Consider the following 58,417-nt stretch of genomic DNA (forward strand, 5'->3'; position numbering starts at 1 on the left):
TGCACCAGTGAAGGGTCTGTCAACGTGTCTTAGAAGTTCATACCAATAACGGGAGCCAGGGTACCGTCGTTTATCCTGTACAGGTTTGTGTGCCCCTCCATGGATACGCCTTCCCAGACCAACACTGACCCACCACCAACTCATCATGATGAACGGTGTTGCAGCAAGCAGCTTCTCCAGACCCCTTCTCGTCTGTCCCGTGAGCTCAGAGTGAACCCCGTAATCTGTGACCAGAGAACACTCAATTCTTCAGTGTTCTCTGGTAAGTACGAGCCGAGCTCCACGGTTCCAGGCAGTGAGCACAGAGCCTACTTTATGGAGTCCGTTTCTATTGGTTTGGTCTGAGACCTTCACAACGGTGGCCTGCTGGAGATCACTTTGCAGGGCTCTGGTAGTACTCATCCTTTTCCTCCTTGCACAAAGGAGCAGATACTGGCCCTGCTGATGGGTGAAGGACATCCTATCTCCAGGAATCTCCTCCACGCTCTTTAGACTGTGCTGGAAGGCAGCAAACCTGACCATGGCTCATATTGATTCATTCGTCCATCCTGGTGGAGTTGGACTTCATATCCAACTTCTGTGGGGTCCAGTTCTTGCCTCATGCCACCAGTAGTGGCGCTAAAACTGCTCAAATCCAAAAGTACTGAAATGCTATTGAACAAGTGTGTAATGGAAAATCAGAAAAATGTGAGATTTAAGCATTCATGAATACTACGTTTATAATTCATTATACTACTGAACCGCCAACATATATCATCAGATACGCCATTCAGTATGAAATGCTAACGTGTGGGTATGAACTGGCCCTAGTGTATCATCCTCTGTTGTGACGCTGCAAGAAATTGTCGATTCTAAGTTTTATTTCGTCCACGTGTCACAATTCTTTCAATAATGTTTGTAAAAGGTTAATGATTTTTGAAATATCATTTTCAGAAAAGTTCTTAAACAATAGGGACCTGGAAAAAAAAAAACGCCTGCAAAGCAAAATAATTAATCCTGTCAAGTACAACGTTATTGTTTCAAAGATAACGGGGCTCCTACAAGTTTCCCCGTTTCACGAATCAATTATTTTCCAGACTAAAACTTTTAAATGTTCTCATAACTTGTTTTTAATATTCTGGGTATTTGCGGTCAGGACAGCTAATCCCAGCATCGGCACAATCTGTGAATCGTGGAACAAGTTAGCTTGTGATTTGGCTCTGTGAAAAGAGGCTGTTTCCCAGTTAGCTCTTTTCTCTTCTACCTGGATTACCTTAAGACCTAGAACACAAACAGTTGTCAAATCTGGACTGTTTCTCCTACAATAAATAAATAAACACAGCTCAAACATCATTTGATAATCTTTGATACATTTATTTGGTTTGCAAAAAACAAAAACATAAGTATGTGAGGGATCTGATCCAGACCCAGTTCAAGAACAGTTGTCCAATTGAAAATCTGATCTGACAGGGTTTACAGTAAAAAAAAAAAATGACTAAAGGTAGAGAGGCCCTTTTTGTATATGTATGAACACATCTGTGGGATCACTCTAAACCCAATCAATGAGTTGAAGAACATAAAACTACGTATGCTTTTCAGTGGAAAATGTCATCTAAACAGCAATAAAATAAAGGCCATTTAATAATAAAAAAGATATTCTGACTTATCGTTTCAATATTTTTGGAATAAGCAGTAAAGTCTGGAAGCATTTTTCTACAACCACTCTCCCCTTTTCCTTACCTGTCCAGACTTTATCAAGAAAATGATCAAGCCTTAGTCCAGATTTGAAGAGTTCGCAGGAACCCAGACATCATAAAATGTCGAGGGGAAATTTCTGCCCATATCATAGTTATTTGTCATTTAAATATGTTTGAGTCGACTGTGGGGTAAATGGAGTACTTCCGACCTGCTTCAGTATTAATAAAAAGCCACCTAACAGAGGGGGATTAGACTTATTAAAAAGGGGGAAATAAAATGATACACAGCCTTGTGTGCCTCTGATGTGGCTCAACTGGCTCATTCCACGCTCTGTAAGGAATCTCACAACTGTGAGCTGCAGGTTCAGACATGAACCCCACGTCACAAGGCAGCAGAGAAGAATAACTCAACGGCAGGGGTGGGATTAAAATTTTCCCTTAGTGCAAGTGTTATGCAATTTCTTTCCTCTTCCTGGTTGAAGGAGGTATGCAGGAATTAAAGTTGTGTGAAGCAGCACCTGATATGGAAACGGTAGGAGTTTTAATGCAGGAATTAAAGTTGTGTGAAGCAGCACCTGATATGGAAATGGTAGGGGTTTTAAGAAAATAACCTTATACGGTATGAACGACGTGCGCAAACAAAATGCCACCGTCGGTGGTGAGTTTTGAAATGGGCAATATGACCCACTGCTCAGGGCGGCAAGGCTTGGGGGGGGGCGAGATATCTGGAAAAAGTTTTCTACCGCTTATTTACATGCCGATTCATTGAGGAACGCGCGCAGCAATGACGCGTTACGTCACACCGCAGCAGGATAGTGGCGCTTCAGTTGGAGTCTGGATTACATTTGATCGACTGTGGCTCAGATTATAAAACACGTACACTGGTCCAACTTTGGCCGGGTTGTTTTACTCAAAACAGGGATTCTTTAAAACATACAGTAGCTGAAGTCTATGAAATCTTTATTCCTTTTGTTTTCTGTGCTTTTTTTTTTAAGCAATAAACACACTTTATTTTTAGACAGGCATCAAAACAACATATACACTAGTCAAATCTGGTGAGAATTATCCTGCATTCCTTACAGAGTCTTTAAAATAAAGCTAATTGGAAAAAAAAAAAAAAAACGAGTTCTTTTGATGCAAGAATGACCACATACATAGACAACCTGTTAGTCCTGAAATGGTACAGCATTCATCACACACACAACTGTTTCAAGCAGGATAACATTCTCAAAGGCCGGGTCAGTTTGTGCAGTGCTAGCAGTGAGTGAGTTAAAAAGTGGTCAGTCACATACTTTGAGACAGGATAAAAATACATGCATAGAAAAGAGTGGGATGTGTCGATACATTCTGCTGCAGTGTATATAAAAAGTAGCAACATTCGTCCTTGACCGCGACGTCGTCTGAGCATTCTGCAGCCGAAGGTTTGCCACCCGGGCGAAGAGGAGGAACTTTCCCTTAACTTTCACTCTGACGCAAATCTGAAAGCCGATACATTAAGAGAAGACATCATATAATGTTGTACAATGTTGCACAAATCCACACACGCGCGCGCGCATACAGACACACACACACTTTTTTAAGGCAGCAAACACACCCTCCCCAACACCGCTCATAAAGTTTCTCTTCCAACAGGTTTTTAAGAATCATTGTTTTCTTGGTTGTAAAATAGCTCAAGGTTTTTCTGCGTGGTTCTCTTTGTGGTTTAAAAATAAACAGTCCTGTGGGGAACCGAGCTGCTGTCGGAGCTTAGGCGGCGATCGGACCGGCGCACTCCTCGGCTGCTCATGCCAGTCCAGAGCGGCTGTTATGGTTCTCGTGCTGCGAGTCCGAAGGTTGTGGGTTCGGTTTACAGTCGAGCTGTTCGCTCTCACCGCCCTCAGAACAGACGGAGGTCGGAGGCCGCTGCTTGAAGAAGTCCGACACGTATCGAACCTGAGAACAAAAAGAGGCGTAAATGTGGACTTTAGACTTTTGTCTCTGATCAAGAGGTCATAAATTGGATTCATGTAGTGAAATAAAAGCAGCAATTACTATTTACTGAAAACCACGCCCAATAAAAGTATTAATATCCCTTTTAACTTTTTTTTTACATCATCAAATCAGATCAGAAGAGTGGAGTCCATCTTTTGCTCTGCTGCACATAAATAAAATCCAGTGCATTCAATTGCCTTTAGAAGTCATCTCTAATAAGAAAATCTGCACATTAATGCAGCTGTTCTGGCCTCAGAGGTTTGTTGGAGGACCAATGGCATCATGAAGACCAAGGAACACAGCAGACAGTTTAAAACAACACCCAAGCTTTGGAAAATCTCAGAGAGCAATGTCAAATTCATGATTTGAAAATGGAAAGATTATGGCACAGCAGCAACTAGGGTGGCCAACTGAATGCAATGCTTCTTCTAGGCACTGAGTAAATGCCTAGAAGAAATCAATGCCTGGATGTGTCAAAACTTTCTTCAATTGAAAAAAAACAAATCTGAGGTAATAATTTTTGGACCAATAGAGGAGAGATCAAAAGTTAACACACAGCTTCAGTCGCTTCAGCTAGAAACCACTAATCAGGCCCGAAACCTGGGTGTAGTGATGGACTCAGACCTGAACCTCCAAAAGCATTTACAGACAGTGACAAGGTCGGCTTTCTATCACCTGAAGAACATTTCTAGGATTAAAGGACTAATGTCTCAGCAGGATCTGGAAAAACTAATCCATGCGTTTATATTTAGTTGAATTGATTACTGCAACAGTGTTTTTACAGGTCTGCCTAAAATGTTGATCAGACAGCTGCAGCTGATCCAGAACGCTGCTGCCCGCGTCCTCACCAAGACTAAGAACGTAGAGCACATCACACCAGTTCTAAAGTCCTTACACTGGCTCCCTGTTTCTCAGAGAATAGACTTTAAAATACTTCTGTTAGTGTATAAATCACTGAATGGCTTAGCACCTAAATACATCACAGACTTGTTATCAGTGTATCAACCCTCCAGACCACTCAGGTCTTCTGGCTTCAGCCTACTCTGCATACCTTGAACCAGAACCAAACACGGAGAAGCAGCATTTAGTTCCTATGCTCCACTTATCTGGAACAAACTTCCAGAAAACTGTAAAAGTGCGGAAAGCCTGAGTTCCTTTAAATAAAGATTAAAAACACATTTGTTTGAAATTGCCTTTGAATGTTCTAGTTAAACTGTTTTACTGTTTTTAATGTTCTTTTTTGTTTCTACATTCTATCCCTACTTGCTTTTATTCCTATATTTTAATCATGTAAAGCACTTTGCATTGTCTCTGTACTGAATTGTGCTATATTTTAATAAATTTGCCTTGCCTTCAGTATTTTAGTGTTTCCCACTCTTTCTGTCAAGATGGTTTTTCCACCATTTTTTGCCATGTTAAGCACCTCAGCCACTAAAAACATACACGAAGCATCAGTGGTGGTAAAAGTCCATTCAGAAGGACAAATATTGTAGATAATTCTCTATACCCGAAACATATCCTAGCAGATATTGTGTGACAGCAGGAGCAGCTTCTGTAATTTTAATAATGCACACACACTGATGCTGTGGTGATGCCTGTGAGTCGATGTATTGCGCTTCTCTAACTACAACCTACAAAAGACATTTCTGCCCACCCAAGCTGACAGGCCGAGAAAGTTCAAGTACATTAACCAGAGAAACAGCCAAGAGGCTCAGGGCAACTCTGGAGGAGCTGCAGAGATTCAAAAGCAATTTGCAGTTTTTCACTAGCCATGTGGAAGAAGATGCTCTAGCTAGACGATAGGCAAGCTATTTTCTGGTCTGGGTTGAAATGTGTGGAGGACAGCCACCACCCTGAGCACACCATCCCTGCTGTGAAACATGGTGGTGGCTGCATCATGCTGTGGGAATGATTTTCATCAGCAGAGGCACTGCAGCTTGTGTGAAAGAGACTGGGACTAATACAGAGCATACCAGCTGGCAGCTGCAAATGAGAGCAGGACAACTACCTCTAAACCTACAGCCAAGATTTACAGCGTAGACGTTCAGATCACAGCAAGTTCATGTGTAGAATGGCCCAGTCAAAGTCCAGGATTAAATCAAACTGAGAATCGGAGGCATGAGTTTACGATGTATGCCAATGAAGTCTCTGCATAAGTGAGTTTGAGCAATTCTACAACGAACAAAGATTTTAGTGTTTAGATGTGCAAACCTTGTAGAGATGTGCTCCCATCTCTATTTGCAGCAGGAACAGCAACATAAGGCGGTTCTAGAGTACCGACTCAAGGAGGAGTTGTGTGAATAAAGAATAAAATGCAAAAAAAAAAAAAGAGCAAGACAATAATCCTCCTTCCAGTTCACAATTATGGACTACTCTATAGGTACACCACATAAAATCCCAGTACAGCACACTGAAGTTTGAGGTTGGAACATGCCAAAATGTAAACTAGTTTATAGGCTATTAATACTTTTCAAAAGGTTACAAGCTTTAGATTCTCTCTAAACTCCTCAGATATTTATAGAAATGAAAGGTTCAATCCAGGTAAACCGTCGCTGTAAATGACCTTCCTAATATGTTCTGTCATAATTAGTTAACATGTGTTTATCATTCATTCACAGCCTATGCTTTTATTTTGAAAGGTTCAGAACAGCAAGGTGTCAAAAATCGATTGTTGCAAACTATGCAGTAATAACGCCAACACCAATGGGCAGAGAGGTGGTGTGCTCCACGGTTAAACGAAAAACATCACTAAGGTTCTACTGCAAACTTCAAAGGTATATTAGTGCCTGGTTGATGATGGAACAAGGTTGGTATTGACTTTTCTTGTGTAAATGTATATTTAGTTATATTTCACGGAGCATACAGGTTGCTATTAAGTGTAGCTGTTCCGTTTTCTTTCCAGCAGAGAGCGTTCATTTTACAAGGTAAGCTAGTCATACTTTAGTGATATGAAGGTATAAGTTTCATTGTTATGTGATGTATAAAGTCACAGGCGGTTGCAATTTGGTGCATCATTTAATTTATTTCACAGTATAGTAAAATATTAAAGGGCAACGTTAAAAGGTTAAAGGAAACATACTTATTAATAGTGTATTTGTTTTGTATATGTACAGCTCTTACAGCGTGTTCACCGTAGCAAAGCTGTTCAGTAAAAGGATTGTGAACCATCAGTTTGAGAGACCATGGTTTCAACCGGGATGCTACTGTTCCCGTTCAGTAAAGGGATGCAGACATCGACTCACCGTGAGCACGGCGATGAGCGCTCCTTGCAGCAGTCCCACCAGGACGTCAGTAGAGTGGTGTTTGTAGTCGGAAACGCGCGTGTATCCAACGTATAAAGAAAAGGTCACCAGGAAGAACTGGATGGTGGGTCGGACCAGCCTAAACCACTTCCCCTGCATCCTGGCTTGGACATAGAGCTGCACACACAAACACGTTTAATTCTGATTAGCTGCCAAAAAAAACATCTATACCAAAGAATCAATATTTGTCATGTTATGTTCTCTATTTAGAAGTTCGCCTCCCTCAGAAAAAAAAGGGCATTACTAGATCTGTCGCCCTTCCATCCACTGTAAACTATGACAAATTACAACAATAGTGTTTTTAAACTGGAGCAGTCTTGGTGTCTTGGCCACTAGCTCCCGTTTTGGCTCATTTCTGTTTTTTTTTTTTTTTTTCACTAAACTATCTTTTATGTCTGGACAACTTGTCACGTAGTGAGCACTCACCGACAGGAAGAGCATGCAGTACATCCCAAATGATGAGTGACCGGAGTAAAACGATAGCCTGAGGAGAAACAAATAAGGAATTATTGCGAGGGAAGTATAATGATGGAGAACAGATTATATAAAAGGGGACAGAAGATCCAAACTAATTAATGCCACTGAGACATAATGTCAGACTTCATTTTATTTTATTTTAAATTCACAATATACTGGTTTCTGTGCAGTGTTATAACATGAGTATGTTTACAACCATAGGGGCAACACCAATGATTATTTCGTTTTTCTTAAAAACCTCCTGGGCGTTGAAAAGTAATATTGTTGCAGAACAACATGATTTCAATCTTTTATATGAACCATAGCTATGGACACAGGTTTATATTTAAAAGTATTTAAAAAGTAGACGTACAGCCTCGAATATACAGTCTAAACTATAAGAACAAGTGGATATTCAAAATCAGTTTTAACATTTCTGATGAAATCAAGGAAGACAGGAGAAAAGTCCCTTTAAATGTATTTTGATTTCATAATTTGTGTGTACAATTTTAAAACCCCATTCATTCCTGCTTAAAATTACCCACAGAAATTTAGTCTGGTGTGCTTCTCGTAGCTGAAAGGAGCGCGAACATCACGCTGAGATCCAGAGAGCTTTCTAAGGCATTCAGAAAAGATTTTGAATCAGCTTATAAGTCTGGTAACGGATTCCAAGAGGTGCCAAAAGAATTTGAAGTCAGCCGATCCGCTGTATGGGAAATTTGATGGTTATATTACCAGTATTATTCATTACTGAAACAGTCATTTGCTCTGATTATTATGCATGCTTAAAAAAACAACAACGTAAGATCAGCGCTGATGTTGGCATGAGTCGGACATTGTAAAAGAGCTGTGATACATCATTTGTTGTGAACTCGTAATATGACTAAAACAGTTCCAAATAAATTTCCCATGACACACTCGTCATGATAGCGGTTCCCAGCGATGCAGCCCTTATGAGTTGATGGTAAGTGCATCTGCGGCTTTGTAAAAGGTTCCAGACTCTAGACACTGCGGCGCCTGAGGACAGTGAGCGAGGGAGAGTCAGCGGCGCCTGAGGACAGTGAGCGAGGGAGAGTCAGCGTCTCACCTGGACTCCGCCACGTTGCGCTCGTCGCCTGTGCAGGGGAATTCTGGTATGTAGCTACTGCAGTTCACCGGGGCGCACACGGCTAAGAAGTGCGGACGGGGCCGGCCGATGAAAAACTTTGCCACGTCAGTCAGAGACGTGCTGACCGCTGCCCCGAACAGAAAGGTGCCAACCACCTTGTAGAGAGCGGACAGGTACCGGTTGAATGAGGAGTTGGACTGCAGGCGATTGGTGTGCACCAGATAGGCCTCTCCTGTAGTGATCTGTGGCAAGACAAAAAAAAAAAAAAAAAGTGTTTATAGATCATATGGAAAAGTCTTAAAACAAGCTTTATGCCATCACTGTTGCAACCCAACGTGGCTTTGCTGGACGCACAATAGGACTCACAATGACTATTGAGCAGGTGATGGTGACAGCAGCCATGGTTCCATGGGAGATGGTATCTTTTTTGTAGGGATACTTGATGCTGTCATCATTGCAGTAGATCCGCCTCTCATAAGGTTTGAATCTCAGTGTGAGGATGGCTGAAGGCAGAGCCGCTGGAGGTGGAGAGGAGACGTTAAAGTGAAAAAAGCAATCAATGCTGTTTTATTGAAACTAGTAGTTGTGTAGGAGAAGCAATGTCTGGACGCCACTGTTGGTCCTAGAAGACAAGGTGCTCGCTGGACAGGAAAAGCATGAACTTCAGTAATTGTATGTTTTGAGAAGAAACTGCTTTACAGTTTTCCCCTTAGTCAAAAACACAGTATTTTTGTTTAATCGTTGCCAAAATAAATACATAAACGTTTTCCATTTAATTTCAACTTTGTCTCTTAGCACATAATATAATCTGATAAATTCAATAATTGAAGGAGAAACACGGCATAGAGGAAAGAAAACTTCGCCATGCCTTTCTTTGTAAGCAAATTTCCCCTCAGGTGAAATGAAAAAATGTATCCATAGCATCTTTGTAGAAACAATACTGATACTGAAGGATCCAATAAGCAACAAAGCCCATAGCTAGATTTCATCGCAAAAATGTCCCGATGAGCCCAATCAGCTTTCTCTAGCAACACTCAAGTCATTTAAGAAATATGCGGACTAACAAATCTTTAATTACTGTATACCCCAAGTATGTTTCATCTTAAGGTCAAGAAGATTTTCCTGCAGGATTATCTACTGCAAAGCAGAATTCATGGCTGAATCAATTAAAGCAGGTGTTCCTGAGGCAGCAAAGCAGCAGCAGACCATCATACTACCACCACCATGTTCCAATGTAGGTACAGCATTTGTTTTTTAGGAATTGCTGAACTAGTTTTACACCAAATGTAAGAAGATGCACACCTTCCAAAAAGTTTCACTTTCACCAGTTCACATAATATTTTCCCCAAAGATCATCAAGATGAGTTTCAGCAAATGTGAGACGGTGTGTTTTTTTTTTTTTTCCAGCAGTGGTTTTGGTCTTTGATGCCATTCTTCTCCCAGCTCTTTTACTTGTTGTTGAATTTGGAACTCGCTGATGTGCGCTTGGAGTACATATGGTAGGTCATTCTGGGTTAATACCTCTCACTTAGGGCTGGACGATATGGCCAACATTTATATCACAATAAATGTTTTAATTTGAGTTGATACGATATAATAAACATGTTGATATAAACACAATAAAAGCCTCAGAAAGACTGCCAAGAACGTTCACAACAGATGCCCGTACAAACTTATGACAATTGAGCCCGGTTCTGCTGGAGGTTTTCCTTCCCGTTAATGGGGAGTTTTTCTTTCCACTGTCGCTTCATGCTTGCTTAGTATGAGGGATTGCTGCAAAGCCATGGACAATGCAGACGACTCTCCCTGTGGCTCTACGGTTCCCCAGGAGTGAATGCTGCTTGTTGGGACTTTGATGCAATCAACTGGTTCCCTTAACGTTTTTGACCAATCTGTATAATATGATATGCCTTGAGATGACATGTTTCATGAATTGGCGCTATATAAATAAAATTGAATTGAAAATTGAATTGAATTATTTTGTCGTGTTTATAAAACTCCAATATAACATTTTAGAAATATTTGCTTTATAAAATAAAAAAAAACATAAAATTACATTAAACCCAGAATGTCAGTCAGTGACAAATGCTGTAATCATAAACTGTAAAGTATATTGAAATATTGGAAATTTAATATCGTCTTTACTGAATAAAGCTATATTGCGATATATATATATTGATATTGAATTATTATCCGCCCCTACTCTCACTGTAGTTCACTGGAGTCCCAAAGTCTAAGAAAATGCTTTACAACAGTTCCCAGATTGGAAGATGTCAATGACCTCGCTTCTCCTGGATTTAGTGTTTCTTAAGATTCAGACAACAAGGGTTTCTTTTTCAGATCCTTTAGCTGACTGCAATCAATTTCTTGATTTTACACGTCCAGCAGTAATCAGGCCTAGATGTTGCTAATTACGGTAAATTGTAGTCTGCATTCCAAAAATGTCATCATAAAATAATTATAATTTAGTAAATTCATGATCGGTATTATCTGGAACATGCAAGTGAGACAAAAAGGAAGAAAAAAAAAACATTTGTAAGAGGGCAAACGCTTTCTTACAGCATCATGTTTCCACATCATATATGCCTCAACTTTCCAAATTGCTGAGTTTGCCTTTTTTTTTTAAAATCAGCAAGGAAAAGTTAACCTGTAGTGTGCAGCAACATGTGGAGACGGAGCATCACTCTGCCAACTCCAGATCCAACTCCGGCATCTCATTCAGAAGATTTCAAACCAGAGGAGCAACGCCGCAAAAGTTGTGTTGCAACTTTATATCCGAAACCATTTCAACCCTTGGTGGTTAATCTCGATACATGGAAGTTGACGAAGGCATGTTGTTTTTTTTTTTTTTACGACATCCTGTGAACAGTCCGAACAGTTAGACCCCCGCACAGCGGCCTGCTGCTCAGGAAACAGCTAAACACACAACAGAGCGCAGATTTTCAGCTTCAAGAAAAAAGACCCAGCTCTCCCCAAGAACATGAATTTGTCATCGGAGGTAACGGCTTCATACCGCTACGTCACACGTTGACATTTTGTCCTTAAAGAATGAGCCACCGGTGGCCGTGGAAACCAGCCCATAACTACAGATGTGACCTTCTTGACAACAGGGGCCGTGTTGACACGGCAAAGGGCCTGGGAGCCGAGCACCGGAGGGAGAAATGCACATTCAACAGGTCTCTGAAGACGTGCTGACCTGCTCACACACTCCGGATAGAAAAAAAAAAAAAAGGCTGTAGTTGTCAGACTCTAAAAGAGAGGCATTCATTTATAAGGTTGCAACGAGCAAAGGTCTTTTGTTGAGGATGGTTGGGAGACAGTAGGCTTAAAACTTCCCCTCAGAGCGAACAAAAGATGACATGACGCTGTCTCCTGAATCAGAGGAGGTCTCATCCAACTGTATGCACCAACAACCTTTAAATAGCTTTCCTGTTTTCAAGTAAAAACAAGGAACCGGACAGTTTATTTTTTTAGACAAGTGCCTGTGTATTTACTGACATGCATTGTAAAAAAAAAGAAGTGTTTTACAAAGACTACGCTTCCTTCCTTTCTCCAGAGAGTGCATCTTCAGTTCAACTAACGCAATTCAAAGCAATATGAATGGAGAAGCACACAGCTCACACGCAGAGTCACAGTAATAAATTCAAGCGGATATCTGGTGGCCAGCGAAGTCCATAAGCTGACGCAGAATGCCGTGAGGTACGAGCATTTACGTAATTTATTTTCCCTTTGTTTGGGTTCATGTATAAAAAAAAAGGGGGCAGAACTGTTTGAAATTGTGAAATTAAAGAAGAATGACCAGAAATGGATCCAAAACAGCGACAGAAATCTCACCATTCCACACAACTTTGTCCGACACCAGCTTCTGAATCTGTTTTAGCACAACTGCAGCGTCCTGCAGTTATGCTTTTACAAACATGAAATTAATGGTCACCTAGCTTAGGAAAATGACCCAAAACTAAACTTTGATTCGCCTCAAAATAATTTCCAAAGCTCAGGTGAACACGTGGGGAAAAACGTGCAGAGGCAACACAGCCCGGCCGCAAACCGCTGCGTTGCGACGTATTTCACATCTGATCCTGAACCGTCCTAAGCTGCCTCAGGCCTCCTGCTTGGTGGTGCCGCAGCCTCTGGGGCCTTTAAGAAAAGCCATATTTCTACTGATACATCAGGAGACCCTTAGGCTACGTCCACACTGCAGGCCTTGATGTTCCATTACAATTTTTTGCTGAAATCTGATTTTTTTGTATGGAGGCGGCGGTGGCCATTCATGCTAAATGCAACCGCTATCATGCTGCTGTCTGACCAGTTCAAGACCGCAAAGGCTAACAGGAGACGTCACACAGCACCGCGCTGTTTCCAGAAGTAATGGCAGGCGTAAAGGTTTCTAGAAGTGTACAATAAAGCTTCGGTCAAACAAACAAACAAAAAATAAATAAACATGGATACTGGCCGGCATCTCACTTTACTTATTAGGAAGTTGCTGAGCAACGGGAGCCGACAATATTAAGACCACATCGTAGGAAGAAGAAGAAGATAAGAGGAAAGCACAGCTATTAACAATGTTTTTTTGTGGAGCGCTAGCTGCTGCTGTGTGTGGATGTGAAGTGAGATCCAGGACAGTGACGTAAAAGAGGGATGAAACGCGACACGACCGTTCAGACTGCGGAAGCTTCGAGAGTTATCCGATACGTATCCGTATTAGTACCGCGTATACAAGTGGCTCAAATTAGATTTTCTTTTTGGGTCAAAGGATTAGAAATGGGCCGGTCACACTGCTATGAAAAAGGCCGCCTCTGATTAAACACAGGTGGACTGCATTCACCTCTTAAGTTTGTTCTTCTATATATAAACAGACACACACACACTTTTCTAATTTCACTTCACCAACTTGGACTATTTTGACAGATTCATCACATAAGATGCGTAAAGTAGTAAATTACAGTTTGGAATGTAAAAAAAAAAGTGAAAAAAAGGTAAATAGTGGGAGTGGGGTGGGGATACTTTAGCACTGTAATGCAGTAAGACGACTCATGAGTGAAGCAACACTTTACTGCTGCCAGAGGTAGACTTAGATGAACTCTGACGTTTGCTGAGATATTTGTTGGCATGTCTAACTCTGAGTAAGTGTAATTAATGTTCTCTGATGATGAGCAAGTTCCTCATTGAAGAGACTTATTTACACAACAGGAAGTCGTGCAGATGCTCTTCACATGTCCGAGGCTCACTCCTCCAGCAGGTCAAGCTTTTTCTCAGCTACGCTTTGAAGTGGAGCCCGACCCGTGTTTGTTCTGCAGGGAGCAGGGATAACATTTAGACAGAAAGTCACAGGGGCCTCCACGCTGCGCCGGTGGACCAATCTGGGCTGTGGTCGTCCAAAAAGGGATTAACGGCATGAAGCTTGTTTAACCAAACAGTGACTGAGGAACTGGATCCCTCTTCCAACTGTTTTCAATGTTTGCTTTTAGTCTCTATTTTTCCATGTTCTACATTTTATTCCTACTTGCTTTTATTCTGGTTTTTCTTTCTGTTTTTTCCCTGTATTTTAATCACGTAAAGCACTTTGCGTTGTCTCTGTACTGAAATGTGCTATACAAATACATTTGCCTTGCCTCTTCATAAAGCTCACTAGGAGCTGAATCCAGTGAAGTTTCCATTATCTGTGCTGGACAGCTTTTAATCTGTTTTATTATTCCAGAGGGCCTGGTTTGTTTTCTAAAGCTTGTGCTCGGTGGGTCACCTTCCTGATCCAGCATCAGGGACACTCTATCCCCTGCCCGGCCAAATTTAAAACCTCAACCTATTTGCCAGAAGGCTTGACTGCAGGAAAATGTATAAATACTTTTATAGTTTAAAATGTTTTTTCCCCCTTTATTGTGATCTACTTCTTTGAACATACAATAGGGATTTTTTTTTACAGAATAAATTCATATTCTAATTTACTTGTCAGTTTAATTCAAAATGGGTCAACAGGACCAGTTTAGAAAAAAAACAAATATACATCTCAGAAGGATTCCAGGAGAATGTTATAACTATACCAGCCTGAGCTGTTAGACATGGTGAAAATAAACCATCGTCCATTTCCTTTGTAATGTTTTAACCCGTGAGTGACCTTTAGCAAGTTGTAAAACCTTTCTAAATCAAAGCTCAAGAGCACAAAACCTTAAAAACTAACAAAACATTGGAAATGTTTCTGAAAGTTGCAGCACAACGCCCCTAAAAAAAAAGTAAGATAAATGCAAAAATCGATACAACCCCAGAATTCTACCAACCCTGTAATCTTTGCTATCCCCATTTTCTGTAAGCAAACACAGCGTCCTATTGTTGAAGCAAACAAGAGTAGGAGCTGCAGAGGTTACAATTAGCCACAGAACACAGCGAGTGGCCTACAGAGAAATTTTGTGGACTAAAGTTGGATTTTTGTGGCTTATGCATCATGATAATGGCCTGACCAACTAAACACATACCAGAGATCCTGGATCACTGTGAGTACATGACATTACATGAAACGCGCCAAACTAGAATCTCTCCTCTTCTTTTGCCTTGGCGTGGTTCCCGACGCATTTACGTTTGTTTATGGAAAGAATTTGGAGCAGCTCTCCTCACTTTTTTTCCAAACACTGATTTTTTTTCTCCCAAAGACAACCGTCGTAAAGGTTTGAAGCTCGCGTCGGTCGTCTCATCCCGCTGTGATATTTTCCATGTCTCTGTTGGGGTTTAGTTCCCTGGATGGGCCTTTCCACCTCCGACCAACGCAACAATGGGTTCATCTCACAATCTTTCCACCCAGGAGGAACACGCTCGCAATTTTTTGCTGACTTTGTCCTCAGATATAACAAGTCCTCCGGACATATGAAAAAAAAAAAAGTAGGGGGTGGTGCGAGGGGGGCATTGTTTTACACTTTTATAATCTCATCTGGTAAGAGAACGACCCTGATTCTACCCTGAGAAAATAAACATGATGGAATTCGGGATGAGTATAACTTCCCCTTGACATGTGACCCCGCAGGAAGGGGGAAAGTGTTCCTGTTATTCTGCTCTCAAGATAAGTGGCCATCACTACTGGCCCTTAAGAGGTGAATCAAATATTTGTAAAGAGGAGAACCACGAATGGGTAAAGGCAAAAGCGTTTGAATGTTTGAAGTCTGCATGCCAAGTCTCAGCACCGTGAGACCTGGGACACCAGTCTGCTGAGTGACTGCTGCCCTGCATCGCACCGACATATTTGGGAAGACAAATATTAAGCTTTTTCACCGCTTGTTGCGTTATGTTTCTCCTGCCCCGCATTCTCGTGACGTGAGCTCAGAAGGAACTGTGTGGCAACGCGGTGTTACTGTATTCAAGAGGAGTGTTTTTGCAGAAAAAGAGCATCACATCCTGTCAGGGTAGGAATTTTTCCTGGGAAAACCCGACACAACGCTTTGTCTTATAAAAAGGAAGGCAAATAAGGGTCATTTTTTACAAGATTAGAATCGTTCACAAGGTGAGCTTTATCATTTTTAGCCAGGGTAAAGTCCCCAACCACCTTCCATTTCCAGTCTTTGTGCAAAGCTAATCTAACTGCTGCAGACATCAGCTTTACTGATATAAGAAATGTATTAATCCAATGCAATTCTTGGAAAGAACTCAACAATAACCTTTGAGGTTTATCTCCATCAATAAAGCTGGATTTAGCAACACTTTAGGTCATGTCTACAAGGTCATAGCCTCAACAGAACGTACTTGGAGCATGTTTGCTTTAACTGTTTTACTCTATATTTGGTGCATGCCTTACATTTCTTAACTTTTCATGACCTGAGAATTTATTGTGATTTAATTAAAACTAGATTTTAAAGTTTTGTGCTTTTTTTTTTTTTAAAGAAAATAATTTATTAATGGATGTTTTGATTTAAGTTAAACAACCTAAAATATCAAATAAACAATAAATAACCCAAGGAAGTCGTTGCAGGGGAGCATTTAGTAAAGAACAGACCAACCAACAGAGGGATATTTTATGAATATGGTTCAAATGATAGGAGTTATGGCCACATCTGCTTACATGAAAACATCAAATAAGAATATTTATCTTTTCCAACTTGAAAAATTTACAACAAACGTCTTCTAAGTTACCAACTATGGAAGAATCACACATCAGAGACGCTTGAAGACGCATCCTGCACCTAAGACGAGATGATGTTGGCTGGCAAGTAGGGATCGCCGATTACTGTCCTGTTCCCTGTCACTGGGAAAATAAATTTACTATATTTTTATTCCGATACATTCTGATTGATGTCTGTAAGCCCAAAGCTGATCAAAAAGTTGAGGTTGCTACCACTGCTGTTTTAAAGTTGGTTTTAGGAGAACATCAATAATGCAATAAGCATTAGAACAATACTTTTAGAGCAGTTTGTGAGGTATCGTGTAAAATATATATATTTTATAACTTATGGTATTGCTACTTCATGGAATGCCACAAAAGTTGTGACAAGGTTGAAGTAGTTCATGCATCATCTTCTGCTTTTGTCTAAAACCCGAAGGAAGTTCTAAAAGCTTGATAATCTTTTAGAACTGGTCCTTGTCTACAGTCGTCGACAAGCAGTGGGTCACACCCTGGACAGGTCGCCAGGGCAACATTTAGACTAACAGGGTTAAGAACATATTCCTACCCAAAGATGTTTTCGAGTAATCGATTATATATTAATGGTTTTGGACTTGTGGAGGGCATTGGAGAATCCGGAGAAACCCCAAGAATGCAGGGGGAGAATATGCAAACTCCATGCAGAAAGACTCCAGACAGGAAATCCAAGGTAACAGTGCTACCAACTGCATCACTGTGCCGCCCGTCTTAAAGATTTGCGGAACAACAGTAAAATATTAAAGATAACGGCTGCATGGTGTGGCCAAACAACTAAAAAAAAAAAAAAACAGCCCGACTCTTAATGCTATGGTAGCGACAGCTCCCTCCTCTGTCATATTCATTGTGATTTGGTTTACTCCAACTTCGTTACAAACGTCATCCCTCCAAGGATATCGAGTGGCTCATTTCCTCCCTTTTGGAGGAATGTCTTATGTTCAGACAAGACAAAAAACTGGGTTGTTTGGGTACAATAATAAAAAGGAATGCTTGGAGGAGCGAAGGTGAGACGAGCATGGTGGTGGCGGCATCCTACAGTGGGTTTGTTTCCGTGTACAGTAAGTGGTATTGGTGCATTGTATAAAATCTTAAGAACAACGGAGGAGGACTTACTCCAAATTCTTCAGTTCAAATCAAAAGCTAAACAGTTTAAACTACAAGTAGAACTACTACTTGCAAGAACAATGATCCCACCAGCACATCACATAACAGGTTGTGCATTTTATGCAAACCTCAACCCCTACACTACTAAAAACTTTGCGATTATATTTCAAAGCAGAGTACATGACATGAAACCAATTTAAAAAGGAGTTCTACCATATCTGAAATGGTCAAAGTGGTGACATCACCCAGCATGAAATATGCTAGAGGTCTATGTGGTTTCTTTGCAACTTCCTAAAAGGTACATTTAAATATTAGTGGGGGTTTATTTATATACACTGTTGAAAACAATTAAAAGTAAAACTTTGAAAACACATCAGATCTAAATAGAAGAAAACATGCTGGATACCCATGCTGATGTGGAATGGGTAATATGTTAGGAACAAAAGGATGCCTCATCCTTTGATGAAAGTTATCCGCCCACAGAGCTTCCTCCAGAGCTGCCGAGAAAGTGAAATCGAAAAACTGATGCTGCAGACTAGTCAAATTTGCTAGAATGTCATTGCAACAACTCTAAATTGTATTCAGTAGCTTGTATGGCCTCCAAGCGCTTATAACGGTGTGCAACGTCAGGCCTTGGTCCTTATTAAATGGCACATGGTGTCCTAGGGTCCTCCGAGACCATGACCAAGGCATCACTAAGCTCCTGGACAGCCTGAGGTGCGAGGATGGACCTAAATGGGACGTCCTGGAGATGTTCTGTTGGAATAAGGTCATGGGAAGGACTCAATGGTATCAAATCCTCCATCCTCTAGGAACTGACTGCCAAGTATCAATGTGCTATCTTGGTGGGGTCCGACTGCTTGTGCAACCTCTGTAGATCCAGGTAATGCCTCATGCTACCAGAAGTAACATTGACCAAGGTCAAACACAAAACATTCAAAAAAACATGGAGGAGAAGATTCCTATTTTTGGGGTTGTCTCATTGTTACCCCATTAGTGGCACTGTTGTTAATTTAATTAACAGCAGAACAGCTGACACTGTTTAAAAACCTCCGTTACCACAGAACTGACCAAATCAATACTCCAGAGGTCTAACTGATTTAATATTATACTGATTAAAAAGTCCACAATGGAAGCTTTAGCACAAATGATTGAATCAATCAAGTTATTTAGTGTAACCAACAGTCTGATAGTGGATTTAACTGTAAAGTTAATCTTACTGACTGAACAAAATTTTGTTGCACTTCTAAGTCCAGATGCTGTGATTTATCCTCATGTTTGCATGAACCACAAGTCTTAAATGAAAAGTCCACAGTTATGCATTTTCAAAATTAACTTCCAGTCCAGAGGAGTTAGATGCTCCAACATCTAACCTAAGATCCTGTGCATATTCGTCTAATAAGACATTTTAAGAGCTTATTTTGTGTCGTGTAGAACAGATTTGTTTCCAGATTTAACTCCTAGTTAATCTGAGGTGCCACCCTGTTTATGTGGAAAGGGGGGTGATCATAAAGCTAAAATTGCTTATTTCCCTTAATAGAAAAGGTGAGAAGCATAAGATTAAAAAAAGATAGTAATTCCTTTAAAGGGGAAGTGTTGTCATAAGCTGCATGTTGAACGGTCAACCTGCGCACCTGTTTCTACACACACAAATAGGTATTTGCAAAATGTTTCTTTAAACATAAATGCTTAGCTAAGCGTGCACAGACTGGATCTTATGTTATCTTGAAAGTTTTGTCATAACTTGAGTTTGTTTTGTTCTAGGAAGATAGAGCCAGAACTTCTCATATCTGAAGCTACACCGGTGGCTGACTTTGCAGACATAGAGAGGCAGAAAGTTGTCATTTCAGACCTCATCAGCTTATCTGCAGATGAGTGGAATAATTTAAATAGTTTCAACCTTGTTAAATGCGATGAAAAGATTAAGGAACTAAGGAATTCTATTGAAAACCCAACTAAAGATGCTCTGATTACAGATGTTCTTTGCCAGATCACCCTGTTGCATCAGCGAACAGAAAGCTAAACAGTATCTTCAGTTGCAGGTTGAGCATATAAATACATTAAGAAGTTTGCATCAGCAAATGTGAGCAAACAATTCAGTGATTTAGAAACAGTTTGTCAACAGCGATTAGGAAATTTTATCCATGTTTTGTAATACGATTTAAAGCCACAGAGTAATCAACAACACATGGAGCGAGACTGAGAACCAGCTCTGAAATTAGTGGTTTGGATGACGAAAATATTCAATTCCTTTTTTTTTTTTTTTTTTTTTTAATTGTATGATTATATGATTAAAGGAAACCCGAAGGCATAACAATGCTTGAAACATTTCTAATGCCATCAAACATCCACGAGGGACAGAGATCTGATAATTATTGCCTACATCTAAAAAGGAAATCTAAAACAGACGTTCACTTTTAGGAAGCTGGCAGAACTTATCAAATAAGAAAATGAAAGTTTAAAAGCCATCCTTATCACAATGATGACTCACCTCTGATTTCACAACAAAGTGCTACACCCCACTGTCATAAAATTATGACTATTTGCCTAATCATTTGTTGCCCCCCCCCCACAATTTTCTGCCGAAACACCTCTGACTAATCAAGGCATGGACTGCACTAGATTCCTGAATGTGTATTGGGGTTTTCTGGCCCCAAAAATGTTGGTAGAAGACTCTTTAATTCCTGTGAACTGTGAGGTGGGTAGCCTCCCAGATTTAGGTGACTTTCCTAAATGACTTATGCTTTGTGGCAGGGCACATCATCCTGCTAAATGAGACCACAGTCTGTAATTTAAAAAAAGGTTCCTATGTATTTCAACAATGCGCAGGTAGATGGTTTGTATCCAGGTAACATCTGAGTTTTGGAGGTGGTCTGATACAGTCACCATACCATCATAATTCAGCTTGAGAAACTTTCTCAAGTCCTAATGTGTATCGGTTTTCTTGCTTCTAACACATCAACTTTACAGACAAAATGTTCATTAGCAGTTCAATAACGGCTCCCATAATGAAGAGATTATGTGGGATGCCTCAAGGCTGCATTCTCACACCACTTTTATTCAACATCTATGTTGACAACCTCTATCAGACTATGGAGCAGTACTACATTTAATACAATATCTATTGTGATAACCTACAACTTTCTATCTCTGTCTAAGATTTTAAGATATTAAGAAAGCTTTGGGAATGCATTATTGTTAGTGAATGCCTTGACAATGATTTGACTGGGGATAAGTAATCAAATAATTAACTCATGCTTGGAATTCATTGCATCGATATGATATTGTTTCTTAACTACCAATTTACTCTTTTTTTATGCTATATTAAACAAACATTCCCAAATATACAACCCGCAAAGTAGTTTGAATGCATAATACTTAAAATTAAAATAATCTTTTTGCCGTCCAAGCTTTTATTTGCAATATTGATATTACGTAGCATGTAATATTGATGTTACATAGTCAGAACAATGAGTTCACAACATTTTGTGGAGCCCCATATAATTAAATATTAGCAACAAGCTCTGAATGTTGCCCTTTTTTCATGCTCTTGATTGAAAATAAAAAGGCAGAAACTGTATTTTTTTTTTCATCTTTTCTTGGACCCCTGCCAATCAAATCCCCCAAATATAAAAAACCACCCTTTCAACAGATCTGTAACAACCAGCTGATCCGACAGAAGTGGGCAAATAAATGTTTAAATACATTTAACGGTGTGATTGCCTAAGTTATAGTTGAGCTAAAACAGTGGCTTGCAAAAGTATTAATTTTACTGTTTGTGTTTTTCACCTGAAAGTTTTTTTTTTTACTGATCTTAGAACAGTAGCCTTTCAAGTTTCCTAATTAATGACTGTTGAACTGTATTTCCTATATGAAGATGAATAATGATAAATGCAAAAGACATGAGAATTGATTAAATGTTCAGCCTGTTACATCTGTACTAATTCAAAATTAATTTACTCTGAACAGCAGCTGTTAATCAAAAATAATTTACAGACGTTCTGCAGACTTTGAGGATCTTTGGTTTAAATTAGCTCTTCCCAATGAATCTTCCTCAGGAAAACAAAACTTTTCATGATGGCATTGTTCAGTTTCCTCTGGAAAGTCTGATATTTATGATGTGTGAAACAAATACAACGCTGCAAAAACAGGACCAAAAATAAGTCTTATTCTTAGAGCACTTTATAGGAGGAGTCCTAGTTTCGTATTACACTTCCCATTGTTGCATTTCATTCATTGTGCTTTATTTTCTCAGTTTAATCCCACTTAAAATCTATTATCTTTCATAATTTTCCTCCTTGATAGGTAAAGCAAAGTTATATTGTGTGGAAGTATATTTTAGTTTAATGTTTTTTCAGAATTTTTATTTCTCCTCTTATTTGTTGCAGTTGTTTTTAAACATTAATATTGAGACGTAATATGGAAATAAAGAGAAACACACTGAGAAATCCTGCATTATCATTAATTTCCATGTGGAGGGCACCACACAGCATTTGTACCCAGGGCCCCCAAATGGCTACCACCGCCCCTGATCTTACCGAGGCGGTGTGCAGCAGCAGGTGCCCTGTTGGATGCTCTAACGCCAGCTGAGTCCGACCTCCGTTTTCTTCAGGTGAAGGACTGTTCAGAGTTATAATTCATATTTGCTGCAGTTCAGGTCCTCTGTGAACCCTCTTGGAAGCTGTGATCATTTTTCCATCGCTTTTTATCTCTCAAAGGAAAATGCCTACATCCACTTGAATGTACGGCAAGCATTGTGCACCAAGACAATGGATTTCTGATGAAGCAATCTTTTTTTTTTTCTTTTAAATCAACAAATAGGCTACAAGCTGTAAACTGTGGAGAGGTTGGCAGGGGGCGGGGTGCGGTTAGGAGTCCTGGTACTCGCTGCACGCTAAGGGGTATAATTTCAAAGTGCTGGCATTGTGTACCAGTGCATACCGGCCCACTTAAAGCATTGATCCTGATCGCATAATACCTTTCTGCAATAATTCTATAAAGAGTTGTGACAGCGTCCACCTCTGTGTGGTTTGTATCTCAATAGGCTTTCATCAAGACTTCCTTCGACAAAACGAAGAGAATTTACAGCAGAGTATGTACTCATTATCATTCCTCCATGTCATTCAGCACAAGGTTCCACAAGTGGAGGCAAACATGCAAGCCACACATAAAAGCAATAATCTTCAGGCAGGAAATCTGGTTTTGACCCCGACAAGCAGCTGCAGAAAATCAAGTGAAGGGAGAATCCTACATAGGAGTCATCACCACCAACCTTTGCCGGAGCCAGAGTGTCAAAAATGTGAGAAACGTGACGCAAGCAGCTGGAAGATACCCATTAATGGCTTTGTGTCAAACCCAGGCAGCACAGCAAGTTGCAACATGTTGCTTTGTTGCCTGTGCACAACTCGCTCCTGCACACAAGCAGGAGCCCACCCTGAGCAATATGCATGAGCGACGGCCGTTGTGTCTCTGTAAGAACCCTGTTTGACAAGATGTACCCTCCACCCCCCTCCAAACTGCCCTTTAAAGCTATGCAAGAATGTTCCAACAACAAAAACGCTTCCATGTCGGATAATAGATGGATTCACACTTGCACAATAACACACAATCTCCAGTTTCCAAAACAGGATTTTCACTGTCAGGGAGATTCATCGACAGTAATCTATGCTCTTCCTGCTAGTCCCATTGTTTTAAAAGCTACTAGCCAGACATATGCAAAATCAAACTCCCTTTAAATATGCTGTCTCGTCTATAATCTAACATGTCATGGTTGTATTAGCCATTTATTCAGCCATTTTGTCAGAAATTGTTATTGAATAAGGACAAGATATAAATTACCCAAAATAATTTTCCACATAAGCACAAGCCTCTTGTGCCCGAAGCCATGTTGGAGATCAATTTTTTTTGTTACATCATTTTGCATTTTTCATGTTGTATCTTGCATATGTGAGAGAAACAACCATCGACCATAAAGCATAAAGGATCTGGAAATGTTGACAGCTTGTTGGGAGACTCACAGAAAGCAGGAATATGTCCAATCTAGAGGATAAACGGAAGGCCTTCTGGTGCAGTTAGTGATGCTAACATGCCAAAAGTGCTAACTGTTGACAAAAGTAAAAAAATTATAATAATAATTAATAAAACTCAACATCCTAGGTTGTCGATTTGTTTCATTAAAGTACACGTGCTGATCATATAATTAGAATATCAGGAAAAGTTGCTTTTTTTCAGTAATTCAAAAAGTGAAACTTGTATATTAAATTCAGAATCTATCTCAGGAAGTTAGAATATTGTGAAAAGGTCCAATACTCAAGACACCTGGTCCCACACTCTAATCAGCTAATTAACTCAAAACACCTACAAAGTCCTTTAAATGGTCTCAGTCTAGTTCTGTAGGCGACACAACCACAGGGAAGACTGCTGACTTGACAGTTGTGCAAAAGACGACCATTGACACCTTGCAAAAGGAGGGCAAGACACAAAAGGTCATTACTAAAGAGGCTGGCTGTTCACAGAGCTCTGTGTCCCAGCACATTAATAGGGAGGTGAGGGGAAGGAAAGGATGTGGTAGAAAAAAAAAAAAGTGTCCAAGCAACAGGGATGACTGATCCCTGGAGAGGATTGTGAAAGAAAACCCACTCAGAAATGTGGGGGAGATTCACAAAGAGTGGACTGCAGCTGGAGTCAGAGCTTCATGAACCACCACGCACAGACGAATAAGACCTGGGGTCCGTTCTTCGTACGTTGCTTAAAACATCCGAGATCAAATGAGACATCCAAGATGATTTCATCCGGCTAATCGTGATCCAGCTAATTGGGTTCTTCGAACACACCTGTTGTTTATGATTAGTATGGCTGGATTGAGTTATCTGAGATAACTTCGTGTTCATGCGTCGCTTTAAAAGGGGAAATGTATCGATAGTAGAAACATTGATCAGCAACGCTGCTATTGGCTGTTCAGCATGTCAAAAGAACGCCCACAGTTTTTCTCCCAGCAGAACACAAGCTTTAATGGAAGGTTATGCCGAATTTGAGTCATTAATTTAAACACCTAAAAATCTGCTAAAGCCAGGAGAGAGTACTGGCAAAAAGTAGCAGACAAATTAATGCATAAATACTGTCCATGGTAGATGTTTCTATCACTTTTTACAGTATGAATTTTTTTTTTTTTAATAATTTCATATTTACTTTGTTCTTTTATGTCAGAGCCTCCACGGGACCCACGAGTACATGGGGGAAAAAGTGAAGTACAAGAATATTCTACAAACTGGTAGCCTTTAATTATTACACTGTATTTTAAAAAGCAACTTCTTCCTCTTTTTTAAAAGCCACTGTTAAATGAAGTCTTTGTCTGTTTATAACAGCCACCAAGAAAAAGGCTGAAAAAACCCCCCAGGTTCTTTTTACTTTTGTTGCATGAGGCATGTTTCACCCTCTCTTTTTCTTTCACAAAATGACACAGGGTGCCATCCGTTCCCTATATAAACAGCTTCTTCAACAAAAAAAAAATATTTTTTAAAAACACAAATTAAGAGGAGAAATTGAACTCCACAACTTGAAAAAGAGAAAAATTGCACTAGAGATCGAGTTGATTCAAAAGGACGTTCAGAGTAAGTTCTAATACACCATTTGATTGTAGTATTGCTAACTTTATATAACTATCTCTTATTGCGGGCAAAAGATGACTTGCTGGCTTTTCTTTATAAATAATTGTTTAAATAAAATGACAGGAACTAAGCATTATTTGTTTCGTCTTTTATTAAACATTAAAAAAAATGGTGTTCCACAATTCTGTCCCGTCCTCTGTCACAAGGTGGTCCAAGTGCACTGGCTGGACAGACTCCCCTATCTTCTCCGTTTATAAAGCTGCGGTCTAATCCTGTTTACATGAAATAAGCCTGCTTGCGAGCACAGGGTGCACAGTCCAGGATGTCTTTCAAAGAACCAAACGATCCAAGATCATGCCAAATTGTCAACAATCAAATCCAGCTAACTGAGTTAGCGACGTACGAAGAACGAGCCTCTGGTTCTGGCTACTGCATTCCTGGTGCCAAGCCGCTCTGGAACCAGAGACAGTGTCAGAAGCGTTTCGCCTGGGCTAAAGACGAAAAGGACTGGACTGCTGCTGAGTGGTCCAAAGTTATGTTCTCTGATGACAGTAAATGTTGCTTTTCCTCTGGAAATCAAGGTCTCAGAGTCTGGAGTAATAGAGGAGAGGCACAGAATCCACATTGCCTGAGGTCCAGAGTAAAGTTTCTACAGTCAGTGATGGCTTGGGTCGCCATGTCATCTGCTGGTGTTGGTCCGCTGTGTTTTCTGAGGTCCAAGGTCAATGTAGCTGTCTACCAGGAAGTTTTAGAGAACTTCATGCTCCCTGCTGCTGACCAACTTTATGGAGATGCAGATTTCATTTTCCAACAGGATGTGGCACCTTCACACAGTGCCAAAGCTACCAGTACCTGGTTTAAGGACCGTGGTTTCCCTGTTCTTTACTAGCCAGCAAACTCACCTGACCTTAACCCCATAGAAAGTCTGTGGGATATTGTCAAGAGGAAGATGCGATACGCCAGATCTAACAATGCAGAAGAGCTGAAGGCCATCAGAGCAACCTGGGCTCTCATAACACTCCATTCACTTTTTGAATGGAATTACTGAAAAATTATCTACTTTTTCATGATATTCTAAGTATATAACCAGCACCTGTATAGCATATTTTTAAACTGTTTGGTGTGAATTATCCATGTCTCCTGGCATCTGCAATGCTAAGTTTGTGCCAGAAAAAAACCTTTCCCATCCATCTTAAAGCCTCAGCTTTTTTAAACTCAAATTAGCTAAATTTAAGGAACAATGTTCTGGGTGGGAAAATAACGGCATTTCTTAGGTAATTAAATTCTTGGATCAGAACATGTTTCATTGAAACCGATCAAATTAGTTTCCGCCTAGAGTCTACAGAGAGAAAATTAAGTTTAAAAAGTTAATTAACAGTAAAAATGAAACTAAAAAGATGCCAATCAAATGACATTTTGGTTTTAGCCAGAGTCATAATCTGATTTATCCACAGAACAAGACTGAATAGCCCCAAACAGGGATCACAACCGAACTAAACGGGAACAGCATGTAAAACAAAGGTTTTCCAAAAAACACAAACAAAACATACAATTAAATAAAACGTATACACAAAATGTTAGCCTTTTTAGTTTTATATATCTCTGTATTTCATGACAATAGTGAAGAAGAAGAAGAACAACAAAAAATAAATAGACACGCTACAGTTTAAAAATTAAATTCTTAATTTACAGGTATGAAATGTACCAACCAATGTGTTGGTACGAAATGGAGGCAAAGGAGCAAACTGATCCAGAGTCTTGGCTGAATGTTGCGCCTATTTATGTTGACGTAATTAACTTAAAAAAAGTTAATTCTGCTTCCATTTTTCCCCCTTTTTCCTCCCCACCATGATCAACTGTTTTGCAAAACCCTGCAAAACAAAATCCCTACTTCATCACCCAGCTGTCTTCCTCCTGTCAGTGTTAAAACTTGCGCCACGGGGAAATGGGGAGGAAAAACGCCAAAAAGGACTGGACATCGGGGCAAAACAGGAAGAAAAGCGCACAACCCAAGCACACACGGAGACAATTATACAGGCGTTATTTCGCAAGGCACAAGGAGGCTCATAAATGCGATAAAATATCAAGTGTCCTACATTCTTACAGCGAAAGAAAAAAAAAAATCATCTGCGTAATTTCCATGCAGGGATCAACAAGCGTAGACCGTGTTTGGCTTGTCTGAACAAGACTCGTTCTGTAGCGAAAATAAATAAATATCCGTGCCATCTGACGAGCAGCATTCCCCCCCCCACCTCCCAAATTTAACTCTTTTGCCCATAAAAAGTGAGCTCCCCTTATCTTGTGCAGCGACATGTTGTATCACCTGTGGCACAACAGCAAATCAAATGCGCGTCTTGAGCAATCCCGTGCGCCGCCGAACTGCGACGCTTCTTATTCTTGTTGCTTAATTAAAGTAAATTGTACTTTACAGTTTTGCATCTGATAGGTGTGTGCTACAGGACGGCGTGGCGGAATGAAACCGATTCCAGCACCTTTTTTTTGGCAGCATGAGGAAGGGAAAGCAGAAATGTGGGTCACTCACCAAAGAACACGCAAAGAACATCCACCGCGATGAAGATAAGCTTTTTCATTTTTCCTTCAAATGCTGGCCCGCTTTTCGAACCAGATCGCATCGTTAAAAAAACGCAGGCTGGAATGAGAGGAACACCTGGTGCTCGGAAATAAATATTAATAACTAAAAAAGAAGAAGAAGAAAAAAGACTCAAGGGGAGATTCTATTGTGGTTAAAACGACCTGCTGGTTCTTCCGGGCTGCTGTCCTCAGTACAAGCGCTTCCGCCCGTCTGAAACAGATTGTTTTCCCTGACTGGCTCACCACGGACTGGCTGATTGTAGGAAGGACTGCTTCAGGTGTTTTCGTCCTGCCTCCTCCTCAGAAAGGCGCGGCTCTCAGCGCGGGAAGACTCAAAATGTAGTCAGCAGAGTTACGTCTTCATCAAAACTCCACGTGTGGCTTTAAAAGTGGAAACTTTCAACTTATTAACTCCCCCCCCCCCTCCCAATCATGGAAGATATTAATTTAACACATGGAAAAAAAGAAGAAAAAAGAGGAAATGTTCTTCTTTGGCAGCAGAGCCATTTTTCATAATTAATTTGCAATATGATTCTGGATATTGCCCCTTTTAAAGACCAATCTGTGCCAAAATTTGACTGCCTAACCAATGTTTTAAGCTGTTTATTCCACATAGTGTTCTTCCCTCATGATGCATTTGTTTTTGCAGAGTTCGCCAGTCCCTCCTGCAAAGATTGCTCCCCACAACATGATGCTGCCACCCGTTTGCTTCCCAGTGGCAATGGTGTTCACAGGCTTGCAGGCCTCCTCTTTTTCTCATTAAATTGTAAATTATAGTTTCATCGGGCCACAGAACATATCTATAAAATGTGACGTCTTTGTCCCTAAGTGTATTTACAAACTATATTCTGGGATTTTGTGTAGCACTAGTAGTAATGGCCTCTTCCTCTATCAGTTGCACAAACACCAAACCCATTCGGAACTTAAAATGACTTTTTATTGTGAGACTTTACTGCTTTTAGACGATGTTGATATACAAATATAAAGAGAATAAGACCGCAATAGCTTTTCAGAGATATTTCCAAGTGATTCTCAAATCACAAACTCTGTTTTAAAGCACTTAATCAATCCTACACTGTGATTAATCTTCATAGTCATTTCATTTTTATACACCAACCTTGTATGGTAGTTGACCCGCACTGATGTTTCAGTAATTGTAATGTGTGACAGGTCATGTTTGTCTGTTACAGACTTTAGAGGAAGATGTGCTCCGGTAAACGTCTGAGCCATTTACAGACAACCAACCACAGGCTGCGAGAACAGAAAGTTTTCAGTTGGCTTTTGAAAGTGGGAACAATGACACCTCTGACACACGTGAATCTCTATGCTTCGGACCTGAAAGGCTCAATTTAGTGAATGAAATCAATAAGAAAGAACAACAGATATAAGATACCAGTTACTCAGGATTATCAATAGGCTCTGATTCCTAATTAAAACAGTTTTTGTGTTTATCTCCAAAGTTTCATACCGATTGTCCTTTAAACATCTGTTGTTCAACAGACTCATACAGTATCTGTGTAAAACATGGACACAATACGTTGTTCATACCTGGAAAAAGCATCAGACCATCTTTTACGAACACAACCTCAGAAAAAGGCTTGCTTTCGTCTCACTTGTCAGCACGTAAGCAAACGTTAGTTGCATAAGTCATAGATAGTTGGCTACGTAGCCAAAATATACTCTGCTAGGCAGATGTGTTGGGAGAATATTCCAGAGTTTTTCCAACTTTTACTGATGGAAAGAAATGTCTTGCATAGTTAGAATGCTTGGCCCAAACACAGGGAAACTCCCTCAGTATCTCAGACATGCCAACTGTAAACTGGCAGTGTTTGGCTTGAGAAGTGCAACATCTAAAGTTATTTTAGTTTTGTCCAGTTTAAGTTACAAACCTCCGAAGACCAGCGAGGGAGGGAAAAAAAGAGTCGTGGGCGCTTCTGTAAGGCAATCTATAGGTGAAATCCCAAAAAATGGCCATGCATTTATAATCTGCCTCCATACTTTTGATACCCGTAAATCAAATCCAATACAATCATCTGCATTTGGAAGTTAACTAACTAGACTGTGTGTAATTTATTCTCAGTATTAACAATGTTTTGAATGCTTAGGAGGTATGTTAGAGAACATTTAATGTTATCAGCAGGGAGAAAGTTGAAAGACGCTAAAAGCAGGATTAAGATATAAAACTCAGTTCCAAACTTTGAACACCTTACAGAGTGCTGTTCAATCCATCATTTACAAATGCAAAACGTACGAGAAGTGGAATCCTAGCAAGAAACTCCCATCCAGGTAAAGTGTTGGAGCCAGGAAAGCGGATCGTTAATGAGAGAAGCGACCAAGAGGCCCAGGGTCATTCTGGGGGGTTTCAGAGATCCACAGTTCAGGCAGAGGAATCTGTTGACATGACAGGTATTCATTACACGCTTCACAAATCAGGCATTTATTGGGAATAAAGTCATTGCTGGGGGAAAAAAAAAGATTTCAAAAAGTTTGCTGTTTCCCCACAAACAATGTGGGAAACACAGCACACATCTGTCACTGGTCGTCACCACTGGGATGACTGGTGGCAGCTTCATGATGGGGAGATGCTTTTCTTCTGCCGAGACAGCAAAAATGGTCAAAATGGGTAAGAAGTCAAAGACAAAGCAGCCCTGGAAGGAAATCTGTGTAAGAGGCCGCAAAAGACTTGAGACCTGGGCTGGAGGTTCACCTTGGAGCATGTCTACGACCCACGTTCAAACGTGGTGGATCGGTCCTGTCAACATCTGGACCTATTAAATATCTAATCCGTGCAAAGCCGTGGAAAGTGATGTTCCCAGACTGTTGTTTGGTGGGAAATCTGACACTTGGACTGATTGCTGGAGACAAATCAGCACCGTTATCAGGTATACGTTGAGAACAGTGAACGGTCATGCAGCTTTTGTACTCTATGCAGATTTCAGTCACCTGCACGTCTCTGATTACAGGAGGGAGGGACGGAGATCAAATCAATGTTTATTTCTCCCAGCTGGTCTTTTGTAACTTGAGTTCCTGTTTTGGAAATGCATCAGTTTTAATTATTTTGTGCAGGTCTATTGAGGGATGTTTTTTTTCCTACATGAATGCATGTATGTTGAGGTGGTATCCACAGAGCTGTGTGCAGGTTGGAGTGTGTTTGTGTGCTTTTCCACAGCTTCTCTCACTGCAGGATGTCACCGGCAGCCGTGCTCCCACACTTCTTGAGAGATCCGCGTCCTCTCTAGACGCAAATCTCCTCATTGCTCCTCTGGTTGTTCTCCTGCTTGGATTCCTTCAACACCAATGCTCACTCTCCTGCATGTCCGCCCTCCACTGTTCCTCGTTTCCAAACCTTTTTAGACTTTCCTTATGTCTGTGATTCATGGCAGCACTAAACCAACATGACAGTCCACGTCTTTTTGTAAACTTGTCTTAATCCCAGGATTGTCCTTCATGATAGCATGATTAGAGAACCCCGTTTCCCTGTACGGTTGCTATTTTTTCTACCAAATCAAATTCTTTTTCTTATCCAAGATTAAATAAGCTGGTAAATTCTTGGCAGAGCCGTCTTTGATTTCACTTTCTTCTGGTTTGCATTTTGGGTTTCACTTTGTCACCTCTGGATCTGCAAAGCTGGTAGAGACACACCTCGGAAGATATGTTTCTACAAAACTTTGCTCTGTTAACTAGCTCACGAGGTGTGAATACTTTTCTATGGCACTGTAGAAATGAAAACCAGAGAAACATTAACATCTGTTGATTGGGTTAATGTAGGGTTGTCAATATTTACAAGTCAAGATAATTCCATCGTCCGTCTCTTGAAGAATATCAATGAAACCTTCAGGGTTTTTTAGTGCGTGTTTATGTCTCAAATGGTGCAGTTTTGTAGATTTTCAACAAAGTGAGATTTGTTTCATTCCCTTTTAGAGTAATCTATCAAATTCTCATAAGAATCACAGCCACCTCTGCAGAAATTATGGTCGAATAAGAGAGGAAATATGTGGGGTCTTAGAGTTCAAAAGTTTTGTCTGACAACTTGTATCAGCAGTGCACACCCAAAGAAGTGTTTTTTGCTAATAAACACTCTCATGCTAAGTCGTAAGTCACAGATTTATTTTATTCCTATCCAACTTTTACTTTAGTCATCATTTTGGAGTGTAAAATGTTTTCTTACTACAGAGTAACAAACGACGCACAGGCATTTGTTCAGTAAACTAAAACATGTTTGATTCCTTTGCTGGCGCTAACTATTGAATGACTACTACAGAAGTACATATGAGATTATTTTCTCTTTAAAGAAATGACAAAATTTTGGGTCAGGAACCAAACAAATTGTCATGTTTCTTTGAAATGAGTGTTTTGTTTTGTAAACACTCAGACTAGATTCAGATGGCTTATATTATTTAATCATGAAAAAACACAATTTATTTTACGTATGCTCTTTAGCAAGTCAAAAATGATAGAGTCACAACAAAGAACAAAAGAGGTTAACAGAAGTCTTAAATACAGTTAATTTTTGTTCTCACTTACTAAACAGTATAAGCTTGATAAAAATGTGCTTTTTGATGATGAAATATACGTGATCTGAGTCTACAGATGGAGTGAGGCATGCTGGGGTTTCATTGTGGTGGAGTAAATGGTGAACAAACACACATGAACAAACATTGTAGGCAAAGTCTTCCCCCATAACCATTTCTTAGGCAAGTTTGGAGGGTGGAGAAGCCAAACAAATCAAACATTTTAACTTACTTTTGCAGGATTACTGCAATCGTAGCCTCCCACTGTAAAACAAACAAACAAACCCAGAACCCCCCCCCCCCCCCAGCTGAAAACGGAGCTTAAAGTGCACATAACTCCAAAACAATCAGGGGAGTCTAAAGTTGAATCATCTAACAGCACTCCAACTGGCTCAGAGTCAACAGGATTTAGAAATAACCTGATGTGATCACTTCCAGAGAACACCTTTCAAATCCAATCAAGCAGATAAAACTAAAATCCCATCAATGCAGCTCTGACTGCCTGATCTAAAATAAACACAACCACCGACAATGGAAATACTTTCCAACATGGAGCAACACTAACTTTCTGGTTCACAATTAAAAAACGAATACAAACAAAACAGATTTCTATTACGGTTTGAAAATATTTATTCGATTCAATTCAATTTTATTTTATTTATATAGCACCAATTCACAACATGTCATCTTAAGGCAGTTTACATAACAGATTCAATCAAATCATCCAGACAGATTGAGCATACATGAAGCGACAGTGGAGAGGAAAACTCCCCATTAACGGGAAGGAAAACCTCCAGCAGAACCAGGCTCAGTATGAACGGTCATCTGCCTCGACCGACTGGGGGTTACAGAAGACAGAGCAGAGACACAAAAAGCACAGAAGCACACATTGATCCAGGAATCCTTTCTATGTTATATGGTAATAGCGGGTGATCTGCCCCCCTGAATGGTCTCACAGCTAACAGAATGGCAGATAAGATGTACCTCATATGAAGAGAAAACAAAGACAGAGAGAACATAAAGTTAATGGTTGAAATAACAAATAATGCATAATAGACCCTCATGTCCTCCAGTAGCCTAAGCATATAGCAGCATAACTATAGAGATAGCTCAGGGTAACATGAGCCACTCTAACTATAAGCTTTGTCAAAAAGGAAGGTTTTAAGATTAGTCTTAAAAGTAGACAGGGTGTCTGCCTCACGGACCAAAACTGGGAGTTGGTTCCACAGGAGAGGAGCCTGATAGCTAAAGGATCTGCCTCCCATTCTACTTTTAAATTTAACTTGTCCAAAGGTATGTTTTCAGGATAGGAATTATTTCAAGTTAAATGTTTTGTTAGTCAGGATTACCAAAACTATTTGCACAATATTAAGAGAGACTTATATAACCTTCTTCCAATTCAGAAGTTTAAACTAAGATCACAGAGCACTTGAACAGTTTGGGAAAACTAAAATTCAAGTGTTTGTGTTGTTCTTCCTACATCAGGCTGATTTCATCTGGTTTCTCAACGTTTTATCAGAAGTATAATAAGAGTATGAGTGAATATGAGTGCAGATCAAGTTTGTGTTTTAAATCTTCCTCCTTTTAATACATAACTTAGTTTTACTTCTACTGCAGGGTGCGTTTTATGATAAAAAAAATAGTCAGTCAACAGTATAAATGACCAAAACATCAGAAAATGAGAGAGACCAAAGTATTTTCTAAACTTTTATCATTGACATGGGTTAAAGTGTCAGTATGTCAATTGCTCTGTTGATTTTCTTTGGAATAAAAATGGTTATCAATACATGTCAGTCAGATTTGTTTTAATGAAAATTGAAGAAAAAAAAGCAGACAAGGCAAAGACAACAGTTCAAGACAAGGTACACATTTTAATAACAATCACAAATAACCTAGTTATATTTTTAAAAAGCTATTAACATGGCTGATTACTTTGAAATTTGATGCCAGTTCAGTAGTTTCTCTTTCTTTTTTTCAGATCTACAAACTAGATGAAGAAGCAAAGAGATGTTGATCAAGGTCACAGTCACTGTCCAAATCTTAAGAAGATAAAAGAGGAAACATGAAAACATTTTGACCAGAAAGAAGAAAAGAGAAAAAAAGTCTTACAGTGCTGAAATATAGTTACATCAAAATTAGATTATAGATTAAATCTACCAACACAAGACCCCACTTATCAACAGAACGCATGGGTTTCAGCTATATCAGCATCCACATAGAGGAGCACTGAAATAAAATAAAAATAAAATCCACATTCTTTGACATTCAAGTAATGTAACGAAACAACAGTTTGCTATTTACAGTTCAAGGCATTCAACAATGTTTTATCCACAGCATAAAGTGTGCATAAAATTTCAAATATTCACATTAAAAACTTTAAATTGGCTCAAAGACAGAAACATAAAGACTCAAAGCTATGAAAAATATTCATTCAGGCTCCTGACACTTTATAATGTACAAATAGGCCTGCATACCCTAAAGAGGGATGTCTTTCTTACACAACCACGGCTCTGTGATAACAACTTGATCAAATGGCTGTGGAAAATAGCGACAATCAGCAACATCCACTTTAATGGCGAAGCTTTAAGTCGGCTCAACAGATTTCCAACTGGTGTTTGAAGAAGAAATGTTTGCGGTAACGACAATTAAAAAGAGAACAAATGTGTCACTGTTTGGTCTGGAAGCATTTAGATGGTAGCCATTTTATATTTTAGCTGATATCTACCTTCATCTGAGAGTATAATCATCGTTATTGACTGAATAACATGGACTCGGTGGCCACTCTATTAGGTACCCCGTTGTTCAGTTGCATGTGAATCAGCCAATTTCATGACAGCAACCCAATGTATTTTGGCTTCTAGTTGTGGTGCCGACAACTCGCTGAAGTTCAAACCGAGCAACAGAACTGGTTTTTAAAGGGGATTTATATTACTTTGAAAATGACATGACAACAACAGGAAACTAAGGCTACAATTACCACTGGTTTACCAAAAACCAGATAAAATCAGATGGGAAAAATGTTGCTTGTCTAACAAGTCTTTATTTTAGCTGTAAAATTCAGACGGTAGGGTCAGAATTTGGTTTAAATAACAGGAACATGTCGTGTTGGCGGTTCAGGCCGGAGGCGGTAGTGTAGTGATGAGGGGGAAATTTTCTTGCCACACTTTAGGCTCTTTAGTGGTAAATGAATATCATTTAAGGGCCTCATCTGAGTAATGTTGCCAGCCACTGTATATGTTTTCAGACAGGCTCAGAATCCTTCATACTACTGTCAGATTTACATTTAAAGTCACTTTAATTTGACCAACACGTTTCTTCTCAGTGGATGACATATTAACATTTTGCTTTTTTCAGATTCGAGAGTCCCAGTTTGAATCCAAAGGAGAGAGCTAAAGATTAGGATGATGGTAAGAAAGTCTATTCTAAAAAACGTTGGGCTTATTGCTAAACATAAAGGTGGTGGTGGGGTAGATGAAAAATGTTTAATTGCTGGGAATAAATATATATATATATATATATATATATATATATATATATATATATATATATATATATATATATATATATATATATATATATATAAATAAAAGTAGAAATGTATATAATATAATATTATTGAATATTATTCAAAAATGATCTTATTCTCTATTCAGAGAGAATTATGTCATTTCCTATGAAGAAACTTCTTGGTTGAATGAAATTATTTAAAATCTCAATCTGCCAGTCTAAATCTAGACAGAGATGTAAGGACCGTACTGCACAGGAGGTGAGGATAAATTCGGGAAAATTGAGCTGTGGAGTGTTTTTCTTCAAGTTTAATCTGGGGACCTCCGTCTGATGACAATATACGGGGAAGGCGTGAGAAGTCCTGCAGACCTCTGGCCTTTGAGCTCCTCAAGAAAAAGCCTGAAGGTTTGCTGTTCATCTGAGGAGGTAAAGCGAAACACTGACGACTCTCTGACTCCACCTGCTGGCTGCTTAATGTCATCGATGCAGGCCGTGCTGTTCTCACTGGCTTGGTAAGAGGCAGGCAAGAAGGGCGGAGGTAGATTCTGGTTGAACTGACTGCAGAGGACATTAGAGTAGATGCAGGGGCTGGTGGAAAGATCATTTTTGGACTGGGTGATGATCGTATTCGTGATATATCCTTTATCTGATGTTTTGGCTGGGGGTGAAGAGGGTTGCAGGTATGGAAACATCGGAGGGTTGCAGATGTGTAAATACATTTGGGACTTCTCTAGATCTTGCAGCTTGTCAACCAAGATGACTTCAGGGCAGCTGACTTCAGGCTTCTCTTGTTCCACAACCAGCCTCTTACTCTGGGGTTAGAATACATGAGGATTATCAGCAATCAAATTATGTAATTTCACATGTAGAAATGATACAAACATTTTATTATATATTATCCTACTGTTGTTATTTTGACAGCTCAAATAAATTCACATGCATTCACATGTTATTTTGACAGCTCAAATAAATTCACATCTCTCCTTCATCTGTCATTATAACAGAGCCTCCTTTCTGGCCACAAGGACCACAGGGATTTTTGTATGCAAGTTTGCACCTTGCAAAAACTGTGCCCACTATCAGTACAAAGGATTTTAAGTAACTTTTCTGCATGATGGAAACAAAGTCAAATCAAATCTGGTGCCTTCAAACATCCGACTAGTACTGAAATAAAAGCTTTTGTAAGTTAGAAGTATATAAAAAGGATATTTTATGTCCTATCACATAACAGTTGCTATAAAATCAAATTAATGAAGTACACTGACCTGGGCTGACTCTAAATTAATTTATAATAGAGTGAACTAAACTGAATCAAACCAAACTGAACAGAATAAAGCTGAATTGGAGTAGACTGGTATCAATTCTACTGCTCTGGACTAAATATAATTTAATTGAATTAAATATAATGTAATTAAACTGAATCAAACCATTTAACTGCATCTAATCAAATTGAATCTTAACAAATTGGACTGAAATGGAGCTAAAACTGAACTGAACGGGACTGATTTGGTATGGAGGGGGACTGACTCAAAATGAATCAGACTCAGTGAAGCTAAATCTAACTGAAATGAAATAAACTAGAAAGCATTAAATTGAACTGAATGGAATAAAACTGTCCTCAGCTAGATATAACTGAGCTGAATTCAACGGAACAGAAGCTAATTAAATTACATAAAAATGTATCAAACTGTAATGGACTTTGAAGCAATCAACTGGTTTCCCTTATATAGGAAATTTTTGACCAATCTGTATAATATGATTGAACTTGACTTTGCAAAGTGCTTTGAGATGACATGTTTCATGAATTGGCACTATATAAATAAAATTGAATTGAATTGAAATGAATGAATCGAATCAAACTAGGTTGTGCTAGTTTCAGGTGAACTGAAGTGGAGTGGATCAGACTGAATCCAATCAATCAGCACTGAGCTAGGTTTAATGGAGCTGGACTGGACTGAATAAAAAATGGGATGAGCTAAACTTTACTAAACCCAAATAAATTGAAATAAACTGAACTTAATTGATTTGAACTGGATTAAAATTGGTTTGGACTAATATATATATATAAAGATTAAGTCAAATATTATTATTCTGTCACGAACATTTATTTGTCACTAAAAAAGTAAAAACAGAGCGTGTTTATTCCAGGAGTCGTGTTACCTCTACACTAGTTTCCGGGTTCCAGTGGGACAAGGTGCTGTTAGAAGGATCAGGAACTCCCTTAAAGAGCTTCTGTTTTGCACTAAAAAGAGGAAGAAAATTATACATTACGACGAAAAGCGTATCACGAAGGAAGATTTCTTTATTAGCAAAATAAATGAATAAATCTTACATCTTTGTGTGCGCCAGGAGAGCCATCAGCACCAGCACCGCGGAAATGAGCAGGAGTGGAACGACGACACACATCACTAGTGAGATTTCCTCAGAGCCTTCACACACATAAAGCTGAGTTAAAGTCATAGCACTAAATGATTTGGGGGTGTTACACCGTTTGCTGATGCTGAGGATCTGTGTTCCAAGCTTTACCAATGTGCACGTTGGCCAAGTTCCCAGGTGGACCAGTCCCGGCGTCGGTGATGGCGCGGATGAAAACTTCATAAACACCAGCTGGCATATTGTCCAGCGTGTAGCGGTGAACGTGACCGGGCACAGTTTTACCTGATTAAACAATGAGATTGGTATAAGGGATTACATGAAATCAATGAAATATAGCCAGCATTACTCTGAAACACCTAAATACAATCCTGTGCAACCTGCTAACACCGATGGTGTTAGCAGTGTGTGACCTAATCTCAGTGTAAATCTGAGGGGCTCAGAGGTTTATCAGAGAGCATTAGTGACCAAACAGCATCTGGCTGAGGGACACAGCAGACAGCAAGGGAGGAGTTTAAAGCACTGTTAGGTTAGAAAACAATATTCTAAGATTTCATCCAGAATTGGAATAGATTATGGCACTACGATTAAATGGCTATCCAACTAAAATGACAAGGCAGCACAAGGAGAACATCAGGAGCAGCAGATCCAAAGCTCAGGTGGGAGAATCTGTGGACAGGGCAACCATTAGTTTTGCACTCCACAGGACTGGTCTGATTATAAGTCAGTAAAGTTGATCTATATAGCACCATTCACAGCTGCCGAATGACTTAAATCTTGTCTGAGTGAAACAAACCCTTCAGGTGCTTCCTAAAGGAACGAACATTCAAAACAGCATATAGACCAGGGAGGGTGTGTGTCACGATCAGTGTGTGGATTCCTGAACGACGTGAACTTTTAAATAGAGTTTGAGGAACCAACTGTGGTTTTCTGATCTGATGGTACGAGTTGATATAAAAGTACAGAGTAATTGTTGTTGAAAGAATCCAGTAGTAATCCATTCAGATAACAAGCGAAACAGCAAATATAAGTAAAAAGAAAGTGCTCTGGTCAGATGGGATCCTAACGTGGGAGTCATGCTCCATCAACACGGACAGGGAAGCTGGTCAGAGCAGATAGTACGATGGACAAGGCTAAATTCAAGACAGTCCTGGAAGAAAATCTGTCGCAGGCTGCAAGAGTATTCAAACTGGGGTCAACGTTCACCTGCTAACACGTCCAACGAAATAAAAAAAATAAAGCCAGAGCAACAATATAATGGGTCAAATCAAAGCATGTTCATAGCGTGGACTGTCCCATGTCAAAGTCCAGAACTGAATGCAACTAATAGTCTGTGGCAAGATTTAAAACTAAACGTTCAGAGACGCTACCCATCCAGTCTGACTGAACTTGGGCCACTTTGCAAAGAAGCAATGACCAGAATCTCAGTCAATGTGCAAAGCATGTAGAGACAAACCACTGAAGATTAGTGAATTCATTCACACTCACTGCTGAGATAGTAGCAACATTCAGCAACGGTCTAAATATCTGGGTGAAGGGATGCTCTGAGTGGAGCAATGCATCACTCACTCTTTGCTGGCTGGTTTTTGGTCCTGTAGAAGAGGGTGTAGTTTCTGATGAAGCCATGAAGCAGCTCCACAGGTACTGGAGTCCAGCTGAGCTCCACTGAGCTGCCGGAAATCTGATGTACACGCACACTGGGACCAGCAGAGGGCGCTGTGGACACAGAGTAGGAGGGCAGAGGCTGACGTGATGATGATGATGATGATAAACCAGAAAACTGCATTGAATTGGTTTGTTGTTTGTTTTTCTCTTTATATATATATATATATATATATATATATATATATATATATATATATATATATATATATATATATATATATATATATATATATATATATATATATATATATATATATATATATATTATATTTTTTTTTTTAAATCTACACTGGAAAAACTGTGGAAAGTAAGCACCACTCATGGACTAATACTGTCTAACTGGTGCATCATCAATATTAGGTATTTTTTCATGATTACAGCTTGCTGTAAAAAAACACTTCATTTCCTATTTAGAACCATTTCTACTCTAACATTTTTTCCACCCAAAAAAACCCTTCTGATTCTAAAAACATTATTGCTTTCATAAAAGGTTATTTATTCAGCAACACCCAGTTTTTATTCTTAACTCTCCATTTTTCCAAACAATAAGATATGCTTTTCAACTGAGCAAAGTCAATTCAAGAGTAGGTTTTGCAAAATCAAAATCTTTTGATCATGTGCCTGTATTTGAAGAATACAGGCACATGATGAAGTTGGAGGCTCTAAGAAAAAGTTGACACCATGAAATATATATGGACTCGGCTTCTAACTATGTTTCTTGTACTTCATCCAAGCAGTTCACAAACAGCTTCTGAAAGACTGCTAAGGTGTAAGAAGACGCTGATGAAGCAGTGGGGTAGAGTTAAGATAATTGATACTCAAACACAATTTACTCAAAGCAAACACAAACAAAAAGAGGGAAGATATAAATGAGAAAGACAAGTTGAAGCAAATCCGCAAAAGTAATAAAAAAAGACTAAAGAAAAGTACAAAGCAAGAATTGTATTAACACAGCAAGGAAGCGTGTCTGCTACATTTAGATTAACCAGACACAAGGAAGCGTGTCTGCTACATTAACTGGGCCATCCGTTGCCCGTCTACAGGCAAACCTTCTGGAACGGTTAGCCTCCCCTCGCCACCCCTGAATCCACTGCTTTGCATGCTTGATACGTTGCTCTGCCATGTGGTTAGTTCAGTAGTACCATGAAGGAGCTCCCTGCAGCTCATTTGCATGTCCAGTCAGTTTGAACAGGACCCCTGTGGTGTGGGCACAGTCCAAGTACTGTAAGGAGATAGAGCCTATTCGCTGCGGGTGGCTGATGATGACGCTGGAGTAGGGGATGTGATTCACAGCTTCTGGTTCAGTGCCAAATCTTCACTTTGACTTTCATTGTATTCTGGACAGGAGATGTGCAATAGTTTGGATTTACTGAGAGCACAGCACTGTAGCCTAGCAGCAAGAGGATCCTTGATCCAATCCCCGTTCTTGGTCCTTTCTGCGTGGAGTTTGCATACGTAGGTTCTCACCAAGTACTCTGACTTCCTCCCACAGTCCAAAAACTTGACTGTTAGGTTAACTGGTTAATCTAAATTGTCTTTAGGTCTGAGTGTGTGTGTGCGTATGGCTGCTGATAAGCAGCTTTAGACAATGGATGGACTCAGAGCCTCAAAAGCGCAACTTGTCAACATGGTGTAGAAATAGCCAGACATGACTTTTAGTTCTTGTAGGGGGTTTGAGGAGGTCTCAAAACAAAAAGTAGTCTACAAGTGACATTTAAAACGACCCCAGCAGTGCCCAGGTCTAGCCATCCAAGCAAGTTCCCCCTGAAAGCAGCCTGCAAGAAGCTAAATGTGGTGTCGAAATATACCCAAATGTTATCACCGGACCTACAGCAAGCCTGCTGCTGTAGATATGAAAGTGCATGTATCTATAATCAGAGTTAGGCCACACGTGTTTTAACAGTTGAGTCTAAAACTGTATTATTTGGACGCCAGAACAGAGGGGATGTTTGGCCTAAATCAAATGCTGTATGCTAGGTAAATAAACACACAGTAATTGTGAAGTATGGAGGTGGAAGTGTCATGGTTTTGGGATGCTTTGCTGCAGCAGGACCTGACCAGCTCACCATCATAGATTCATGTCCTCTAATGTGGATCAGAGAGACCTTCAGAAAACTGTAAGACTGACCGTATAAAAGCTGAGGCAGAACTGGAACCTCTAACATGACAATAATTCAAAACACAACATGCAAGGAACCCCTCAAACATCTCACAGCCGAGATTGAGGAAGGGGGAAAACCTTTCTCCGTCCAACGCCAAGGACTGGCATGTGGCTACAAGAAGCGTCTCACTAACGGTATTTCAGCTACAGAGGATAATGGTGTCCTAACTTTTACTCAAAGTAGACATTTTTGTTGATATCTTTTTTTAAGTGAGTAAAACCTGGTTTATCTGCGCTGCAATTAAACCTCTCTCTTCCGAAAAAGGCATTAGTAAGTATCAACATTAAAAAAACAGAACATTTAACTGGAGGCCCTAATTTTTTTAGGACCGTATATTTGAAATGAACTATGTGTCAGTACAAACTACAATACTGTGCAGATCACGTACTTCCTTGCCGTGTGTAAACATGGAGCGTCACTTTCTGCCCTGCTCCTTGTTCACCGTACAGAGCCTTGAGAGAGACCGCATAACGTTCCATCGGATTCAGTCCCTCTGGAAGGAGAAAGAAAGGAAAAACACAAGTTCCTGAGACAAACCTCTACCCATGAGGCCGTTGCACAGCAGACGATAGTGCTGGGCTACCTGCAATAACCAGCTTTGTACAGGAACCATCCAGCTTTTCCCACTGCAAAACGCTGCTGGATTTCTCTCTCACTGCAAGCCACTCCACGACGAAGCCGGTCGCCGACAGATCTGGTGGAGGCGACCAGCGGACCTCCATGCTGCTGTCACCCAGCGGAGTGGCGTTGAATCTGACCGGAGCGGGCGGCTCTGAAGACAAAGAGAAAACAAAGCTGAGGCAGCTCTTGCAAAGAAAGAAAACAACGTCAACGCAATGATTCGTGCCGTTAGGAGACAATTAAAGTCTGACTGACTGAACCTTGCTGATCGCGGCACAGACCGAGGATCATTGTTGCGCTGTCAGGTTTGATAAGTCTTTTAGATGTGTCTTACAACTATGCACAATAAGTCAGAAAGTCTGTTGAACTTCCTCACTCACATTTTGTCATGAAACAATAAACTAGAGGGTTGATGATTCAAAGCAGAACCTAATTATGTGTGTGAAAGGAACAGGATACTCGGGTTTCAAATTTTCTTCAGCGAAAATCCAAAAAAAAAAAAATGCTCAGTTGCATATAGGTCTGGACTTTGACTGCTCCATTCTAACACAGGAAGATATTTAGCATATTTAGGGTCATTGTCATGCTAAAAAGGTGAGCCTACTCTCCAGTTTCAAATCCTCTGCAACCTCTTACAGGTTTTCTTCCAGTATTGGCTTGAATTTAGCTTCTTCCCATAAACTTTGACCAACTTCACAGTGATGCTGCTACCATGGAGCGTTACATTACATCCTCAGTCGTGATGATGCTACCAGCCATATATCACTGGATGGTGTTCGGTGTTAGTTTGTCCACATAGGGCAAAGAGTTCATTTTTGGTCTCATCTGACCAGAGCACCTTCTTCCACATTTGTTTCATCGCCTGAATGTAAGGAACTATGAATAAAAAAAACAACTATAAGTATAACTTCTTTCAATAATGGCTTATAACGGGTTTAGTGGTGACCTGTGAGTGGTTCCAATATGGGATTAATTTTCTTTAAACTAACCTTGCTCTAAACTTTTGTACAACTTTATCCCTTATGCTGTTGTAGATTCTCAGTCATCCAGGGAATGAATATTTTAAGTGCTTAAGCAGATGACATCTGGACTTCTCTTGTTTCGCCTCTGGACCAAAAAGCTTCTTCAGGTCTGAACATGGTTGAGATGTTAAGCTCCGAGGTTCATCCCTGCCATGTCTCCTGTTTTCTTGGTCTGCATGATGCCGTTTGTTTTTGTCCGAGCAAAATAAATCGAAGCTTGCGGTAGGGCTGGGAGATATGGACCAAAGATAATGTCTCGATAGTTTTAGGCTGAATCCCGATGTACGATATTTACCTCGGTATGTTTTTCTGTTCATAAAGTAATTATAAAAAAGGAATCTCTGAATCAAAAATTTACCCCACATGTCTTGTCGGCACATTTTCTAACTAACAGTTGCATAATAATATGAGAAATAGTTGAAAAATAACCTACTGGAATATATAAAAGTATAACTAACGCAACATAGGCCACCTCGATATAAACCATACAGTCTCATCTTATAGATCTTTTTTTTTTATCTCAATATTTTTTTAAATCTCGATATATTACCCAGCCCTAGCTGGGTAATATATAGTGAAAAGTCAAAGGTGTGCAGGAACATTTGCAAGGTTCTGCATCTGGCTGTAGCTCTACCTGTTTCAGAGGAGCCCAGGATCCAGACTCTGTCCTGCGGCGAGGTCCCTGCGGAGTTGGACGCCGTCAGGGCACAGGACCAACGTCCGTCAGGAAGAGGCAAGCTGCAGGATGTGTTTGCACGCTGCAACTTTCGGCAGCTTCCGTAATCGCTGAGAATCTGACCGTCCTCTGCCTGGCAAAACACATCGTAGAGGACGACTCTGCCGTTGGCCAGGAAGCGAGGCAGCGGCTAAATGTCACACAAGGGAACAAAAAGAAACGAGGTATAAGATGTCAAATTGAGCTAGTTGGCTAATCCAAGTCAATAAAAAATAGCTGCAGGAGATTTTTTATCTCTGAGTAGCTCTTAAAAATCCAATAATAAAAAAACAACAATACAAAAGTAATTTCAAGGAGATGCAAAAGCGAATTAGAGCGATCAGCCGCGTAAGACGGTGATAAACAAAGTAATCACATCCAAAGATGATTAAATTCTAAAGCTCTAACGCTCAAACAGTGAGAAATGTGAGAAATTATTTGCAGAGATAGCAGCAGGCAGTCGTGCGCACACACACACCTTCCAAAGCAGAGAAACGAGCCTCCGTCTATCCCCGCTGACTTGTCCCACCTTCCTCCAGAGCACCGGTGCTGCAGACGGAGCTGGAGAATTGAAGAGTGAAAATTATTAGAGTAATTACAGGGAGGCACATCCAAACATGTCGACTGGGAACACGATGATACTTTCATCTGAGGCAAAGGACGTGTTGTCAGCGTTGTTACCGCACGAATGTTTAGAAAACAGGAGGAGAACAAGACGCCACAACGGCCATGAAACAGTAGTTCTGGTTGTTGTTTCTATCAGAACAAGCTGGTTTATTTGAAAATAGCTAAGGTATGAGATATTAAAGGGCTTTAAACACGTCTGGCACCCAATGAATACGCTGTCCCTTAATTTGGTGGCACCTTAATTCTGTCTCACCTTGCTTTGTCTTAACTGAAAGATGGCAAAAATATGACAGATCCTGACATGCCTAGAAAGACATTTTTAATTCATGTTTCTTTAAGGATATGTTGGTAAGGATGTGTTGGAGAACCCCCCCCCCCCCCTTTCATAACCAGATTACTCTCCGCATGGATGATGATCCAGGCAAAATCCAACAGCATCCCCTTAAGCAAGTATTTCTTGGCAGAGGTGAAATCTCAGTGTGTTATGATTACAGTTTGTTTTAACTCCTTTTTCATGAGCCTGCATGTCTGGACTATCATGTACCCAATGTTAGAAAAAAAATGCACAGTGAGTAGGAACGCAAAAGCGCTCATTATTTATTAGTCTGTCACATTGGACTTGACCACCGTCACTGATACACAAACCGGTAGAATAATGATAAACAGGGATTTATCAGATTTATCAGCTGTAATATTTTCTTATTAAACTCAGACATAGAATAGAAGTTTGTTCTTCTTTTTTTTGCCTAACTTCTGCTAAACAAAAAAATGTCTCCATTTTTTAATAATAGCTTAATTAATATGGTCTCTGAGAAAAAGTTAAATAGCAGAAAAAAAAACAGTTTTGTCCTTCCTGGGTGTCTGGAGTGATTATGTGAAGGATTTGATCTTCCTCTTTCTTTGACAGCAGCTCCCAAACTGCCATGAGTAGACCAGATTTACTCATTTAAATTAGGGCGGACCAAATCTGTTTTCTACTTCCACTGTGTACGCAGTCTTTGAAGATCAGGTGCAACACGGCCACTTCTTGCTCACACAGTTTTCTGTCTGTCGACGCAATTTAGCGGTCTTTATTTGGACTCTTTCAAGTTCAGGCCCCAAGTGTCAAGAGACAGTGGATGAGTCAGGGTACTGCAGGGCAACACAGAGACAAACAGGACAAACAACCATCCACGCACATACTCACACCTAAAGAGAATTTAGAGAGGACAATTAACCTAACAGTCATGTTTTTTGGACTGTGGGAGGAAGCCGGAGGGTTAGTGTCACCATATAATTAAAATCAAAATTGCTGATATTTTGATTGTGTTGTCAGAATGTTACTTTGAAAGTTATCAACCTCCAGCCGATTATGAATCTTCAGTGTAAAGCTTCACGTGACAGAGCTCTATGACAGTCATTGTAAAAAGAAACTGCCATGTTTTAATTGAAGCATTTTACTTATAGATAATGTAAATGGTCTGTTGTTTGTGAAATTACTCAATTTAATGCTTCTGGCATTAAACAACAAAAAAAAAGAAGCCACGTGGAAAAGCTGTGTATGATTGACAAGCTTATGCTTATAGGCAACAAAAACAACTTAAAAGTAGTTATTTTATGAATGGCTTTATAAGCCTCTCACATCTGTTTGGAAGAATATTGCCTAAGTCTCCTTAATATTGCCTCAAGTCATTTAGGTCCTGTTGTAATCGTTGCTACAGTTTAAAGTATTGTCATTACTATGGCGAATAAAAATTCTGTTTCATCTCACCATCTTCTGCGGTTCTGCCCTGAACTGCGTTGCTCCACTGACTCCATGGGCTCGCCGGGCCCCGGTAGCGGTTCCGAAGCCTTATCGTATACAAGGTGTCTGGTCTGAATAGGCACACCAGGATACAGAGTCCATTTACTGTGACATTCCTGACCTGAGCGATTTCCTGTTTGGATGAGAGAAACAGAATGATGGAAATTTACTTGTGTTGAACAGGACGCTCACTTGGCTCTGTTTTTGGAGTACTCTTCCTGCTTCTATGCAAATTAATTTTCCAGATAAAAGAATAGATTTCATCAGAAGTACCACTCAGATGTTTTTATTGTTAAGCCTGAACTAATGGCTTCTTCTTCTCCAAGTAGCCTTTCAGCCACAGTCAGCACCGAAACAACTCTACAACATGGAATGTGTCTCCTTTACAAAGGGCCTGATGACTGACATTTACAGCATGTTTATACTTGTATAGAACTGGTTCAACAGATAAACGTGAAACCTGTTTACAAATCTGAAAATCAGACACAAGGCTAATACAAACTTGAGGAGATTGACATTTCTGTTGATCTCTTGGCCTTTCCTTTCCAATTTTTTTGATTTCTTTTGATTTTTTTAATTCAATTTTTTGTTTTTGAGGACTTGCCTTACAATAAATCCAAAGCTGTGCCTCGATTTATGTTAAATTCTAGGCATTAAAGTTGGATCAGAAGCTTAAAAAGCCATATCACCATCATCATCATCATCTGGACTTTTCCAAATTGCTTGAAACTTCATGTGAGTAACTTTGAAAATAGTAATCACATAAATATTTAAAAAATTATTCATGTTTTTTCAGACACTTGGGAGACGGAAATCCTTTTGGGAATCCCAACTGACCCGAAACAGGAAAAGTTTAGCCTGATTCAATCAATACCAGTCATTGACGAAAAAAGTGACAATTTTGAAATGAAAAAATGTCAATGACGAAGTAAAGTAGTTTTATGGTTAAATGCAAATGGCTTAGTAAGATTTCCATTATATCTAGAAATCTTACTAAACAAAGTCAAAATGTAAAAAAATGCAGAGGCTCAACTTTAATAGATGTGAACTAAAAAGCATAATATCATCAGCTTATAATTATATTTTAAGCTATTTCTACATTCATAGTCAATTAAGTTTTCAGAGTTCCCAGTTGGGGAACCATCCAACTCTTTTCTGTTTTAGAACTTTCTCAGGTAGGATGATTTGTGAAACATTTTAAGATATTTTTAATTTTTCTCTGCCAGTTATCCTTTGTTTCAAAGGATCTGATGATGAATGCTTGGTGTTTCTATAAACACAAATGTAATTTTTGGTTTCCGATTCGGTGCGGCTCACCTCCCCCTTTTCTGCAAACTCTATTTGAGAATTCAGGTCTCCGCGTTCGATTTCTGACTCAGCCACGGAAAACAAATGCAAGTCACGACTCCAGGACACATTCAGACACTGAGGGGCACCGTTAACCTGTTGGACGCTGTTCAGAACCACTGGAGGCAAGATCACTAAGAAAAACAAGAAGAGCAAAGTCAGTAGATAGGAAGGGATATATATATATATATATATATATATATATATATATATATATATATATATATATATATATATATATATATATATATATATATATATATATATATATATAAAAATGCTACAAATGGGGAAGAAAACATCACCAGTCTCACCTTCTATCCTTCCAGGCTGACACCGAGGTGCTGATGAAACATTTCCACCTACACCATGAGATATGACGCTGATGCAAAAGCATATCCTGTCTGTAGATGCACCAATTCCGGTTGTGCAGCTTGACCCAGATGTGGTACAGGTAAATGTCTTTAGGGAGCTATTTGGAGTTGAGTTCGGAATTTCACATCTGATGAGAAAGACAGACATAAAGAAATTAAACAACCCTAAAAATTTACAGTGCCTTAAAACAGCATGCACACCGCCTAAACTTAAATGTATTTTATTTTGACTTTATGTTATAAATTAAAACAAATTGTTAAGTAAAGCAAAATAATAATAAAAAATTCAAAAATGTTGTAGTGTGATCTAAAAAGTGTAGTGTGCATTTGTGTGCAGTTTTCCCAGTAAATCATTTTATAGAACCGCCTTTTCTGTGGATACAAGTCTCTGTTAAATAGGTTTTCTTTAACGACTGCCTGTCATTTAGCTCCATCTTTCCAGCTTTGATGCCCCCACAGCATGATCCTGCCACTAATGTTTCACCACCGGCTTTGGGTCAGCTTTGAGTTCCACATATAAAAGTTATGCTCCACTAGATTTCCATAGCTCAATATATTGTTTTATAACAAATTTCTGCTTTAAACTTCCCAAATCTTACTTCCAGATCTGTCTTCTGGGTTCCATGACGTGATTAGTTCTACAATGTTCTCTGAGAAACCTCTGAGGGCTTCACAGAACAGTGTGGTTTATACCAATATTAAAATACGAGGAACAGCTCTAAACAGATGAATGTTAAACCTTTCGGATTTTTATAGTAAAAAACTTTGAAAGCGGGTAGCATTTGCCTTTCACTTCACATTAATGCACCAGTCTACCAAATAAAACCCCAGTAAAACTCAATGAAGTTTGTGGTTTGAACTGGCATGCTGATGCTTGTAAAACTAACCTTGCTCTCGAACATGTGACAAACAATTTACTTAAATATTAACATTCTACGATAGACAGACACTTTCATTTGGGCATTGCAAGACAAGATAAGATTTATTACTGACAAAAAAAAAAAAAAAAAAACAGGAAAGGGAAACTGTAATGGAAACATGAACACCAATGTGGTGAAAGATTGAAATCAAAATAAGCGGAAAAGTTGATTGCAAAACACTATACCAGCTTTATTTATAAACACTTTGAAAGCCCATAGGACCAAAGTGCTGGAGGCAGAATTAGTAAAAAAACAAAAAAAGAAGGCACAGTATTACAAGTAAACAATCATACAATCAGCCAAAGGGGAAATGCATTAAACAAATACTTTTAAAATGTAATTATTAAAACTTGTGAGTGCAGATCATCGTACAAACAATAAGTTCAGGGATTACAAAAGGAAAGGAAGGAATCAACTGAACTCACCACAACCAGGCAGCTACTTAAAAAGTGTACAATTGGTGCTTGGCTGATGCGCACCACAGTGAATTGAAAGTTATAAAGAGCAAACTTTCTGACTCCCTCTTAATGTAATCACCCATAATCTTTATAGAAAAGGTCAACTATGCTACAGAAAAGCATTGAAATATCTCACACCGACATGCAACATGCGACATGCGACTGTGAGGAAGTGCTTGACAAGGCTTTCCTTATCAAGTTCAAACTGAGCATGCCATGACAGATATCAAAGGCACATCTAAGGCATTATCAAAGAGTCTGCCTACAGCAGAAGATGTTTACTCAACATAAAAACCTCAAAAGTCGTTTTTAAAGTTGCAGTTTGCTGCTATGAATAGATGAATGTTGGCACATAGTTTACAGATGTTAACCACTCCAATGATACATTTGGACTCCTGGTGAATTTAAACAGCTGATATAACTAATCAAAATATTGCGAATGATTTTTCTCAATAAATACCAAGGAATTTCAGCTTTAGAAGCTGAAACAGAAAAGCTAAAAAGAGTACAGACTGGTATTAGAAACATTCAGGACTGCATGACTCGCTGCTAATGAACACTGTTTTGAAGAAATTAGAAGCGCCAAGTTGAAAAAGGTTCCAGACCAAAAGTAGTAAATCTGCATTTATGTAAAGGTAACTGGGGAGATGTGGTCCTGTTTACTCAGTAATTAAAGAGAAAGTAAAATCTTGGGCTATTAAGAGAGAAACACTCTGTGTAAATGTTTTCATTGTAAGAAGATTTTTACTTGTCTGTAGTGTTTGCACTACATAAAAATACATGGTCTCCATCTGGATCAACCGCCTGTGCAGTTGGGCCAAAATATTCTAAAGTTGCAGTCGGTGGCCACACAAAATCAGTCCAGGGGTCACAAATGCCAAATTAGATTAGTGTTATTGATTCCTTGATGTCCTTCATTTTTTTATTGTTTTTTTAAGTATTTGCATAATTTATGGGGATGCATTGTGATAACAAAACAGGTCAATGTTGGGGTCATTGCGAGCATACACCATTTACTCCAATACACAGAATATTTCAGGGGAAGTTTGTCTCACCTGGGCGCTATCTGAACTTTAAGGGTAGAGTATGCTGCCGGAGTGTCTCCAGGCTCCCAACGGCAAGTGACGTTAGTTCTAATTATGAACACACAGCCAATGAGCCGCGGCGGTCCTGGGGCGGTTTGGGATGTTGCATTGAAGTCGGCTGGAGGATCAAAGATTGAGAAGAGCCTGAGTCAATTACATCACAAAGCAAATGGTCCAAGTCCTTAAAACAGCAAAGTATTATTTAAAAAAAAAAAGTGTTCTATATAAGAAACAGAGAAAATTTAATTACATTGTGAGGAACATTTATTGACACAACTGATAAAGATTTTTAAAGATTTATAAAATAAAAACATTTTTCCTTTTAGCAGTATGATTTCTTCTTCAAATTTTTTGAAAAATTATTCGATTTTAACTTAGCAGTGCAGAACTCACTGGTACCCTGAACAGTTTCTAACCCTAACAAATGGAGATAAAGTATTTTTAAATGTTCTCTAAGTTGTTCAGCGTTTCTTTGAACTTTTAAGTAGTAGTCCGTGATTTCGTGTATCCCTAAGTTATAAACACGATTTGATGCAGAGGTCCATTTCTCTTAGTCGCTCCTCAAAATGGGAAAGACGAGACATAATGGCTTACAAGTGGATACATTTTGATGTTCATAAAGAATATAGTGAGTCACTTAATGATAAGTGTTGAATATCAAGTTCCTAAAGTAAGAGCAAAAATGTCAAAGTTTAAACAACAGGAAGTGTGATGATCAAGGAGGATTTATCTTGTCACAGTGAGGAGGATGGTAAAGAGGGTGAATAAAAAAAAAAATCTCAAAAGCCACAGCCAATTTATCTATGTCAGATTATGTTGCTGCTATAAAAATATCTTATTTTTAGGCATTTTGTGGCGGGCGCTATGTTGGGAAGAATACTTGACTTTTAGCTGCCTCGAGGTATAAAGAGAAGCTCAGATGTTTCAAGACGGTTACGTTGATTTGGCAGCCAATCTATAGCACACGCTACCGCAGGCTATGTAGGTGTAATTAAGTAGATTGCACATGTAGCAAAGCTTGAATACCTCAGATGATTTCTGAAAAAGAAAAAAAAAATCATCTTATTTGAACTTCCTAACCTCTTACGTGGCTGTGACTGTCTTATTACATTCATATTGCCACTCAGTAAAATATAAGGCCTATATCCTTCCTGACAAGTTTAAGACAATCCTCCATGCATTTATTGAAACTGGATCAGGCATTGCTAAAACGCAGCAGTCAGACCAGAAGCAATAGGCAAAATCACAATTGGGTTCCTTTTTAATACGCAATTCAATTCCACTGCAAAATACATGAAAGTAGTAATGGCTTTGCACCACACTACTCATCTCATCTGCGTCAGAGTTACAACCCTGCCAGGACTTCTGGATCCTCTGGTCAGCTGCTCTTCCCACAGATCCAGAATAACAACCTGAGGTGACAGAGCCTTTTCTGTGGGGGGCCACTGAGCTCTGAACATGCCTGCCTTTAAAAATCAGAGCCGCTCAAACAGCTGATCAGTTTAAATCTCCATTAAAAACCCATTTACTTCATTTGCTTTGAATCCCAGCTAAGCATTAAATCTGGGTGTTTGTGCTAGTTTTAAAGCCCTTTGGTTAGCTGTGGTTGTTTTTCAGGTATATAAATACACTTGAGTTGACCTCTATCTTAATAAAGTTAATTGTCGTATCGATTGCCTTTTTTTTTGTGAAGCTAGAGATCAGATCAGGGACTTTAAAATACATTTTCAGATTTTACCTACGCTAATTCTTGATAAAACACATGTATAGTTAATTATTATACAAGCTGAATAAACAAAATTGTGCAATACAGGGTCAAAGCAGCTTGGCTTTGTTGAACATCGTTTCATTTTCTTGATCTGTGAAAGAACAATGCCACACCCCTAACAGGCCAAGTATCAGTAGAAGGTCACATGCTCACAATCTGTTTTGGACACACAAAAAAAAGAAGAAGAAGAAAGAAAAGTGGAACGTGATCATTACCCAGAGTGAGCCCAGACCCCAGCAGGCAGGTCCAGACCACCGTTAAAAGTCGCTCCATGAACACCCACAGGTCTCTCACCCAGTTTCTCCCATCGTGCCGGCGGCCTCTCTGCTCAAACACTCTGCTGCTCAGACTGCTAAGAGATGTTGAGCTTTATTAGTCAGGATGAATCAACGTTTTGGCAGATTCTGTGATTCTGAGTGAGTTATGAGTTACGGAACACGTTTCTCTATGTTTCTTTGAATCTGTAGGTTCCCACAGAACTCCTCCTGAAACCGCAACATGAGAATAAAACCACAGGCTAAGACACTTCACCATTTGTTAAAATAGAAGCAATCTATTTTTACAACCGGACAGCTTTATTCAAAAAGGCACATCATATAGTGTATTTTCTCCCCTCTGTGCCTTATAGCCGTAACATCCGCGAGTTTGTTATTGGCTCAGGTGTCTCTTAATAAGACAATCTTTTCTGGATTTTCAAAGTCTTGAAAGACTATCAATGGTTAGAGTAAGGACATTTATCTAATAGTCTGATTAAACATGAGCATAAAATGACACCATAAAGCACTGCACAAACATGATTTTGTGAACTCAAATGAATAAAGAATTTGTAATTAAGTCATGGTGACCCTGCATGTTTTATTTTCATACTAGATTTGAGGGTTTCAGATTGTATCCTTTTGAGATTCCGTTCTGCTTTTGGGAAATTAAATATTTTTTCACCTTCTGTTATTTTTTTTCTTTTCCATATTTGACCCTTTGGGTCTGATCTGGTGTGTGGGCGGGGCATCAGATGATGAAAGGTGTGGAAACACTGGTTAAACCGTATCACTTCTGATGCATTCATGAACCATGGAAGGCACAACTAAATTTGAAGAAAGATAAAACTTTGTTGAATTGCTATTTAAAGTTAAAGAAATTTAGGTTTAATTGTTTTTATTTTTGAATATAAGACTTAAAAACCACATTTTTACATTGAGTTTTGTTATCATTTCAAATGTTCATTCAAATGAACACCTATTATATTGAGCTCCTACGGGAAAAAAATGTCCTGCAAAGTTTGATGTAAACACACCTATGTGAATACAGTTAGGAGAACATTTAATTTCTATTATTCAAGTTAACTATAATGCTTCTTGTTCACTTAGGTCAGTGGTTTCCAATAATTTTGCAACCAAGGCCAAAATTGCCACAGCAGAAGTACGTCCAAAGCCATGTTAAACAATAAATTTAAAAAAGACCCATTAGATTTAACACACATAAATGTTTGCAGAAAGTCTAGATCAGGGGTCTGAAACCTGAAGTTCCAGAGCCTCAAGTGGCTCACTTGATATATTAAAAGATTAATTATTGGCCTTTTTTGTTTGTTTTATTCTTTAGTTCTGTGCCCCCAAGAGAACACACTCGCCCTCGACTCGAACCAATTTCCTATTCTATGCTGATAAGAAAAAAAAAAAAAACCACAGCATGATGCTGCCATCACTATGTTTTGCTGTACGGCTGGTGTTCTTGGACTGATGGTATGTGTTGGATTTGCACCAGATACAGGGTTTTCCTTGGTTAATTTTCCTTGGTTAACAGAAAACTTTCATTTTATTCTCATCTGACCAGATCACCTTCCTACATGCATATGATCCTACCTCATTACGGCTGAGGCTAAAAGGGCATAACCTCAATTTTTAAGTCATTATCAAAGTAAAACTGTGAAAAGCAAAACATGAAGTTGGTCAAAGGGATCAATCAGTTACAGTTTCTATGCCAGTACATATAATCATAGGAAACTGATTTAGTATTATGTCTTCAGTAGGGGCTGTAGCAGGGGCATTGGCCCCTGTTGCCCCATGTCTAGAACCGCCCATGAGCAGCACATGTAAGCTGAATTTGCTATAATAATAACATTTGAACATATCAGACAAGAAGAATTATGATTTGAACCACTTCACGCAATTAATTGATATGGTTCTAATACAGGAGACTATAATCGTGCAGGAAGCTGTGATCTCGGCTGCAAGGGATTCCTCACCGAAACAGCAACCCCGTTTTCTGTAGTCTCACATTTTCCGAACTTGATATTAGAAATCAAACTTTGAATATAGCCTACTGTTAATAAACAACATTCGCATATAATAATAAGATCTGTCAATTGCTCTCGATTCTTAGGGAAGCAAATAAAAAATCTCATTACTGTCCGCCGGCGCCGCTGTCAATGTGTTTGACGCAACTTTGCGTGTTGTCGGTAGCGTTAATTACCCCGATCCACAATTAACCAGCGGCCAGGTCCCCGATGTCTGTTCATGTCCCGTAAAGCAGGCAGCTGTTAGGTTACAAAGGTCCACTTACCAGGGTGAGCTTAACCCGGCAATCCGCGTCTCACCGAGCGCTTCTGCAGCGATTGAGCAACATGTGCGGATCCTGATAAACTTCACTGAACCGCCCCGCTGTGTGTCATTACCCCCCGGGGCAGGGCTGGGGAGGAGGGGGTGCGGGGGTGGAGTCCATGATGGCAGAGCTGGATCCTCTCGGTGAGTCGTGATTGGCTGTCTGTACAGATCCTTAAAAAAAACCTGTGGATTTAATCAAATCCGATTCAAGTGATGAAGGACTCAAATTTTCTGCTTTGAAAAGCGCAAAACATAAAAAGTCAAAAGTTAACTCCTGAAAAGACTTAACTTTTTCTTCTTGATTGGTAGCTCCTCCTTACTGCCGGAACCCTATGATGTTTCATAGTTCTCGCAAAAGCTGTCTCCATTGGTGCCCCGAGTTGATCATAAGAGGAGAACTATAAATGAAGAATGTGCCACATTGCGCATGCACCAGGATGTCTCCAGTTTGGAGTATTTCCCCCATCTGCCTACTTTATTTTCTGCTATAATGAGTTTCAAACGATGAAGAAACTTGTCACATTCATAATGGCGCGCTGGATGACTCCCCCGGCTTTTAAAAACAGCACTGCGAGACGCACTTCGCGCGTGTCAGATTATTTTGGGATAGTCTACAGGAAACTAGTAATACTCCAGAAAATTCTGTGTTGAAGTTGTTTGGCATTCCACTTAAGAGTGATGTGAGACCACTTTGTTTTGATTGTAACTTTTAAAATTGAATCAATGGTGTCACACTCTCTTGCTAGATTTAGTTTTGTGTTTCTTCCGTACACACCGTGAACCCAGAGAGATCCCAAGAGAGGAAACCAACACAGCTCACCAGACTCGCTTTTAGCGAGAAACACTCCCACCTCCATGTCTCAGCTGGTCTGCCTGTACAGAAACACAAGCTGGTTTTATGAAAGTTACACAACCCACGTCGACTCAATTAAGGCCCCTTTTTCTTGTTATTTTGTGACTGAATCTGGTTCTGAAAGCTGGCAGATCAATGCTGATTCTAAACATTTTTTCTAATTTCCTTATTTCCCCTTAGGAAATACGCCCCTACAGTAACACCCGTTTCTTTAGGTTTCTGAAATTATGATAGGCTCTTGATTAATTAAAAGTTTTATATCAGTTTACATAATAATTTGATCCTTCACTTACACATACTCATAAGAACTGTTCACTCAGTTGATATTGAATTAATCTAAATTTGACTGTGGTTAATAATAACTTTTTTTTATTATTTTGCATGTTAGCTCAAGTAATTTTGAGAATGTTGTGCTGCTGATGAATAAATTTAAATCCTAAGAAACATGAAGAAAAAAGATTGGTCCATATAAAGGTGGGATTCATTCAGCACATTATTTTTGATAGATTAAGAGATTGACTGAGGAGTAATAAAAACAGAAGAAAAATGGGAAAAGTATTTCCATGCCGTACATTAAATGAGGCAGACGTTAGGATAATGCTGGACTGTTTTATTTCACATAGCACAGCAAACACTCAGCCACAAGATAATTTTTTTATCCACCATATTCAACCAGCAATGTCCCACAGAGATACAATATCTCCCCAGCTAAGGAATCCTGGTCAAGATGAGATGCAAAAAAATTCATACATAAACTGCAAAAACTCTTAGGTATAAACGATAATCACAATAACACCAAAAAGACACATGGGCCAAAAAAAGGGGGTGGGGTGGGGTGGGTGTATCATGAACACCCCACTTATTTATTTATAAAACATCCAAGCAATATTTCTTTTGACAAAATTTGTTTTTTAAATGTTCAGAACTACTATGCTAGGGTAATGAATCCAAGTTATTCACTTCTTGTAGATCATTCGCACATGTTTGGAAATCAGTTTTGCCAATTCTGTACGTGGTATGGTAACTATCAAGAGAATCTTTGCTTAAGACATCTTGATATGCAGACTGATATGACCTTTGAGCAAACATATGGTGGTTACCTGTCCAATCAGTCCTTTAACAATCAACATTAAAATACAAAAAGCTGACATGTCCATCCTGCTACATCTGGAGGAAAACTGATACTAAAAAAGTAGTAAAAGAGTTTTGGGAGAAACAATGATCCAAAACACACCACTTAAGTTCAACTTTGAATCGCCCAATAATAATAAAAAAAACAACCCCACACACAAACAGAAAAACTAAATCAATGTTTTTGTGGTCTACTTAAACCCTGGACTTCAATCAGGTTATGATTTTGTAGCTTGACATCAACAAGCTGCTCTTCACTGAAAGTCCTCCAAAATTCCTGGTGGCCAGGGGTGCCACCACGAATTTTGGGCCCTTCGACAAAAAAATCAAAATCATCAGAAAAAAAACACATAAATAAATAAATAACATTTTCTGTTTGGGGGCCACTGTCATTCAGAGGCCCTTGAACCACCCCCCCGCCCCCCATCTGGTTTTAGAAATTCTTTAGAGATCTAAAACATTTAAATGCAAAGAACAAAAGAGTCAAAAACAGAACAAATAAAATAATTCAGCACAGTGTCATATGTTTAAGCAGTAAGCACACATTTGAACTTGATTAAAGACTTTTGAAAAGGTTAAACATAAATTTAAAAGAAGTATTTCCATTTGTGATGATGATGCCACTGGTTCAGTAATTGTGTCTTCGGCATATGAGTGAACCATAGCAAGAGCTAGACCTATCCCCAGCATTATTTATATACATAGGAAAATCAATGGTCCTGTGATGAATTTAGGAGGACCCAAGAAATACCCGAAAACAAGTGAGTACAAAAATAATATCAGTCTTTATTTTGACGCTGGCGGCTCGGTCCCTGGTTCGACTCGCACTCTGCGACTGGCCGCTCCTGAAGGCAGAGTCGCAGGTTAGTGACCAGCAGATATTAACAGGCTTGTTAGAGAGAAGTGAGGTCACTAACCTGGACGTGCTGAGGGCAGAACTCTGACTCCTTGTTACGAAGGCGTCCGAGA

General features: G+C 39.4%; 2 protein-coding genes across 6 annotated transcripts; both read right to left on the reverse strand.

Moving 5' to 3' along the window:
• Positions 1 to 2,790: 2,790 nt before the first annotated feature.
• On the reverse strand, positions 2,791 to 28,225 carry LOC105917711 (phospholipid phosphatase 2). The gene is made up of 6 exons (XM_012852586.3): positions 27,880 to 28,225; positions 8,880 to 9,031; positions 8,493 to 8,755; positions 7,376 to 7,433; positions 6,890 to 7,066; positions 2,791 to 3,608 (listed from the first exon to the last, which is right to left on the reverse strand). The coding sequence occupies exons 1-6, from the start codon at positions 27,968 to 27,970 to the stop codon at positions 3,459 to 3,461; spliced, it is 891 nt and encodes a 296-aa protein (XP_012708040.2). The 5' UTR covers positions 27,971 to 28,225; the 3' UTR covers positions 2,791 to 3,458.
• Positions 28,226 to 36,045: 7,820 nt separating this feature from the next.
• On the reverse strand, positions 36,046 to 55,520 carry LOC105917712 (interleukin-6 receptor subunit beta). 5 transcript variants are annotated; one of them, XM_036151023.1, is made up of 16 exons: positions 55,424 to 55,450; positions 53,300 to 53,352; positions 53,083 to 53,216; positions 51,070 to 51,217; positions 48,577 to 48,764; positions 48,233 to 48,396; positions 46,883 to 47,048; positions 44,984 to 45,066; positions 44,425 to 44,656; positions 42,731 to 42,919; positions 42,536 to 42,640; positions 39,890 to 40,036; positions 38,474 to 38,605; positions 38,280 to 38,376; positions 38,108 to 38,189; positions 36,046 to 36,759 (listed from the first exon to the last, which is right to left on the reverse strand). In XM_036151023.1, the coding sequence occupies exons 3-16, from the start codon at positions 53,138 to 53,140 to the stop codon at positions 36,256 to 36,258; spliced, it is 2,295 nt and encodes a 764-aa protein (XP_036006916.1). In that variant the 5' UTR covers positions 53,141 to 53,216; positions 53,300 to 53,352; positions 55,424 to 55,450; the 3' UTR covers positions 36,046 to 36,255. The 5 variants fall into 5 exon arrangements, with proteins under 5 accessions (XP_036006916.1, XP_012708041.2, XP_036006914.1 ...); XM_012852587.3 differs by lacking the exon at positions 53,300 to 53,352 and having other exon boundaries at positions 53,083 to 53,219; positions 55,424 to 55,520; XM_036151021.1 differs by lacking the exon at positions 53,300 to 53,352 and having other exon boundaries at positions 55,424 to 55,508.
• Between the last annotated feature and the right edge of the window lie 2,897 nt (positions 55,521 to 58,417).

This window comes from Fundulus heteroclitus, chromosome 19 (genome assembly GCF_011125445.2).
Source record: "Fundulus heteroclitus isolate FHET01 chromosome 19, MU-UCD_Fhet_4.1, whole genome shotgun sequence".
NCBI classification, from domain to species: Eukaryota; Metazoa; Chordata; class Actinopteri; order Cyprinodontiformes; family Fundulidae; genus Fundulus; species Fundulus heteroclitus.

Coding starts and splice junctions, on each gene's coding strand:
- LOC105917711 (XM_012852586.3), bottom strand. CDS start 27,970: ATGCGATCTGGTTCGAAAAGCGGGCCAGCATTTGAAGGAAAAATGAAA. Junction 7,067..7,375: donor ACTGCATGCTCTTCCTGTCG/GTGAGTGCTCAC, acceptor TTGTGTGTGCAG/CTCTATGTCCAAGCCAGGAT. Junction 3,609..6,889: donor CGCTCATCGCCGTGCTCACG/GTGAGTCGATGT, acceptor TTTTGTTCTCAG/GTTCGATACGTGTCGGACTT.
- LOC105917712 (XM_012852587.3), bottom strand. CDS start 53,140: ATGGAGCGACTTTTAACGGTGGTCTGGACCTGCCTGCTGGGGTCTGGG. Junction 51,218..53,082: donor GGGGTCTGGGCTCACTCTGG/GTAATGATCACG, acceptor TTGATCCTCCAG/CCGACTTCAATGCAACATCC. Junction 40,037..42,535: donor TGTTTACACACGGCAAGGAA/GTACGTGATCTG, acceptor CTGTGTCCACAG/CGCCCTCTGCTGGTCCCAGT.